Genomic DNA, 71670 nt, shown 5'->3' with positions numbered 1-71670 from the left:
GTCAATAATATCAGGATCATTGGGAGAACAGAAGTGACTAAGAGGTCAAGGACCTTAATCGAGTACGACATTCAAATCTCATATCACGACAAAACATTAACACGATGATATTAGTACACGAATCTTGACTTACGAGTATATAAGACCATGAGCACGAGAACTGGCCAGCGGTCACGGGTTCGCTGTTTGGTGACAAATGTTTATGGACGTTTGTGCTTGTTGTGTGCGTTGTGTGTGTTGTTGAACTTTTGTAATTGTCGTTTTTTTTAACGTAACTAGATCGGCAAACAAGCGTACGGCTCACCTAATGGTAAGCGATTACCGTAGTCTATAAGCATCGCCAGCGCGTTGCCGACCCTATCCCCAATTCCCTCCAGGACGTATCCTAGACATTTCGTATCGTGCCATGTTGAGGTTTGTTTAGACCAAATGTATGACTGAGTGATATGGGTGTTTGTCTTTTCGACACAGGATAGGGTTTAAATGTGAAATTTTAAAAGAAAATTTGGTCATTTAGCAATTGACGTACCCTTGTCGTAACATCTCGGGTCGGGTCATGTGGTATCGGATCGGATCCAGTCGTAACAGATTGTATCTGATCGTATCGTGCCGTAAAGTATCGAATTGTTTAAATCACAAAGAAATTGGGACAATAAACGCAGGTGACATCGTGAGACAGGTACCTTTATAGTATCTTTATAATGATGATGAAATAGCCTTGAAGTCTCGAATGTTCACTTTTATTCAATTATTTATTAATGACTTTAATGCTACTAATACTAACATTACTATAACATAGTTAGGCATACTGACGTAGTGTTAAAGTAGCTAGCTAATACGCTAGTGGTCGTAGGTTCGATCCAAACGTGACCCGTAGATCATCGGTATGATTGTAATGGTCTGTGCGTTTGTGTCTTTGTTTTGTGTACGTGTTTGTCCGCAACACAGAATTTTCACCGACAAAGCGCTGTTAAGTGTGACGAGTATATTTATTTATTTAATACTATATAATACCTGGTCACCAACCCGCCTGCCCAGCGTGGTGACTATGGGCAAAACACATGAGTTCACTTTATTTTTGGCGTAAACTTGTGGAGGCCTATGTCCAGCAGTGGACTGTATAGGCTGTATTGATGAATACCTACAATTTTTGTTATTATAATTTCACTATCATCATCATCATCACTTCAATCAATCGCAGTCCACTGCTGGACATAGGCCTCCACAAGTTCGCGCCAAAAATGGCGTGAACTAATGTGTATTGCCCATAGTCACCACGCTGGGCAGGCGGGTTGGTGACCGCAAGGCTGGCTTTGTCGCACCGAAGACGCTCCTGTCCGTTATAATAATTTGAGATTAGTTAATACAAGTCGTAATAAACTGAAGGAATCATAAATGAATAGGTACCGCAAGTAGAACCACAATAATGTAAGAAAATCAACTACCTCAAGCATGGAATTATTTTATATTACATAAGCTATTCAAACAGATTCAAAGCTGTTAATAAAAATCTTTTATCGTCAATAAACATGAAGATAAGCTCTGAAAACCTATAAGGATATTTTAAGGAATTAACCCAAAATGTCAAAATATATAAATAGAAATAAATATATTGTGTACATTTTTATTTTTACAAAACTGAGGTGAGGCACAGCAGGACATATCCTGTTCAAAACCTGGAGCAGCCCGACTGGGGAGGTACCTTGATTTTACTGAAGGTCACAGCTAAATAATCCTGCCTTCGAGTTTGTGTTGCTGTGGTAAGTAAGATGACCAGAGTTCCTAGAAGCAATTGGGGGTAGACAACAATGCGCTTGCGATGCTTCTGTTGTTGCATGCGTTTATAAGGTACGATAATAGTTTACCATCAAGGGAGCCGTACGCTTGTTTACCGTCGTTTGTTCGGTAAAAAGAAGTAAGGCTTATATACTCGTAAGTTCTTTCTGCCTGCGCTATAGCTAACTACCGAGTAATACAACCTTTTTTTAAATACATTATATTATAAAAAAAAATAGTTACTTATTTTTCATATATAGTGGTCATCAAAATTAAAACTAAAATAAATTTTATTCAAATAGACTTCGAATCGCCTTCGAATCGTCATCTTACAAATTAATCGGAATCGATTCGGGAATAGATTGGGCAGAGAAAAATTGGCAAAAAAACTCTGCAGTTTCCCTTTTTTTTTAAATGTGAAATAAAATTAAATCTACAAACCTTTAGCATAAATTATGTCACTACTACGTACGGTACGTAACGGTTAAACTAAGTCATCACTTTCAGTATAAACAAACTCCTACGCATATTCCCAACTATAACAAATAAGTAATAAATGCCAACGAACGCAATAGAGGTATTACACAAAATCATATAAAATTATGTTAATATGTTTATATAAATGTATATATTATGTAATAACGAAAGCGCGAGTTGACAATTTCTTAATCTGATTATAATATTAAATCGCTAACACCAGTGGACAACCATTAGAGTTTATTACATACGCCTAAATAAATATTTAATATTTATATTTAAAGTAAATACAAAATAGGTTTATTAAAAATTCGCGACCTGAGCAATAAGCGTTAATTTCATTGTGTATCGCAATTATGCAATGAATGATAAGATGATGATTTTTTTTTTGACTAAAAATTTGTAACAAAAACATAATTAGTATGCTATGCAATAAAAAAATTCAAAATAAAGAATTCAAATTATGATTTATTTTTACCCTAGCTGTGCTCGTGACTTCGTCCGCGTGGAATTTAACAAAAAACTTATTGTTCAGTTCGCAGAGTTATAAAATAAAAAATCTACAATAAAAGTATCCTCCTTATTCCATCAGCTATCAGCCAATGAAAGTCCCGTCAAATTGGTCCAGCCGTTTCATAGATTAGCCAGAACAAACAAACAGACAAAAATTGTAAAAAAAATGTTATTTTGGTATATGTCCCATGTATACATCTATATGCATTTAGTAAAAAGCGGTTATTTTAATTTTACAAACAGACACTCCAATTTTATTTATTTGTATAGATTGTCACTGTGATTGTGACATAAATAGTATCATTTCAACAATCATTGTGAATTCACTATGATTTGACATTAATGCAAGTGTCACGCTATGCCAAGTCACACTTGTAACACACAACTGTAAGTGCACACAACACACAACTGTAACAATTGTAAACAAGGAGTATTACAAGTTAATTGCAGACTCTATCCCTGACTCACTCCCGGAACTCTGGCTATTGTACTTACCTCAGGAATACGACGCTTGACAGCTGTGATCTTGTGAGGTTGAGACACTTTCCCAGTTGGGATTTGTGCCCCGTTTCAATAAATATTAACAAACATTCCCATCTTTTTAGTATAGTTTAAGTTACTTTTAAAATCGTTCGTTTTAAAGACGGTTCGTGCGTAGCTATTGATTGTCTTGTTATCAACGATTCAGCTATCAATGATTTCATCAGCATTAATCACGAAGGTATGCAGAGAAGGTCGTCTGTTATCACGATATTGATATTTTATCGCTACGCAATTTTCACCCGTTTTAAATAACAATTGACTCAAGGTTTTTGTACATCAATATATACTTTCTTAATATTTTTTTATATTTTTGAAAACCAATAATATATCGGCAGAACCAGTTATCAAATGCTCACCTATTATAAATTAGACCGCTAATTACATCACGGAGCATACTTTTTTACAACTAGGTTGGCAAACAAGCGTACGGCTCACCTGATGGTAAGCAATACCGTAGCTTATAAACGTCTGCAGCACCAGAAGCATCGCAAGCACGTTGGCGACCCTATCCCCAAGTCCCCCCAGGATCATTTTAGTTTTTATTCAATAAGAAACACCTGATAATCTTCCTCAGTAAAAGGACTTTTTATAACAGATATAATTATATTAATCGTACTAGTAGATAAGAAGATTAGCATTTTTTATCGAACAAGCCTACACTTGAGTATTATCATAAGTACAGTAGATTTTGTACTGTGAAATGTATTTTTAATTATATTTGCTTATAGAAAGAATTATAACTACACTACGTTCTGTCTGTCTAATAGCAGTTTCAATAATAATCAAACCATCTCCTATTTTGCTTACTAGTGATTTATTTTTATCACAATTCATAGACTTAGACTATACGTCAAATTCCTATCTCTGTGTTGTCTGCGCGTTAAGAAAATATCGAGTCATCGCTCTCACTCTATCATCAAATTAAAACAAATGTTCAAATTCACCAGTTGAAGGAAGCCATTCAGACAGGCGTTCACATTTACTACAACTTAATTGGTCTAGAGGCGTGAGTAAGCTTAGTGACAGCGACGAATCACTATTTTCTTAACGCGAATGGACTACAGTACGCTAAATCACATTTTGATAGATTATTGGAACTTATCGTAAATAATCCAAGATAGCTATCGAGATAAAATGAGGTTTAATAGTCTCATGACGTTTATGAAATTGTTTACATAATAATCTGCATTACAATAATCGTATTAGATATTATCAAATATATTTTTTTAAACTCCTCAACTGAACGGCTTCCATCGGAATAAGCTTCTGTGTCTGAGATCTGGAAACTAATATATCTGAATGGCTATTTCTATGGCCAATACAAATACATGCCGCGTGCGGGGATCGAGCCATGAGCTCCGTGACCGCTGCGCTAACGTGTCGTTAGTCATCGTTAATAATTGTTTTCAAATGCATCGACAAACACATCAACAAGTAATAAAATGAGAACTCCATAAACTTAGTTGAAGTCAATTAAGGATTTATCTCAAGATCTACGTTTCAGATCTCGCTCAAATTGAAATGGGACTACATAACAAGCGACAGCTTTTTAAAGTACCATCAAAATTGGTACAGCCAATAAAAATTTATAAGGTAACACACATTTATACTAATATTATAAAGCTGAAAAGTTTGTTGTTAGTTTAAATTCGCTAATCTCAGGAACCAAACAGTTCTAATTAAAAAATTCTAAACAACTTTTGGTGTTACATACTCCATTTACCGAGGAAGGCTGCAGGCTAATTTTTTCCCTCAAATTAATGCGTATGTTTGTGCAGTCCTTGTGGTCTCCCCACCGTGCCCGGAGAGCACGTTAAGCCGTCGGTCCCGGTTGTTATCATGTACACCTGATAGCGATTGTTACTCATAGTAGGGAATATATCCGCCAACCCGCATTGGAGCAGCGTGGTGGATTAAGCTCTGATCCTTCTCCTATATGGGGAAATAGGCCTATGCCCAGTAGTGGGATATTACAGGCTGATGCGTAAATGTGTACGAAACCGCGTGGGCACACCTAGTAAAAATCAAAGCGCGAAAATTGAGAACGATTGGACCTGCTCTAGCCAATTGTTTTTCTAAAGTTATCAATAATTTTGAAATCTTTCTCTGTCTGTGTTTCCTGATAGCTACAATCTGGGGATCTTTAAGTGGCGAGTGAATAGGCTACTTCTAAGTAAGCGTGCTCCATCCTAGACCACATTCTCACTTAACATCAGGTGAAATAGTAGTCAAACGTAAGCCTATCTAATTATTTAAAAAATAATAATAATAATAAAAAGAAAATTACACATCAAATTGGAACATTATAAAAAAATATGTAACGAATATTTCAACTCAATGTGTTTGATAAAATTTTCAAGACAGAACACATTGTTGGGTCACCTTAGTCAGTCAGTTCAGCCTATTGCAGTCCACTGATATACATTAGGTCACCTTGTCAACAATATAATATTACTAGCTGAACTGGCATCACTAACCCGCCTGCTCAGCGTGGTGACTATGGGCAACACACATGAGTTCACGCCATTTTTGGCGCGAACTTGTGGAGGCCTATGTCCAGCAGTGGACTGCGATAGGCTGAAGTGTTGATGATGATGATGATGGTATACGTAGTTCTGTCATGCGTATGGTGACACCATTATCAACTTGTGGTATAAAAGTTACCCTATGAACACAGACCTACCAAATAGACAAAAAAAATTTCATAAAAATCGATCAAGCTTTTTGAAACAGTTTAGTAACAAACACTGACACAAGAATTTTGAAGTAAAACTTTCATTACGCACGCTTGACTTAGGGAGTAAGCTGGTAAGTGCGTTACGAGAGCGTTACAAAAAGTGTAATCGGGTGAGGCGAACGAAAGTTGAGAGGGAGATATAAATTAGTGAATGTAGAAAGGGAGAGAGTTACGTTTCGTAAGTTTTACTTCAGTCGTGTGGTCTTAAAGCACACTAGTGTGTTTAATATTATTAATATTAAAATAAGTTGGTAGCTTCCACCAGATCTTGCACCTGATCGTTCATTGGAGTACCAGTTCGAATACAATTCGTCACGCTACTACGATTAGCGTTGCTCATACATATTAACTGGTCTAAATTAAGATGTAGATTAATTAGCTTACAGATAATGCAGTAACAATAGGCTGACATATGTATTGACATTTTTTACGGCCTGTGTGTTCTGAAAAATAAAGGCTGTTAGTGTATGTACATATTGAAATTTTTAAGGCTTAGTGATCATGAGTTACTGTATAATTAGCCTAATATGTTTTTATTTAGCCTACGACATCTTTCAATTAATTTGTTATATTCAACACTGCATTTACGTTATTGGATGATGCGTTTAGTTCTAAGTAGGTTATAAAAAAAATATACCTAATGGCTACAAATACAATCACGTAGTGGATTTAAATAAATGATAATATAATAGCTAAGCAAAGAGTAGTGAATACCTCAATCGCTGTACATGTCTGTATTCACACTCACATCATCATCATCATCACTTCAGCCTATCACAGTCCACAGCTGGACATAGGCCTCCCCAAGTTCGCGTTACAAATAGCGCGAACTCATGTGTTTTGTCCATTGTCACTAGGCTGGGGTTGGTGACCGCTGCTAGCTGACCACGCTGGGCAGGCGGGTTGGTGACCGCAGTACTGGCTTTGTCGCACCGAAGACGCTGCTGCCCGTCTTCGGCCTGTGTATTTGAAAGCCAGCAGTTGCATGGCTATCCCACCATCGGTCAGATTTTTAAGTTCCAAGGTGGTATTGGAACTGCATCCCTTAGTCGCCTATTACGACACCCACGGGAAGAGAGGAATGGCTATATTCTTTACTGCCGAAATCACACATATTTGTATTACTTCATACTAATTCTATGTTAGAGTGTAACACAACACTAATCTCAATGATCAACGTGCTGTACTAAATATATGTATATTATTGCTGTATTAAGTAGGTATAGTAAAAATTCCATCAATTTGGAACATATAATAACCCCGTACAAAAAATAGAAACATCTATTACATAACTACTCTATAGTACAAAAAATAGAGATACTTAGGTACGTATTACCAAATGGACACTAAGTGCTTCGTTTGAAACCATTAAGGAAGCGAAATTGACTTTAATGTAGTTCAAAATTAGGAGCGAATTCCCGTGACTGATGGCTTATTTCCTTTATACAATAAAACACAAGATTTTAATGTTAAATGCAGTAAATTAATTTGTTTTTACGTCTCGCTTGTCACGACTCGGTGCAAATGAATCATGATTTTCATTAAAATTTGTACCGTTTAATGCGATTCCTTTAAGTATAAGAGATTTGTTTGTTTAATAAACTTTTATATAAAATCTAAGTTACTTCACCACATCACATCAGCCTTTCGCAGTCAACTACTGGACATAGGCCTCCACAAGCTCACGCCAAAAATGGCATGAACTCATGTGTTTTGCCCATAGTCACCACACTGGGCAGACGGGTTAGTGACCGCAGAGTTGGCTTTGTCGCACCGAAGACGCTACTGCCCGTCTTCGGCCTGGGTATTTCAAAGCCAGCAGTTGGATGGCTATCCCGCCATCGGTCGGCTTTTTAAGTTCCAAGTTGTTAGTGGAACTGTGCTATCCCTAAGTCGCCTCTTATGACACCCACGGGAAGAGAGGGGGTGGCTATATTCTTTAATGCCATAACCACACAGCATAAGTTACTTAATATCCATAAATTACGTCACACGAATTTCACGATATTTTGACCCAACCCCCGTCCTTGTCACAGTTGGTCACATTTATGAGACCCACCTTACCTAGTGTGACGTAATAAAATATAATATATATATATATTTATATATATATATATATATAAATAATAAATATAATATAATGCAAATTTACTCATCAGTTTCGACATTAATGTCAATTGTCTTTGTCAAATGTCTTTCATTTTAATTAATGTCAATTCGACAACAAAAAAAAAATAATTTAATTTTTAAGTCAATTGTTAAATATTATGCTTTAATACATACAATTAGATATATCATAAATATTTTGAAATGTCACATAATTTGAGGCCTCTCCCCACTGATTGTCACATAATCCACACCATGTCCACACTTCGCGGACCCCCATCTGTGACGTAATTTTAGTTAGTCTAATTTCTATGTTTTACTGGCTGACCCGTCGAACATCGTACCATCACATTTTTTTTTAAATAAATATGTCAATTTATAAATTAATTTTCTACAAACCTTGACAATTGTCAACAAAAAGCATTAAAAATTTTCCAATTTATTGCAGTCGTTCGGAACAGCGAGACATTTTTATTTATTTTGATATTTTTACGTATTACTAGGTACATTTTGCATAAAAATGAGCTTATTTCTATTAAAATTTCACACACTAATCGACGGTTTAGTATTTAAACTACCATGAATGCCACGTCCGAATCGAACATGTTACATTTTTATTATTCTCGTTGCGCAGAATAATTCTTGAATTCTAATTGAAGATAATTTGAAAATGTTTTGCGGTTGCTCTTTAATTTAAAAACGATTTTTAATATAATGTCAGTCTGTGAAGATTTGAAAGATGATAAATGAAGATTTGAGTTCATATTTCGGGCTAGAAAACGTATCCTAAAGCTCACTACGGTTCAATTAAAACCCAGAGATAAAGCTACGGTAATCGCTTCATAATTATGTGAGCCGTACGCTTGTTTGCCAACCTATTATATATAAATAAATAAATAAAATCGCAATCGCAAGCAAAGTCGTAGCTACAGTACTAGTATCTAAACAAGAATCAATTATATAATAAAGAAGAGTAACGAGTCAATAAGACAGTCAAGTCATTCCCACACTCTCTTCACAACAAAACGTTAGTACGAGCCGCCGGCGGAAACCGATTAAAACAACGATTAATCAATTGAACTATAATAAATGAACCTGACGCGAACAATTGTCTACATTGTCTTCTAATTGAGAAGGAAGTATCACTGAATCGTTGTGTAAACATGTATTTTATATACATTTTAAATAAATACCAGATGTTGAAAATTTCTGTTCAAACTTTGTTTTAACATTTTATTAAAAAACAAAGCTGGGTGGTTACGGCACCAAAGAATATAGCCACCCCTCTCTTCCCGTGGGTGTCGTAAGAGGTGACTAAGGGATACAAGGTTCCACTACCGCCTAGGAACTTAAGAAGCCGACCGATGGCGGGATAACCATCTAACCGCTGGCTTTGAAATACACAGGCCGAAGATGGGCAGCAGCGTCTTCGGTGCGATAAAATCAGTACTGCGGTCACCAACCCGCCTGCCCAGCGAGGTGACTATGGGCAAAACACATGAGTTCACGCATTTTTGGCGCGAACTTGTGGAGGCCTATGTCCAGCAGTGGACTGCAATAGGCTGGAATGATGATGATGATGATGATGATGATGATGATGATGATAAAAAAAAAACAAAAAGAAAAAATATATTTAAACATATTTATAATATTTTTAAATCACTTGGATTGTAGTTTTTTTGTGTATGTGACCTCAGAACTTTTGAGTGGGTGGACCGATTTTGATGCTTTTTTTTTATCGAAAGATTGCGTGTGTTGTGGTGTCATTTAAATATTTTTGGTATCTAACAAGTATTTTTCGGGTTATATCTAATGATTATTACTTGACTATTTTTTCGTTGACTTACGTTGTTATTATACCGCATAGCTTTTCACTGAGCATACCGATTTTGATAATGTTTAACCCTACGATTTATACGTGAAACGGAATATTTATCATAGTATTTTAATAATCTGTTGGCAGACATTAACTAACAAGTACGCAATAAGGCCAAAATATCAGTAACTTAAAATGGATAAGTAAATATTATAAATATCTTACTTTATAATTGTGTTTGCTCGCAAACGAAAAAAAAACCGACATCAATTACATCGACAAGTAATACAAGTAGTAAATTTAAATGGTACCACAAGGCAAGCACCAGCTTTCGATTAAAAGAAGAATCATCAAAATCCCTACGACTGTACTGAATAGTAAAAAGTTACGAGGTAACAAACATAGAATAAGTCGAACTAAGCACCTCCTCCTTTTTACACGTTTTTATTAGCTTCACCTGTATGTTTGTATGTTTGTAACCGACTCCTTTGGACTTCATTTTGACCCACTTCAAACGTTCAGATTTCATTTAAACTTAGTGAAATTATCGAGGACCGATGACAATACACTAATTTGATATGATTTTTTGCTTTTTAATTTGGTTTATTTATTAAAGCACGTTTTTTTTTACTATTATTTATTATTTTAAAGTTGGCTACAAGTTAACGTTTAGGTAACTTGTCACTCCGGCCCTCATACGTTTCACACAAAACATCATAAAAATTCGCCCACGTAATAACGGAACATACGAACTGCCGTTTTACAAGCATTATATATTTTATAGTCAAAAGTAATATATTGTTATGAAGCTATACTAGCCACAAATGGTAATTGAGTGGCTAAAGCGTTTATAGTTCAGTGGTTGTAATGTGAGATGCGGGTTCGATATCAATGTCACAATTTAATACCTGACACGTATGATGACGCGTTATTACGGTTGTTATATTAACTGTGATATTCCAGCGCCTGTGGATTCGAGATTAGATCATATATAAAAAAAGATGTTGTTTTGATATGGGCGTTCACGTCACCTAATTTGTGTATTTTTAATTACTACTTAGAGATTTTTTTTATATATTTTCACCAGTGCAGGCTATGATTTGTAGTTAAATCTTTTAGGAATTTTACTTTTCTCTTCTAATGCCTTTTGGAACATATTATACACTTATAAGACTAGCCCGTTGGCGCAGTTTGTAGTGACCCTGCTTTCTGCTCCGAGGGTTGTGGGTTCGATTCCCACCCCGAGTCTGGGTGTAATATAAATATTTATTTATATATTTATATATATTATTTATAAGTATGTTTATCGAAAAAAAAAATGTAGTTATATACCAGTCGGCTATTACCTATAATACAAGCATTAAGTTGCTTACTTTAGGAACAGACGACCGTGTGTGTATTGTGTAGATATTTATTTATTTATTTATTTATAAAGGTGCATATCATACAATTATGATAACATATTGTATATGTGGTGAACGATGGGACTAAAAATATTTTGTTAGTTAAAATTATAAAACATTGAAGTCAGTTTTCGTAAATATTAGATAGTAAAAATTTATGTGTGCGCAATTCGACGCGAAGTGACACTTCTGAAAAGTGGCGTACAAGAGTTTTTTTTTCATCGAGAGAATACAAAATACAGTAAGTATTCTCGCTCATTCTCTTACATTTATGTGTTTGTTTCTTTATCGTGAGATCGTGACGCATTTTCGTTTCATCGAGTTTCAAATCGGAACGATTCTAAAGAATTTTTATTTCAAAAAAATAAAAAAATCTGCGTACCTACATTTTTATCACAACTCAAGTATTCGAAAATTAATCTTTATGTTTTATAAATTATATTGAAACAACATAAACATCATTAATCATTTGAAACAGGATCATTAAAATTGCTTCATAAAATTTGAAACCAATAACAAATCAAGTTAGTTTACAGACCATGTGCTTTTAAAACAACGCACTAATAATTAACATAACGATGGTATGAAGACTTACTTACTTACTTTACGCCAGCACTTATATGCGAGTTATCTGTACTAATATTATAATATTAAAATTCGTTTCATTCGTTAAAGTACTGCGGTCACCATCCCGCCTGCCCAGCGTGGTGACTATGGGCAAAACACGTGAGTTCACGTTATTTTTGGCGTAAACTTGTGGAGGCCTATGTCCAGCAGTGAACTGTATAGGCTATAATGATGATGATGATGAAGAAAATTCGTTTTTTTTTGTTTGTTTGTTTGTAATTGATAAATTAAAAATTTTAGCAAATTTTAAATATTATTTCTCCAGAAGAATTCTATCTTATCACTAATTATGAGTGGTATAGCCTTTATTTTAATAGAAGAAAACAATCAAAAATCATGTAGTATATATAAATTTTAAATATGTGTGAATATTTATGTACTTATCTAAATGTCTATTCCGCTCTTTTTGTTTTTTTTTTTGTATTTAGTTTTGTTGAGTTTTTTTATCCTTTGCACTTCACACACAGAAATGTGTAAACGTCACTTACGCATTTCCCTCCTATTTTTTCTATGTAAAGTGCATTTTGGGTACACAATGTATATTTATTTGTGCCCTATTAAGAACATACATTAAACATATCATATTATGGTAACTGGTCGATACACGACAATATAGTCGTTTTTATTTGAAGAATCTATCATTTTAGAATGAATATAGCACATTAAAGAACGCATTCCTGTGATTTAAATGTTAAAGTTTCTGCAATAACGCGTAATGACTAACGCATATCGTTAATCAATATTTAACGAGTAAAGCCGTGTTCTCAATTTTGTTTTATAATTTTATTGACAAGGCTCCAAAAACACACAACACCAAAATGGGTTTAAAAAAAAATACAGACAGATTTACTTAGGACCTGTTTCGTCATTTGTGGATAACGCTATTTGACGGTTAACGATATCCAACAGAGAAAAGTTTTTGATGTATTATTATTTTTAATCATCGTATTCCACTGTATTTATAATTCTATTCGCAAATATGTGTTTAAAACTAGTAGTTTATTAAGGTGAACCAGGTCTTAATGACCTATTCTACCTCCTGCTGTTAAGGTTTAATCGTAACTTATTTGCAGGTTAATCACAAAATATGCTATTAACAACAAAGAAATATTTATAACATATATTTCGTGCAGTATTTGTACCAATAAAGGTTTAGATTTACACACCGAGAGACTTTTTTAAAAAAACATTTTTTCATTTTTTTTTTTTTTTGTAAAATTATAATTATACAATATGCTCCTATTCTATATAAATAAAAATAAATGTTACTAAGCGCATAACTCGAGAATGGTTCGACCAATTCGGCTATTTTTTTTTATGTTACTTAAGGCCCACGGAAGAGTTTGATACTTAAAAAAAATACTATTAACTTTTGACAGAACGAAGTCTGTGCGGGCAGTTTGTTGTAAATAAAGTCATCATCATCATTATCATCATTACAGCCTATACAGTCCACTGCTGGACATAGGCCTCCACAAGTTTACGCCAAAAATAACGTGAACTCATGTGTTTTGCCCATAGTCACCACGCTGGGCAGGCGGGTTGGTGAACGCAGTACTGGCTTTGTCGCACCGAAGACGCTGCTGCCCATCTTCGGCCTATGTATTTCAAAGCCAGCAGTTGGATGGTTATTCCGCCACCGGTCGGCTTTTTAAGTTCCAAGGTGGTAGCGGAACTGTGTTATCCCTTAGTCGCTTCTTACGACACCCACGGGAAGAGAGGGTAATAAAGGTGTATCAGTTAGGAATAACTCAATCAGTCATGGTGTTTTTGTATATAATTCCTTGTAAATAGCTAAAACAATATCAATTAAAACTTTTTATAAGTTAAATTATCATGCAAACGCTTAACCACAATACAAACAAACAATTATTCCATGAAATATTAAAAAATAGGTAAAAAAACTTTTTAAGTTAAACGGTTTTATGTTAAACATACATTGCAATGTTTAAGATAAATGTACTAAAAACCAAAAAATAATAAAATAGATACAGTCGTGGGAATTATAAACATATGCATAGACTACACTAAAATAAAACCGTGGGGCACGTCAATTGTCTACAATCGTTGATTAAAATGTTTGTTTTGTAATGTTACACTATAATTAGGCAGTTGTTCAACCGACAACGATGGACGTGTGATAAGTAGGGCTAGAATGTGGAAACAAGCTAGCAAGCTCGATTATAAGCGAGTTTTAGGGTTTCATAGTGGTGAGCGAGTAGTACTTTTATCATATGTTTTGTCGATTAAAGACAAACTACGAGCAGTGAAACGATTCCTCGCCAGCCAGCAGTGTGAATGTCCAACGATAAACTAGTTGAAACATCTCTTTTATTTACATGGAGTGTATAACTATTGGAATTTCCATGAGCAAGAAAATAGTAAGTAATTTCCTCACCGTCTGCGGGCCAACTGCCTATTTTAACGACGAATTAAACGATTCTTCTATCGCACATTAAGTCGATAATTTGTAGACAATTGACGTGCCCCACGGTTTTATTTTAGTCTAGTCTATGCATATGTTTATAATTCCCACGACTGTATCTATTTTATTATTTTTTGGTTTTTAGTACATTTATCTTAAACATTGCAATGTATGTTTAACATAAAACCGTTTAACTTAAAAAGTTTTTTTACCTATTTTTATTTTCTAGTTTTTAGTTTTTATTTCGCATTCTGTTTAATTCATTTAGTGCTTCATTATTGCAAGGCCCATCTTAAATATTGAGGTTGTATAGTGCACTGTATTCTTCTTGTCAAGCCCTTTTATTTGATACCCATATTGGTGGGATTGATAAAAAATTGTTATCAGACATTTGGTAGCGGCGGCCAGCTTAGATTTCAATTTTGCATAGTAAATTGTATTCTACTTGTTGAGACCTTTCATTTGATACCCATGTTGATGGGATTGATAAAACCTAAGTTATCCGCCATTTTGTAGAGGCCGCCATCTTGGATTTTAATTTTATATAGTACATTGATTATACTGGTTGAGCACTTTCATTTGATACCTATATTGATGGGATCGATAAAACCTACGTTATCCGTCATTTTGTAGCGGCCGCCATCTTGTATTTCAATTTTTTATAGTATATTGTATTCTGCTTGTTGAGCCCTTTCATTTGATATCCATATTGATGGGATTGATAAAACCTACGTTATCCGCCATTTTGTAGCGGCCGCCATCTTGGATTTCAATTTTTTATAGTATATTGTATTCTGCTTGTTGAGCCCTTTCATTTGATACCCATATTGATGGGATTAATAAAACATAAATTATCCGCCATTTTTTAGCGGCGGCCATCTTGAATTTATAATGATAATAAATAAACATAATTGTATTGTCACCAAAATCCAAAGTGTATACAAAATTTCAGATTAATCGGTTGACAGGAAGAGGGTGAAACTTGAATTACTAAATTTGACCCAAGAATAAAAAATAAAACAAACGGGGTGAGCTAAATAAAACCGTTTAATATGAATAAAATATAGGTATATTACTTTTATGAACAAAAACTAATAATTCAATATAGTATCAAGTTCATAAACTTAGCATTCTTTCCGTCATTCCACAGCGGCGCCGGCGCCCGCCATAACAGCTCAATGCTTTTTTTTTTCAATTGACTCATACAATATTTATAAATATTATTTTATTTTCATGTACTTATTAATACTTATTACTATTTATATGACATATATTTGTTTCAAAGCTTAAGACAATTTTCATCTAAATCAATCAGCAAACAAACTTAATTAAATATATTATCCATAATGTTTAATAATAAATTCACAAAGTTTTCTAATAAGTATCAAGTATCAATGTAAGAAGTTTAATTATCCTAATTAATCACTTTGAATTTTTTACTGATTGATTGACTTCTATCTAATTTTAAAAGGACTGACAGTTAAAATAATTAGATCTCAATTAGTTATTTTTTTGATATTTTAATAAACTTGCCAAATTTATAAAAGAAGCACTATCATGTAACATTACTAACTTTCTAATTTAATGTTGGTTACTGGATAAAGGAATTACTAAGAATCACCTGTCTGTTCTAATACTTCAGGATTAAAAAAAATTTATTGTATGTACAAGTATCAATACACTTTACAGCACAACTGTACAAAATTTTAACAGTTAACCTTAAAGCGTAAAAGAGCCCTAGGTAGATGCACAAAATAAAAATTAAATATAATATGTATAGAATATCTTATATAACTATGTTTTAATGTTGTTCTTAGCCAGAATATTTTTTTCATAGTTCAAGAAAAATTGTCATAGAAAACTGGCAACACTAAAATTTACATGTGCACACATCCCAATCAAAGATCGTGAAAACTGACCCAGTTTGGAGTCGATTCACGTAAGTATTCACATCCTGATTAATATTAATTTCAGTCTGGCAACGAGGTTAATGTCTATATTTTTGCATAGTCTGCCGTCCATTTTGTTTTTGGTACTTAGAATGCAACATAATTTTAATGTGATGATTTTTTTTACACGAACACAATATTAGGAGTTTTTAATTTTAACACGTTTTTCAACATTTCAAAGTTTGTATGCGATATTATTTTATATCGATACATATAAAAATTGATAATAAATTAATAATATATTTCAGAGATAATAACAACCAAAAATTATTAAATTTGTTCTGTGAATATTTGCTTTGGCATCACGCAAAATCTGCTTGAAATTATAAATATAAATAAAAAGCTTCACATTTAATTTAAAACTACTACAATATTTGTCATCTTGGACATCTAACATGAATCTGATAGATGTTTTATTTCGACATACTAAAAGAAGAGATATTACTTCCTAGACTACCTATGGTATCAAAACGTAACGAAGTCGTTTTGTACACAAACTATTTGTATTAATAGCCGCGGTAATTAGCTCGTAATGAAGTTATTTACTGAACACATTATTAATATCAATTTATTACAAATTTATTAGTAAAGTCTAAAATAGTGTGATCATATACTTTGTATGTAAACAAATATAAAACTATTGCAAAACAGTTAACAGTGCAAGGGCACTGCCCTAACATTATCCAATTGACTGCTAAGCAGCCTGTCATATAAATCTTAATGTATGTTATTATCTACATCTCTTCCGGTTATAATCTGTGATTAGAGGTGAGTTCAGTAAAGTGCTTAGATCTAGTTTAGAAAAAATGCACTAAAGTCCTAAAAATTCACTTTATTAATATGGAATATTTTGAGCCGACTTAGCCTTTAAGGCTGTATTGCTATAATAAAGAATAAAAAAAAAATATGGAATATTTAAGATTAATAAGATTATGTTAGTTTTTTTTTTCCTTTCAAATGTTACACCAAAAATTATTTTATAAAATGTAGTTCCATTTATAAATTTCTTTACAAAAAATTACAAAGAATAAAAAAGAATATGGAATATTTAAGATTAATAAGATTATGTTAGTTTTTTTTTTTCTTTCAAATGTTACACCAAAAATTATTTTATAAAATGTAAGTTCCATTTATAAATTTCTTTACAAAAAATTACAGGCGTACAGTTCATTTATAACAAAGCCTATAATTACTTAAATTGACAAAAAAAAAACAAATTAAAAAAGTCAACTGTCACATTTCCCGGTAAATCCCGTCGGAATTTTTTCTTCAAAATGGCGCATACTTGACAGGTGCGAGCGTCGTCTCGCGCGGCACGCGGCGCCCGGAGACTATTTTGACTCATCTTTTTTTACACGAATATAACGCCGCCACCCATTCAGCCGACTGACACTTGCTCCCAATCAAACTATTTTGTCTCTGGTATGTTTGGACAAATGTTTGAACCAATTATGTTGGCGTTTATTCACGTTAACTATTCTTTATTGCATCGAATTGCGTATCTGATATTATTGTGAATGAAAACTAACTTTTTTAATATATATGGTAGCTATGTAGGTATGAATTGCCTAAATAGCTAGCCTATTAACTTTAATAACTACAGTCTCTTATTAGTCCAAAGTAGAAAAGGCCTTAAATAATTTTTTGATATACTTAATTGTAACATTAACTCAATCACAAAAAAAGCTTAAATTTAACTTCATCATTTTGATAATAAAATTGCAACAGGTCCAATTTTGTACAATAAAGACAGACAAAGAACAAAAAAATAATACAAGACAATGACTGCGCAGATTTGAATTTTTATTTTTATTTTTTATTTTTTACGGTCTATAACATTGATTTATAATATATAAAACTAGATATTTACCACGGCTGCACCTTCAAATGATCAACAACGTACCATAAACATCCCGTTTTACACATAAATTATAGCGTTAGCTGCTAGAATAGTTTAAAAAACTTTTTTATTTATTAATAGTTTGCATGACCCCACGTTGTTCGTACATCTTCAAATAGTCAAGTCAAAAATTAGAATCATTATCATTAAGTTAGCTACTTATCATATGCTTATCATCTAATTATATTCTACTTTTTCACAATACGGGTCGGAAATACCGATTAACTTATACAAAAACATCTGCCGGCTTAAACTGCTAATTTATTCAACGCAAACTATATTATTGCTACAGTTTTGAATATAAATAAAGTTATAAAAAGAACGTTACTCGCGATTTTGAAAATACACTACTTTAGTAACGTCTTTGGGACATATAAGACGTCTTTTAACTTGGAAATTAATGAACAAATTTTAATTGTTACTAATTTGACCATTAGATAGATTTGACATCCAAATTCGACCGACGGTAAAACATTATTACTAATAATTAAATGCAAGTAAAACCACGTGCCAGACATAATTAAAATCTTTCTACTACGAGTTCGAAAATTGACTGTTTCTTACCAAATTACGCCAGAACGGCTCAACGGAACTTGTATGTAATTTTATACAGATATATTACACAGTGGAACAGCAAAAGACCACATTTTTTTATTTCGATATTTTTGTATGAGATTTGTTTTTGATCTTCACTTAGCAAAGGATCATAATTTTTGATATGGTTGTAGTTTACGGGTCAAAGAATGATATAAGCTATTTTTTGACCTACTTTCAAAAAAGGAGGAAGTTCTCAATTCGATTGTATTTTTTTATGTATGTTACCTCTGAACTTTTGACTCGATCAACCGATTTCAATGATGTTCGTTTTAATCGAAAGGTGGTGCTTGTCTTGTACTCTAATTTAAATTTTATTGCGATCTGATTACAAGTTTTTGAGTAATCTTTGATAACGAGTAATAATATGACTATTTTTTTCGGCTACTTACGTTGTATTACTTATCGGTGTAAGTCGATATTTTTTTTTTTTTTGGTTTGCAAGCAAACACAATTATTATATCGAAAAAGTGCATATTTTTATGGATATCATAACTGAATTATATGGGTAACTTCTATTTTATAACTCATACATACCCAACAAGGTTTTCTTACGATAGAAGTTGCGGGCAACAGCTACTTAAATAATTAAAGATTCTTTAAAACCACGTTAAAGTTTGAACCTCCTTTATAGAGAACCGTTGAGTGAAATGTCGAAAATTTAAGAGATATGTGTCGATTTGATGTTAATATTCTTACAATGTGTCGACTATGATTTTTGATAACTGTCAGTGTCAATGAACTGTAGTAAAAATTTAAAGTTGCGACGAAAATTAGCAGAAATTATGGGACATAATCATCTCTACTAATATTATAAACACAAGGAAAAAAAACTTAATTTTTTGTTTGTTTGTAATAAATTAAAAATAAATCCACTGGACCGATTTTAAAAATTATTTCCACTGTAAAATGCTATGTTACCAATGCTTCATTTTAATGAAAGAAAATAGAAAAAAAAAATAGCTCCAAAATTCATCATTCATCATTACAGCCTATACAGTCCACTGCTGGACATAGGCCTCCACAAGTTTACGCCAAAAATAACGTGAACTCATGTGTTTTGCCCATAGTGCTCCAAAATTGATGAAAATTAATTACTTATTTTATTTGCTTGTCATATTGTTTCATTCTAAATAAAGTCTAATACTTACTGGAGTATGGGCCTTTTCTCCTTACCTAAAACAAAAGAATACAGAGATTAATTCACGAACAATCTTAATATCTAGTTACGCAAATAGGCCTCTCTTCCTGATAGGATTAAGTCTCGAGTTCAATCCACCACGCTGCTCTGCTGTTTCGGTGTATTGGTATCATGAGAGATGATCGCTATCAACTATTTATGATAACCACTAGATCTCGACGGTTTTACGTGTTCTTTAAGGTACAGCAGCAAGAAGCAGAAAGAACCACAAGAAGACGACTTCTAGGCAAAAAACAATACGTACATGTATATGAATAGTAATCAAAGCCGAAGCCACGGCGATAGAAAAAGATTGAAATAAAAAAAAATATATCAAAACATAGATAATAACTAACCGTCAAACATTCAAAATAAAAAGTATAGGTAGATATAAAGCGGGATCGTTATTCGTTATACACAAGATGTCAGCGGGGTATTATTAATCTATTGTCCGTACTAGGAATCGAACCAAGGACGCCCGCTTCCAGCGACACTTTGACATAACTGACATTTGTTACGTTCAGGGCTGGCGCTGTTGTTGCTTAGAAATTGTTAATATATATTTATTGAAGTAAAACTATTAAAATTTTTGTAAATATTTCTTTTATAAAACATAACCCTCTCTTTCTATCTTCACTAACTTATATCTATCTCTCAATTTCCGTCCGCCTCGCCCGATCGCACTTTTCGTAACGCTCTCGTCACGCATTCACCAGCTCACTCCCAGAGTCAAGCGTGCGTAAAGAAATTTTACTTCAATAACATTCAATAGAAAAAATAACAAAGCAATAAAAGGAATTTGAAATCCTAATACTAACGTTAACAAACTTAACGTTAATAATACTTAATCTGTCAACCCTATATCCTAAGAAATCGCGCGCCATTGTTTTGAATAAGGAGCTCTATCATATGAAGCGATGCAAACATACATAACGCTTGTTGGATTTTATTGAATTAATACTTAAGGCGTCTGCCTTATTGTTAAAGGTAAACTCTTACCTTAAACAGTTTGACAGACAGACAGAATCGACAAGTTTTTTTTTTGTTTATAAATTTATTGTGTTTGCTCGTAAAATAAAAAAAAATAGATAAAGTAAAAAAAAAATATCAGTTGAATGCGTGTTATTAAAGATAACTCAAATAGTTTTCAACAGATGTCGATCAGATTTAAATGGGACCACACGACTAGTACCTATCAGCTTTCGATTGAAAAATGATATAAAAATATCTCACATTAAAAAAAAATACAGAGATCACATAATTGGGAACCTCGTTCTTTATTTAAAGTGTGTTAAAAATGTGTGCGTGCTCGCAAATGAAAAAAAAAAACGATATCAATTACATCAACAAGTAATACAACGCAGGTAGACGAAAAAATAGTCAGGTAGATACGCAAATAAATCAAAAACTACTACATAGATCTCAATTAAATTTATATGGGACCACATGACAAGCACCAGCTTTTGATTAAAAAGAGAATCAACAAAATCGGTACGGTATCGGTATCGGTAGGATTTGATTCTAGAAATAATGAATATAATCACCTATACTTAGACCTCGATCTAACCATTTAATAAACTAATATTTGCTGATGATCTGTCAAGTATCACAAGAATCATCAACAGAATTGTTACAATAGAGAACACTTACTATATTCTGGCTTGACCCCAGTAACCTCGGTTGTGATTAAAACAAAAAAAAAATGTGTGAAACAGTCTAAAATAAAAAAGATAGAAGCCTCACACGTGTACATTTTTTTTATACCACAGATCCCAATAAGTTTTTTTTTCTACATTTAGGTCGGAAAACAAGCTTACGGCTCACCTGATGGTAAGCTATTACCGCAGTTTATGGACACTTGCAACACCAGAAACTTTACAACCGCCTTGCCGATCCAAACCCGATCCACCCCCTGAGGTTAAAAGGAGCTCATTAGCCCTGGCCACATTACTCACCACAAGAACACAACACAGTTTGAAAGCAGTACTATTTAGCTGTAATCTTCTGTAAGGTCGAGGTACTACCTCTGTCGGCCTGCTCCTGATTTACGCAAGGTGTTTCCCGCGTTGCCCTGCCTCTACATTCAAATACTGGACTCCCACTGTCAAGTCTTATTCCTTTACAATTATTAAAACCCATGTGCAAAACTATTTTTTTAAATATATAGACTAGCGCTTGACTGCGATCTCACCTGATGGCAAGTGAAGATGCAACCTAAGATGATGCGCGCTTGCCTAGAAGATGCCTATTCACTCTTGATTTAAAGATACTCAAGTTATATTTAATTGAAAAAACGGAAGACGAAGAAACGAGAAAACAAATATAACATAGCATTATACACAACATGTGAATTTGACTATACCACTTCGTTATTTAATAATTAACATGTTATCATCTACGTCGAAACATCTACGTCATTAGAATGCACTATTTAGACAGGAAAATAGGATTAACACGTACTGTGACCAAATGACGTTCCGATTCCTTGAATCAACCCATGACCTATAATGTGACCGAGTCTTCAATAAAGTGTTTCTAAGTTAAGAGTTATTTTAGTAAAGTCTCTCATTGTTCTTCGACTTTCCTTTTGTTTCGTCGTTGTCTGGTTTTTAATGCTTGTATGAAGTATCGGAAATTATTTATTAATGCTTTATTGCACACTATAGTTAAAAATATATATGTGTTGTAATAATTGTGTTTGCTCGCAAACGAAAAAAAACCGACTTCAATTACATCGACGAGTAATACAACGTAGATCGAGGAAAAAATAGTCAAGTAACTACGCGTTATCAAAGATTACTCAAAAAGTAGTTATCAGATCTCAATAAAATTTATATGTGACCACATGACAAACATCAGCTTTCGAATAAATTAAAAATTATTAAAATCGGTACACCCAGTAAAAAGTTATTGTGGATTTTCAAGAAGTTCTCTCGATTTCTCTGGGATCCCATCATCAGATCCTGGTTTCCTTATCATGGTACTAAACTAGAGATATTTTCTTTCCAACAAAAAGAATTATCAAAATCGGTACACCCAGTAAAAAGTTATTGCGGATTTTCGAGAGTTTCCCTCGATTTCTCTGGAATCCCATCATCAGATCCTGGTTTCCTTATCATGGTACTAAATTTGGGATATCTCCTTTCCAACAAAAAAAGAATTATCAAAATCGGTACATCCAGTAGAAAGCTGTGCGGTATAATACAACGTAGGTCGACGAAAAAAGCGTCAAGTAAAAACGCATTATTAGATATAACTCGAAAAGTAGTTGTTAGATCTCAAATAAATTTAAATGGGACCAATTGGCACACATCACCTTTCGATTAAAAAAAAATTGTTGAAATCGGTCCACACGGTCAAAAGTTCTGATGTAACATATAAAAAAAAAATACAGTCGAATTGAGAACCTCCTCCTTTTTTGGAAGTCGGTTAAAAAGGTGAGCTTAGACTTAGCACGTATGAAAAAGGATGTATGTAGATGTGTAAAAGTGAAATAAAAGAAATTCAAAAATTAAACTAACCAAAATTAAATTTATAATAACGTTTTAAATGCAGTTTCATAAAATAATCTATCCAATAGTTTTGAGATAAATTAAATAAATTATTACATTAGAAATACCGTCGCACTAAGTGACAGAAAGTAAAGATCATATCAATTAAACATCTTAGAAATAGGTATATCAGGCCTAAACAGCATACTGAATAGATTTTAATAAAACTTATTACGATTAATTATTAAGATTAATATATCGATTTTTTTTTAATTTTATATTATACAAACCATGGTCTGACAAAACAGCGATGGATAGATTGTGTGAGGAGATGAAAAATAAAGGAAGCTAGGTAAGCGCTGAAGTGACGAATACTAGAAAGGAATGGAAGAGGAAGACATGTGCCGTCCCTCCATAAGAAGGGTTAGGGCAGGGAGATGATGATGAAACCATGTCCTGACAAATAACAAACACAAAAAAAAGAATCATTCAATTTAGAGAAGTCATTCTAAATTATACGCGTACATTCTTAAGTGATTAATTTGTAATTATACAAATTTTTTAGTCTTTATTTTGTAGTTCTGAGTAAAAGTTACGTAAAATTATTTAATTATATAGGTAAAGGTATCTATTTTTATCGTGAGAAGGTGAATGTTACATAAACTAAGCCTCTGCTAAAGGATAACAGCTAGTACACCTCCTATATTAGCACAAATTTTCCTACGAAGATTTTTTTGCAAGACAAAAAAAAATTGTTACAATATTATCTTCAACATCATCGTCAGCCTATAACGTTGTGCTGCTGGAAGTGCTGGACGTAATCTTCACCCAGGGTACTCCACAAGACCCGACTCTAGCCATCCAGTCAGTAACAATATGTGAAATAAAATGTCCGATAACACATCATGCATTCAAAATTTAATAATTAAAACATACAGGAAAAAAAACGATTTACATATAAAATAATAAGTACAAAAGTATACAAAAGTACAAAATAATTACGGGTGTGAACGTGCGTGTGGGTGGATGTTTTTAGAGAAGCAAAATATAAAACGTGATTATTTATAACTAACAATAATTTTTAACTTAACAACCACATTATTGTTATTTTAGAAGATATGTGCTACAATACAGTTCTAAACTAATTTTGACCATGACAAACTAATTTTTGATATCATATCAAAAATTGACCGCTCCAGCGGTATCGTACATATTAAAAATTACCTTTTACACTACATAATTTCCATGAATATTATGTAAATAACAAATAAATAAATAAACAAAGAATATATTCCTACTAAAGTCTACGGGCTTGTCTATCACATGCGGCCTATAATATCATTTGCTATCAAGTGAAAACCGTCCATTAGTAATATTATAAATTTTACACGTAACGTTTATGGGTAATCTTCTCCTATCATTTACGGCTTCATAATCTAAATCTTTAATAAACAGGATTTCGCAGCCAAAAACAATTTACTAAAATTGGTTTATATCTTAAATTCTCAAGTTACGTCATTATTTTTTTCAATTACTATCACTATTTCATATATATAAATTATAAATCTTGTTAAAATTATTTTAATGCTACTTATTTATTTATTTTCATTTATTTATTTAACAATATATTATTATATTTCATTGTAAAAAAGGCGGGCTTAATACTAAAAGCATTCTCTGTTAGTCAATTTTAAGATGTTGAATACCAGTAAAGCACTGAAACGTAGGAATTCCGTATTTAAAAATTCGAATAAGGAATTTAATTGAACACAAATATAATTGATTTTATGTACTACAAATACATCAAACGTGTTCCAATAGAATTCGATCAGTAAATACGAAACGAAATCATAAAAAAAACACCACATTTTCGACTCTGTAATCTTTAAATAATTATCGAAACGTTTGTATTAAATTCAATTTTAAATCACGAAAATATGGTAATTATTAAAGTGTTAACGATAATGACATTAATTAAAATAATAATAGTAACAACACAGAGAGTACAATTAATGTGACATTATATTTTAATATTATCTAATGTCAAAAATGAGAAATAAAAACTTTAAATGTCACTTATGAATAATCTATACAAATAAATAAAATTGGAGTGTCTGTTTGTAATATTAAAATAACGCCTTTTACTAAATTCACGTTACATATATAAAAATATTTTTTTTATAATTTTTGTCTGTCTGTCTGTTTGTCTGTTTGTTCCGGCTCTGAAACGGCGGAAGGATAGCTGATGTAATAAGGAGTAACTAAGGCTACTTTTATTTTAGATATTTTTTTTATTGTATAACTTCGCGAACTAAACAATAAATATTTTGTTGAATTCCACGTGGAAGAAGTCGCGGGCACAGCTAGTACCTAATTAATAAAAATACTGGTTAAAAGGTTACCTGAAAGCAATCGCTCTTTTAGCGATAAGATTGATTTTATTAGTCTATGTTATGAGTACAATTAAGAACATTATTACTGTTAGTACAACACGATTAATTATATTGATAATTATTAGTAATTTGATTGTGAAACATTGAGAATTTAGTTAGAATTTTTGCGTTGTTTTTTTTTCGTCTTTTTTTTTAAATAATAGCGTTTGCCGGTTAATAACGCAACGAAACAGTGAAGAGAAGTATTTTACTTTAAGTAAAGAAGTTTACAAGGCTTCAAAAATATCTCTTTTACAATAAAGGAAAAGAATTGAAGCTTAGCCCATCACGGACCTTTACTACGGCTTGGTGAATAAACTTGTTGCAAAATTAATTTCGAAGCATGCATATTTTTTTACGATATTTTCTGCCACTTCAAAAAACAACAATAATTTTAATAATTTTCGCATTCTAAAACTGTATAGACCGGATTTAAACCGCATCCATTTTTGTACTAGTTTACTCTTTAAGAAACGATTAAGGCGTGTCGAAGTTGATATGGACGCTTTTTCTACTAATACGCGTCCTTCGTATACTGGATCGATCAACCCAAAACTTTTATTAAAAACTAACTAACAATTACATCAACAAAAACCATTGGTTAGTTTCGTGTCATCGACCTCCAAGAATCTTTCGAATAGGCGTTTAATTGTCGTTACAAATCAATGTAAAAATATCAATTACAATCTGTTTCGCTTCCTCACGAACGATTCGGATATAGCTATCCTTGTCTACTTTTATTTAGTATGGATTAAATATTGTAAATCTCAATAATCCTGATAGTCACTCAGGACGTAAGGATAGGTCGGGAGTTAGTATATTTAGAAATTTAAGAAGTTTAACTGTCACGCAGGTGTCTTAGACAAACATTCAGTTATTTCTGATACTGTAATTCAATCACTCGTTTTGGTATTCGATTGAATTACAGTCGGCGGGAAAAAACCGACAGATTTGTATTTTAAAATATCTTCTACAATTTTTTATATATAGGAATGATATGTGTGTGGATGTGTATGTACCTATATAGCTTCGACTAGCCCGTTGACGCAGTTTGTAGTAGCCCCTGCTTTCTGTTCCGCGGGTTGTGGGTTCGATTCCCGCCTGAGTCTGGGTGTAATATGTGTTTTATATATATATATATATATATATATATATATATATATATATATATATATATATATATATATATATATATATATATATATTATTTCTATGTATATTTATAAAAAAAATATAAAGCTAAAACAGTCGGCTGTTACCTGTACACAAGCATTAAAATTGTTATCATGGGAACAGACGACCGTGTGTGTATATTATAAGATATTTATTTATTTAGTTATTTATTTATTATATTTACTTCATTTTTGTATCTAAATTGTTTTTAAATCGATTTAAGAAAATGAAAAATAATTGAATTAAAACTTGTTTAGAATTGTAGTGATTTAAAACTCTTTTTATTCTCTCTTTCTCTCATAGCCAGTAACGTTTCATATATTTAAGACACAGTGCAGGCCTGTTGTGAAGTTTTACTTCAGTCGCCTGGTCTAAAGCAAACTCGTTTTTTTATTGGTATTTTTTACACAGAAAATTTGTTATTGATTTATAGATCACTGACTGCATCGCTAAACGTTGCAGTGAACGTAAGATTAATCATACAAGATTACCGTTTATATTAAATCAAGATGCTACTTTTTCTAACTAGAACCCATGATCATCGATCAACATTCACATACCCTATCTACTAAACCATCACCGCTCAAAACACCATTTTATTTCACACACACATTACCATATCATTCACATAAAAAACATAAAATAACTCATAAGCATCAGTTGAGTAGCGTGTTGGCGTTTTTACCAAACATGGATTCGTATAAAAAAATTAGAAATAAGCGTTGAAAATATCTCTAATTATCTAGTTATGTTAAAAATTTATTTGTGGACGAAACATCTGTCAAACATTTGTTCATTCGAATTGGAGTTAATATTTTAAGTGAGAAAAATTAAGTGAATGTTTTATTGATTTCTGATAAAGTTTATCTAGTAGATAAATTACTGATAGGCATTTTATCAGCAGAAGGTTAACTGGTAAATTGGATTTCAATGAATAAAAAATTTTGAATTCGCGGGTTGTGATAGATATCTGATAGATAAAATAGAAATTTAGAAAATATATCATGCACTTATCTGATGGCTAATAATAAAATAATTTACCTGTAATTTTGTACCCATAATACTAGCTGTGCCCCGCGGTTTCACACGCGTTAAATTGAGGAAAATATAGCCTACCTATTTCTTTCCTCGGTAAATGGGCTACCCAACACAAAAATAATTATTAAATTCGTTCTAGTAATTCCTGAGAATACCGCGTTTAAACAAACTTACAGCTTTATAAGTAAGTATTGATAATAATTAATTAATAAATTATGATTATAAAAAAATTCAAAACAAAAAATTTACATCAACGTTCGAAGTTTTAAATTTAAATACGCTTACCACAGACACGCGCGTAAAATAATGGAACAACCACAAACACAAGTCTAATCACACACACACACACACACTTAAACCAAAATTGACCGTTCAAAACAAAATAGACGTATATATTAAATCAATGAACAAAACTATCAATGAATTTATTAAATATATTTATAGCTAATATAATTTATAAAAAAACTTAGTATTTGAGAACTATGACGAATTCCATATTCCATTGAACATAAATATTATTAAAATGACTAATATTCTGAGAAGCGTTTTCTATATTTAGCGACAAAGCTGACGGGGCACTCTGACTGATTCACTTAAAATTCTTAAGCTGTACTTGTAGGAGGCTAGAAGCTCTGATTTTATTAGTAGACGACCCTCGCTGCTTCACCCGTTTTAGTAAATATTCATAAGTGGTTTAGTTATAATCTTAATTCACTGTAATAAAATAACAAAACTTTCCTATATAAATTAATATTAAATGCTAATTATATTTTGCTTAGCTATCATACGAAAGGTCATAGAAAATATACGTAAACAACTAGACGAACACAAATATTTATGTATGGCTTATACAAAAAACTTTTTACGAGTAGGAATAGAACCTGCGACTGTTAGTGCAAAAGCTAATTTCTGTGACCACTGCATGAACAATTCATCAAAGTCTTCAACGTCGTCGTTTCGGGTTTTGTGCTTCAAATGTAATTTGCAATTCTTATGTTTAAGGTAAGGAAATGTTAACGGCCATTGAATAAAAATATTTTAAAAAGTATATAATAAATCCTTACTTATTTAGCTCAAATGAAGCTTATTATTTAAATCCCAATTAGTTAATCAAATTCCTTTCTTGTTGACGCACGGTTTACTTGGGGAGTAAGCTGATGAATGCAAAACGAGAGCGCAGCTAAAAGTGTGATCGGGCGAGGCGAACGGAAGTCCAGAGGGAGATATAACTTAGTTAAGATAGAAAGAGAGAGAGTTACGTTTCGCATATTACTGTAGGAGCTGAAGAAGTTGTACTTCAGTCGTGTGGTCTAAAGCACTCTCTTTTTTTCTTCAAGTCAATATTAAGCTGTAATCGCCTAAAATTGGTACGGCGTTTTAAACGTTATATGTTATTCATAACTTTGAAAGTGTGGTGTATTTTCCGCTGGTGATTCTAAGTCAGTGAATTAATTCTGCTCAAAATTTACAGCAGCCCGACTGGGGAAGTTTTTTTTTTGTTGTTTCTATGGTAAGTTGATCAGAGTTCCTGGAGATTGGGAGTAGGGTCGGCAACGCGCTTGCGATGTTTATGGAGGTGCAGGCGTCTATAGGCTACGGTAATCGCTTACCATCAGGTGAACTGTACCCTTGCAGAGTATTTTTTTGAATTATTAATAAATAATAAAATCTACACGAATGTTTAAAGCACATATAAACTTGTTTAACATAATAATATGTAATAAAAATAAAAAGGTATTTCGCGAAACGAGTAAACAAAATAATTTTCCTTATTTTAAGGTCACATTATGTGGTTCACTTTCAGGTCAGGCTTGGAATGTTTACAGCACCATATGGCACGGCTTTTATTACGAATTCGCTTCGTCTTGTATTCGATTCCTTTTCGTTGTATGTTATTATTCTTTACGTAATTACACCTTTTTATTTTTCTTTTATAATTTAATTACTATTTTTGTATCAATATACTTAGTTGTGATAAGTGTTTTGTGAATTTGTTGGTATAGTACTTAATGGAAATAAAGAGTTTATTATTATTATTTAATACACGATTAAACCTGTAACATCTCACTGCTGGGTATAGGCCGAAGGATCCACCACGTTTATTTTGTGCATTTTTAAAACACAATTTCTGTCTTTCTTTCTAGAAAATCTTTAAAATTATATTTAGTCGGTTTTAATTATTTCTGAATTACAGGATAAATATTTTAATTAAGCGCTGATTTTTTAAATTCTGATGCACAAATTTTTATCAACGAGAAAAATTATTTATGTATAATTCTGTTTGCTCGCAAACGAAAAAAACCGACTTCAATTACATCGACGAGTACAACGTAGATCGACGAAAAAATAGTCAAGTAACTACGCGTTATCAAAGATTACTCAAAAATTAGTTATTAGATCTCAATAAAACTTATATGTGACCACATGATAAACATCAGCTTTCGATTAAATTAAAAATTATCAAAATTGGTACACGCAGTAAAAAGTTATTGCGGATTTTCGAGAGTTTCCCTCGATTTCTCTGGGATCCCATCATTAGATCCTGGTTTCCTTACCATAGTACCAAACTAGGGATATCTCCTTTTTAACAAAAAAAAGAATTATCAAAATCGGTTCATCCAGTAGAAAGTTATGCGGTATAATACAACGTAGGTCGACGAAAAAAGCGTCGAGTAAAAACGCATTATTAGATATAACTCGAAAAGTAGTTGTTAGATCTCAAATAAATTTAAATGGGACCAATTGACACATACCACCTTTCATAATAACATACATTAAAAAAAAATACAGTCGAATGGAGAACCTCCTCCTTTTTTGGAAGTCGGTTAAAAATAAGCAATTAAAGATTATATTTTTATTGATTCTGTTACGCTTTTATTATTTTAAATTAAATGACATAGGTTATGGTGTAGTTTAACGTTCCAGTAACACCGACGGTCGCGGGTTCGATTTCCGCTTTGAGTAGGTATTTTTGTATATATGCAAATATTTATATCTTTTTTTATTTTGGTATGGGTGTTTATCATCATGGATCTGGTTATCTTACCACTGACTTTGGGTTGAACCTTCGGGCTTTGTAATCAAAAAGCTCCTAACTACTATCTAAACAAATGGAAGGGAAATTATTCGCCAAACTGCAGTGGAACAGCGAGATAGACAAAGCCATGACTCTTCTCGTACATGAGGACGAGGCCTCTGCCCAGTAGTTTTTATTTATAGGCTACTGTAGTTCAGTTAAGCAGTTAAAAAGTAAGGATGATTCTTACGATATTGTCGATTTGTTTTATATTATTTATAGTTCTCTTAATAGTCATAATATTATGTTTTATAGCCTAAGCTTCCTCAATATTAAACATTTTTCACGTTTTTTTTTTCAAATCGTACTAACAAATGTACAGACAAACAAGCTTATCATCATCATATCATCAATACATATAAATGAAATTGGAAAGTCTGTTTGTAATGATAAAATAACCGCTTTTTACTAAATTCATATGGTGTATACACGGTACATATACCAAAATAACAATTTTTACAATTTTTGTCTGTCTGTCTGTTTGTTCCGGCTAATCCCTGAAACGGCTGGACGGACAGGACTTTCACTGGCAGATAGCTGGTGTAATAATTAATAAAAGGTTTATTATTATTATTATTAATAGGGGGTAAATTAGGCTACTTTTATTTTAGAAATTTATGTATTTTATAAATCTTCAAAGTGAACAATAACTTTTTTGTTAAATTCCACGCGGACGACGACGACGCGCACAGCTAGTTAACAAATAAAGCTAAACAAATGCTTTTTCTTAATAATATAATATATATTTTTAATACATAAAAAGGTATGATATAACGAGTGTCAGGAGCGACTTAAGGTCGAGCTTGGATAGCAATGACCCGTTTCGCCTTATACGTGCGCGGTTGCGAAAACCCACCTTAACATTCCCGCGAACAGATGTTCGTAAGGTTACTGCCTACTTACTTGATTAGACTTTATTTTTTTTTACACTTACTACAAATTATAAGTACGTACTTACTGACCTGAACTCCTGAACTTTAATAAATGAATGCTTTACACTCAACAGGCCTCGGTGGGATTTACTCCTGTGTCGGGGGTCCGGGAACACACAATACACTAAACAATAATTGTGTTTGCTCGCAAACGAAAAAAACGGACTTCAATTACATCGACAAGTAATACAACGTAAGTAGACGAAAAAATTAACAAACGCACTAGTCGTCACTACGATTTTTGAGGGTTTCTCTTGATTTCTCTGGGATCCCATCATCAGCTCCTGGTTTTCTTATCGTGGTAACACACTTGGGATACCTCCTTTGCAACAAAAAAAGAATTATCAAAATCGGTTGATGAAGTTATCCCCGAACATACATATACTCGTATATATAGTCGAATTGAGTAATTGCCTCCTTTTTTGAAGTCGGTTAAAAACGCCCAGACCAAGGCAGACATGTATATGGCTAATTCAAATATCTTAAAGCTGGTGCTATCTCTCTGTGTATTTACTGCAACATTTTATATATAAATATATAATACATATTTCAGGACTATTTTAAATAGTTTTAGATTTTGTATATTTTAGTTTCATTTTTATTTTTAAAATGAACAAATCTATTTTCTTTTTGCGACCCCTGCTCCATGCGTCAGGCGATTCTTACTTTGCCTGCCTAGTATGAGTAATAATCGTTATCGGGTGTATACGATAACAACGGAGAACAACTGCTTAACGTGCTCTTCGATGTACGATGGGGGACAAGGACAGACAGCCAGACCGAAATGTAATATTCGTACAGATACAAATATCCGTCCCGAGTTGAACCCGCAACAGCCGCTGTGTGTGCCCACACAGTTGACACACTACTACACCAGACCGATGTCATAGATAAATAGTAGATAAAACATCCGAGTACATATTATAAATTTTAATCTGTGCCAAAATTATTCTTCTAATTTAAACGTGTATTCCAAAGACAAGAGAGAGAGTATAAGAGAGAAATTTAAAAAAAAAAAAAAAAATACAGCTTCAAACACTAAAACAGGACGCAATATTATTTATGAACTTCTAGTTCTATCATATTTTTTTTTGCTACAAACAATTTATTTATGCTAGAAAATTTCCTACTAGAGTATAGTACTACTCTACTAATTCTAGTCCTCTGCCCAAAGGTTGCCTGGAAGAAATCGCTGCTTTAGCGATAAGGCCGCCTGTTGCAACTAATGCAAATTTATTATATATTTTTACCTCATTAAACTTATTTTACTTTTGTGTTGGTGTGCAAAAGTGTAAATAAATAAAATAAATACTACTAGTACATTGCGACAAAAATATCATATAAGATTTAAGTACATAAAGATTTGCTCACCACAAGCAAACGTATATAATAAACAAACGTACAAACAAACGAAATAAGTTAAAATATGAACAGTAAGCAATAACTCAATTAGTATGTGACAGGCCTGTTTCTTCACCGATAGCTAAATTGTTTATTTATATGCGGTACAATTTGTAAGAAAAAGCGTGTAGCAGTTACACGTTTCACTTTCTTATGCGTTATGAAACAAAAAAAGCTATATTTTACCAAATAAATATAATTGGAATCGTTAAAAAAACTTAAAATTATGTATTTTAATATGTACGATTTTATTTTTGTGTTACCCTCACATTAGGAATTCTAAACATTTTTGAATATCATATCAAAAATTGACCGCTCCAGCGGGATTCGAACCCGCGTCTCCGACTGACCGTGTCGGCGCTCTAGCCAATTAAGGTATGGAACGATGTACCCACCAGAGCGAAATTCCCTATTGTATATGTATTTTGTTAATAAGAAATGTATTGTCTTACATACAAATCAAATAGTGGATTATACTCGTATTACAAAGACGCTGCAGTAGTATAATTAAATTTATTTATTTCCGGATCGCTGCGAATGGCAATGGTGTCCTTTTTAAATATTATTTAATTCTATATATACATATATTTGTAAGACATTTTATTCCTTTATTTCAAATGTGTTATATTATTTGTAATCGCTACCGCTTATACCTTACTCTAGAAGAAAATTGGTCAACAATCGCTAAGTGAGAGCAATTGTGTAATTCCTATCAATCGGTCGCAAGTTCGATTCACGGCACAATTACTATTCAGTACAACGCTCCTATACTGGGTCATTGCCAACATTACGAACTTTACAAATTGTTTGTAATATTTTTGTACGTTTTCCTTGATTCGATAACTGTGTATCGTTTCCTTGTCAATTTTTTTTATTAGTATTTATTTTTGTTATTTGAATTAGTTTCCTACAGATTATTTATAAATTAATAAGTTTGTGTTAATGAATGGATTTTTATATTCTATCACGCAAAAATAACCGAACATATTGAAATTTAACTTGGTAGGTAGGTACGTAGATATTTGTTCAGAGTAACACATAGGGTAATTTTTATTCCGACATTGTTACGGATGGCAAAATAAAGTCGTAAGGGACGTAAAGACTTTATTATAGGGGTGTCTCTGTCAAGGTCGTTGACGAATAGAAGCTAAAGTGCTGTCCATATGTTTATTCACGCGTCATCTGCGTCATCAAATTTGATATCTATTTTTAAATCTGGTATAGATCTTATCTTTATATTGAGTCTAGAAGTGGAGTTATTACTTTATAAGCAAATGTAGTTAAATTATAATTAGTACACGAAGAAGAAGTGTGTAGAAGTGTACCGAGGGAAATAAGTATATAAAAACAATGTATATTTTATATATTTTACATTACATTTATATTTTCGGACATTTCTAGCGCAGAGATTGTCACAACGAGATATTCGAACGCTTTGACTTCCTTAAGAAATGCAAATTCTTTAGTCAAGACATAATATGTGTATTAAAAAAGTTTACTGACTTTAAGATAAATTAATTCGATATTGATAAGATTAAATCACAACTTACCAAACAAATCACCAACTAGTCACGGAACAGTCACTAATGTCACCACGTTCACAAACACAGCACTCACATTTTTCATAAACATATCGAGTCGAGTAAACACTGACACTGCATTTAAGTTGTTTTATAAACTTAACCTGAAACAAATAAATTATTATATTAATATCTTATATAAAATGTGTATATAAACAACAGCAAAAAGGTAACACAATGATGGAAACTCAATATATATTCGGATACTTTACAGCAACGAAACGTCGGGCATCTAAAAAAACTTAATAAGCCACGATAGAATCCGAAAAAGTTTCATTATAAAAAGTGACCAGAACTCCTGAGAGGGATTGGGGGTAGAGTCGCAAAAGCTACGGTAATCACTTACCAGCAGCCTTAGTTGTATAAAAAAATGACATACGCTATAGATAAATATTACCAATATTAACGGAACTACAGTATCAAAAATATGTTCAAATAGCTATTATGATCATAATATAACTTACAAGACTATCAACCAAAACATCTTTAAGATAGGAATAATGTTATGAGAAAAAAAAAGATAAAATATACGGTCTAATATTATGGAGTAGAAAATATTTCAGTAGAGCTTACTTGATAACAGCAAAAGAGTTGTTTTGTTGTTATATTTCTATTATTTTGCTACTTTACTAGTACATACTATACATTTTTAAACTGAGGTAGGGCACAGCAGGAATTTCCTACTCAAAATATGGAGCAGCCCGACTGGGGTAGTACCTCGACCTTACAGAAGATCACAGCAAAATAATACTGTTTTCAAGCAGTATTGTGTTCCTGTTGGTGAGTAAAGTGACCAGAGCTCCTGGGGGGATTGGGTCGGCAACGCGCTTGCGATGCTTCTGGTATTGCTGGTGTCTATAGGCTGCGGTAGTCGCTTACCATCAGGTGAGCCGTACGCTTGTTTGCCGACCTAGTGACATAAAAAAAATACTATACATATAGTCAAACTTAAACCTACAGTTCCTTTTCGTATAGGTATAAGTGAACTGCGCAAAGCGGCCACAATCATTACATATAGCTGCATCATTAAATATCGCCTATAAGTAATTTCTTTATCCACAGCCCGATATCCATATGCGTTATCAGCTTTCTATAAATACTGCGGCATCTATAAAGCGTGTTTATTTTTAAGTACGAAGTTCCTGAGATAAAAACGTTTAATTAAAATTATTTGCTTGTTACGTTCGATCGTATATGGTATGGGAAGTTATAGTGTTAATGGTGGGAAAAACGACGGAATATCTTGGAGCCGCGATGACATTCCTCGAGATCGTATTGGTTATAGTTTTGACGCTTAGATAAACTATCACCAGAAGCTTCCATTCCTGATTGTTTTCTCTTTTTAGTGAAATATTTATTTGTCCTAATTAATGCTCTGCTGCGAATACATAACAGAACTATTTTTTTTTCTTTTTTTTATGAGACACTCGGTCCTTTGTTTCAAAGGTAGGCAACTTTAATGCCTATTTTAGATAACAACAGATATATTAAATAATTTCTAGAAATATATCAACTGAGATGACTCCAGTACCACTCAATTTGTACGATGTTTTTCTTTATATTAATATACTCCACAGTAAAAGAAATGTCGGAAACAATTGTATTTCTGGAGCAACTATGAGTCATACTTATCTGCCACTCCAAAAAGTAATAACGTGGCAGACTAGTCAGAAACATCCTTAATTGTCTTGCAGTAGGACACTTACAAACTATTGCAGATATAATTATGATCTTATTTTTTCTGTTCTGAATATATTTTTAAGGTTTAAAGATGTAAATACATAATTACTGTATTTGCAGTCTTAGTAAAACGTTTATCAAAATATTTATGTTTAACAATGATAAATTACTGCCACGGTATGGATTTGTGCTGTTACACTCTATTTATATGATTCCTACTTTTCCCTCCATTACATTATCACTTTTAGCACTTTTGTGAGTCAATATACATATTTAAATTAATAAAATGAGTCAGGTCTTAATTAACAACCTCGCGTAACTCTTGTCCTCATTAAATCCTAATTAAAAATAGTAAGATCAAAGTGTCTTTTAAACGACCTTCAGCGACATCCTTCTAACAGCACGCGAGATCGTGGTGAATACATCTATGGCGGTAAAATAAATATCATGCTGATTATTATTGACATTGTAAATATGTATAATATTCTTTAATTTAAAAATAAATGATTATTAATTAGAATTAATGTCTACTAATGCTAAGATAGCACAGATAATTTCGCCAATGTCACGTAGAATGGAGAAGACACTAAGGAGATTAATCGGTGGTGTCGTGGTGAAGACACAAAGGAGATTAATCGACCGGTGGTGTGACCTTTGTGTACGAGGAAGCCTCTAGGAGTTACTAATCGCGAAGAGCCCTTAAGGCAACCGCTAGCGAGATCGCAGATATGCAACCGCGTCTCCGTGATTCCACCCAGGCATGTCGAAGGAACACCCAAGGGGTGTTGGTCCGTGTTGTCGCGGTTACACTCTCAAAATAATTTAGAAGTAGATGTAACCTTTTGTTTGTACTTTTGTACAAAAAATGATCGTCTTATACAGAAAAAACTAGTCTCATTATCTCATTTCTAGCGCTATATTTGTACACACAATGTAATTTTTTATGAATCGTGGGTAGTGTTAAAATTGTGTTGTTTTTAATAGGTAGAGGTTTCCAGAGTTTTCTTTTTGCGTTTATATTTATGGTTACTGCGTCGTCATTGTCACTCTTATCGTAATTATCATAGCTACTGTTAAAACTGGTTTGAGGTACAAATAGACAACCTTTTTTCTTACTTATGTTAGTTGATAAATATGGGCAAGGAGTTATTAGTAGCTTCCGACATACGACATATGGGCAAGGAGTTATTCGCAGCTTTAGCACGACATAGAGTTTTCACATTGGATGACAATACAGTTAGGTAAGCGGATATCGTAGCCTGAAAACGACTACAAAATCAAAATCAAAAACAGCTTTATTCAGATAGGCTCCAAGAGCACTTTCGAATCGTCGTTTTACAAATTAAAACTAAAAATAAATTATTATTTTTGTAAAAGTAAAGCTACCACCGGTTCAGAATGTACATTCTGCAGAGAAAAAATCGGCAAGAAACTCAGCAGTTACTCTTTTGAAAAATAATATATAAACTGTGTTTTAGTACAAAATTAATAACATCTGCCATACAATACAGCGCCACTAAGTCCACTAAGTCCACACCAGGAACATTGCCTTGCTTTGTCGACACTAGCCTCTTACCCACCCCCGGAGCTCTGGCCACGTTACTCACAACAGTAATACAACTAATAATAATACTACTTGAGCAGTATTATTTAGCTGTGATATTATGTAAGGTAAAAAACTTCCCTAATCGGGGTGCCCTACCCTAATTAAATTTCTTGCATTCCTCATTTCGACTCGACGACTTATTGGTAATGGGCTAGCGCCCTCGCCCAATCATTCCCCACGAATTCAACTTTTAGATAAATAGCTACTGTAATGGAGGAGAAAACATTTTGCCTAATAACCTTCTTAAATTACAGTATATCTGACACTTTTTCTTTTTAGAGGAAAAGGTTAAATAACGATTGAAAATTATAGGCAATAACTATGCATAATGATGTAATTTTATGCAGTAACACACCTTATATTTATTTTACTTACACTTTACACTTTTTTTTTACATAAAAACATTGGATTTTTAGTCGGCCTTATTTTATTAGGTACACATCGAGTAAGACTTATGACTGGTAGTTAACATTATTTATTCAAAACTGACAACTAGTTGGCGACGTAAAAATGTAACAAGTTAGTCAAGTTTCCGATAGTTAAGCGGTAAGGTGCGCCGGCGCATCCCACGCGCAGCCTTGCGATGCCAACGCGGGTCGATATCTATCTAACTACCGACTTACATTTAACACTTTCTATGAAAATTATTTGAAATTTTTACTAATATTGTAAATGCGAAAGTTACTTTGACTGACTATGTGTAATGTAACGTATTGTCAAACTGCTGCAGATTTTGACAAAATTTTACATATATGATTATTTTATTTTTGATAAAATTATAATGTGAAAAATTTAAGTAAAGATAAACATTTTTTTATACAATTGTGATGGCAAACAAGCGCACGAGCTCACCTGCTGGTTAAGCGATAGCCGTAGCTTATAGACGCCTGCAACATCAGAAGCAACACAAACGCGTTACTGACCCTACCCTCAATCCCCCCAGGAACTCAGGTTACTTACTACCATAGGAACTCAACTGCTTGAAAGCAGTGTTATATAATTGTCATCGCCTGTAAGGTCGATGTTCTTCCCCAGTCGAGCTCCTCCAAATTTTGAGCAGGATATCCTGCTATGCCCTATCTTAGTTAACCTTAAGATTGTATTTTTATTAATAATTAGTAATTCTCTTAAAGAAAAATATTATTTCATATTACAGTTATTTGTATGTTACAAATAACAAAAAAAAAAGATTAAGTAAATAATAATTATCGCTTAGATTTAATTTTTTTAATCAACTCATATATATTTATGTAGCTTATTGTTTACAAAAAATACACTACTTGTTTCTTTATAATGAAAACACACATACAATGTTCCTTACGTTGTATGTTTACCTAACATACGTAATATTTTACATACGACACGCTTTAATACAACTATGTTATATTTTAAATACAAATCTGAAATGAAAGTGAGATACAGATAAGTACAATCTGTTTACTTCGCACTAAGCGAAGATGTTAGCGATGCAAGGTCGTGGTTTCACTTATTAACGCCCGTTTAGATTTTTACTTTCATCGACTTTTTTTGTGTAAACATTGTTTTAAATAATTTAGTTTCGAGAAATCTTTGTTGACCAACAAATATTATATAAGTTTTTTTTTTTTATTTTAATAATTGACTGTTTACCTGTACCATTACGAAATCCACCTGTTATCTGTAACAGTAACAATCGCTCTGGTGTATTGGTGCGTGCGCCATGTACGCGCCTAAACACTGACGGTTTGAGGGCTCGATTCGATTCCAGCTCCGGATGGATATCATACATTTGTGCAAATATTTCTTTCCGGTTTGGATGTCCTTCTTTGTGGGTCTTACCACCATGCGTCGGAAAGCACATTAAGTTGTCGTTTGTTATCATATACATCATCATCATCATCAGCAGCAGCAGCACTTCAGCCTATCGCAGTCCACTGCTGGACATACGCCTCCAGGAATTCGCGCCAAAAATGGCGTGAACTCATGTGTGTTGCCCATAGTCACTACGCTGGGCAGGCGGGTTGGTGACAGCAGGGCTGGCTTTGTCGCACCGAAGACGCTGCTGCCCGTCTTCGACCTGTGTATTTCAAATCCAGCAGTTGGATGGCTATTCCGCCATCTGTCGGCTTTTAAGTTCCAAGGTGTAGTAGAGCTGTGTTATTCCTTAGTCGCCTCTTACGACAGCTACGGGAAGAGAAGGGGTGGCTATATTATTTATTGCTGTAGCCACACAGCTTATCATATACACCTGATAACGATCGTTACTCATAGACATTAATGTTAAAAACGGAACATAGGGAATACATATAATATCCGCTAACCCGCAGCGGAGCAGCGTGGTGGATTAAGCCCTGATTATTCGCCAACATGAAGAAAGAGGCCTATGCCTGACAGTGGGATATAATATAAAAAAATTAAATGAAGTCCAACAAAGATCTGAGTCCTAAGTAAGGTCGGGGCCTCGTCATTACTCACACCACTCATGGCCGCGTCTTACAAACACACAGAGATACTACCGAATTGAATACTTTATTACATATGTAGTAAAGATCGTTTTAGTATTGTGACATCTTTTGTTGTAAGATACTGTTTTGTTATCATAATTTTAAACAGTTGGAATTTTTTTTTTAAATATTAACGAAATAATTAATACCAAAAGAAACAGAGCTGTTAATGATTAAAGGAATTCGGCAACAAAATTATTAATGATTTTTTTTATTTCACGTTTTTAATTTAAGAACGCAAATTCTTAATTATTTACTTTGTTCAACAAGGTCACTGTACAGTCTGCGAACTCTTTTGTACAACGCACTTCAAAATCGATTTGGATAATATCAAAATACGATAACTGGCACCCGAATTAAAAAAAAAAAACAATTAAAAATCATCTACACGTTCGGATACTTGAAACGCATCCGTTTAAATACAAACTATTAACCGTTACATAAAAACTTTTTTGAGCAATTTTAATCTCTATTTATTAAAGAATAAAGAATACTATAAATAAAATTAGTAGCATAGATAATGTGTGCATAACTATGGATATTTTTTTAGAATATACTAAATTGGTCACTATAAAATTAGAAATAAAGTTGAATATTCTGCTTCTTACGCTTTGATAGCCACCATTATAGTTTTGTTGGATCAGGAAACGTAACAGAAAAAGATGTATATTTATACTGCCACTGGATGAATCTTTGGTGATTGTGAAATATGAGTAACTTAATGTTTCATTAATTTCATTCTTTATTCATATAAATTATCCTAAATTAATACAAAACAAAATTATCTTTATCTATATCTTTGCTATATGATTGCTGTAGAAACGAATGTTCCGAAATCTTAATTGAATTTTTGAAGTTATATTTCTTTTGGCGCGTCAGGGAAAAATGATAATAGTTTACGATGCGCGCGAAAACCGTCACACAAAAACCGACACCCTGAAGTCAGCTAGTCAACGAAGAATAGGTTAGCAACGTGTAGTTAGCTAGCCAATGAAGTATAACTTCTTATGTGCATAACTACACAGAAACTTTCTTTTGTAAAAGTACCTACTCCTTAATTTGTAGGTATATAATATGTAAAGTTAATTTTACTACAAGCACGGATCTTGTTTCCTATTTATATTGAAATAATTGTGTTTTCTCGCAAACGAAAAAAACCGACTTCAATTACATCGACAAGTAATACAACGTAAGTAGACGAAAAATATTAACAAACGCACTAGTCGTCACTGCGACTTTCGAGGGTTTCCCTCGATTTCTCTAGTATTCCATCATCGGAACCTGGTTTCCTTATCATGCTACCACGTCATATCTCCTTACCAACAAAAACATACAACATACCGTTTTAGTAAGTAATAGTTATTAATAGCTGACCCCGCAAACGTTGTTTAGCCGTATATGTTATTAACCCCTTATAACTCAGGGGTATGAAAAATAGATGTTGGCCGATTCTCAGACCTACCCGATATGTACACAAAATTTCATAAAAATCGGTTCAATCGTTTCGGAGGAGTATCGTAACTAACACTGTGACACGAGAATTTTATATATATAAGATAGAATTATTATATGAAAGTTGAACAATTTCACTATCTTTGTTATTTCCATATTAAGTATTGCCAAATTAGCTATTTTTTATTTTAATAATAAACATCGTATAGGTTTCAAAAACTTCTTAGATAATATCTAATTTAACCATAAACATGGTTAAAACGCCTCCTACTACCTACGTACTCGTAATATTGAAGATGGCGCCAAAATTCTGCGTAATACTCGAACTAAGTAAACATCACATTATAATGCATTTAGTAAAGATTTCACTAAAATAATGTTAATACAGTTAATGAGAATCTATGATTACCTACTTTAAAATGTAGGGTCTTGAAATGAGTAAAAAAATGCTTCTAGTCAATCAATACATAATTTTAAGACTTATTGATTTTATAAGTTTTTTTTTTTTTTTTTTTTAAATATTACCTTTATTACCTATGTAACAGTATAATGCAAACGTATTACTAACTGAGGTGTAACTTAAGATTGACAATTTTAAAAAAGTAATCGCGTAGTTTTTTACCGAATCTCCTCGGCAGAATTTACACCCCGAATCGGTTGTAGCTTCATTTTCAACCAAATTATTTTTTTTAAATATATATATATTTGTTATTGTGAAATGACGATTCAAAAGTGTTTTACAGCCTCCTTAAATAAACAGATTTTTGATTTATTATGAACGTACACGGTACTTGTACATATTACTTGGACAATTTATCAAAAAAAAAAATTCATAGACATTAGGGTTTTTTAGAAGAGCTTCAACATAGACATGATCTAAATAACTTTGATATTTAATTTTTTTATGTTTTTCCTTTGGTGTTCAATATGTAAATAAATTATCAAATTGTGGTAGAAATTAATATAGGGCCGCGCATGCGCCGTTTGATCTATTTCCCGACGAGGAAGCGATGGCCCTTAGAATGTGACCTAGCTATATTTATGCCACGTAGCGAAACGAACGCACCTTCCGTTTGTGACCAATATCCGTCGTTAAAAAACTGTTTTTCTTTTTCTCAATGGAATTTTAACAAGCCTTAAGTAATAATACGTGATTGGTAGGTGATTGATGGTTCTTTTTTTTGTGGCAAAGCGTTTGTTTTATATCTATTTTTATAATTTCATGCCATACAAATTATAAATTGTGGTTTTAGTGTTGTATTATCTATGTACAAAGTATTACGTATAAGTAAATAAAGTATCTTTACTTATATTAAAAACATAACTGGCCTCATATATTAAAGATATTTAAAAAAATATTTTGGATGAATACTATTTCGCAGTAGATACTGAAGTCAGAAATTAAATTAAAACTAGTAAAGAATAAAAATGAAAAGTACAAATAGCGTGTAAAAGCGGTCGTATTACTAACAATCTCTTATCTTTAAGTGAGAAAATGTAGGACACAACGTTGGATAGGCAAAAAAATACAGTATTAGAGGGTTTCAATAGTAATAATCGATTTATCATTAATTGTGCTTACTAGCTACAAACTTCTGACGTATGAAATTTTATTTTATACAGTAATCATCAGTCGGTAAACAGGTGTACGGCTTACCTGATGGTAGACGAGTACCGTAGCTTAAATACGCCTGCAACGCCAGAAGCATCGGCCCTACCTCTAACCCTCTCCATTAGCTCACCTTACTCACCACAGGAACGCAACACTGCTTGAAAGCAGTATTCTTTAAAGTTCTATCTCAAGAAGGCAATTACATAACAATGTGTTAAAATCAGCCGTTAAGCTCTTTTTTGAAGAACAACTTAACTCTTTTTTGAAGTCAAACAACTAATCTCTAATATTAAAAATCGATTTCAAGCCGTAATTGGTAATACTTGAAAAGTAAAGTTTACATATAATAATTACTCCTCTGTTGAACTGAGATTTTTCCATTAAGGTCAACAATTACTCCTACTTTAAACTGGATTTATATTTGAAGTTGCGTTAGAAAGTCAATATATGTCTAGAATAGAGGTTATATTTATTGATTTTAAATGCAATACGATACGCAAAGATTATTCAAAAATTTCTAAAAGCCTCAAAACAAACTTACTATACCATTAAAATCTTTGAAATATAACTTTCCGAAAAAAATAACATCACAATACCAATCCTACTGCATCATTAAAATTGTTAAAATATCAACATTTTCAATATGACAACAATGGTTCAAGATCCGATTATGTTTATTAATGGTTAACCTAACGTAATAAATGGTCCCTAAAAGTAGGGTCTGGTCCAAATCTCCAACTTGACCCGCTAAAACAAAACGTTTAAAGAAACAAATATCTATTGAATTATTCATAGCCCTTTATAGAGAGCAATCGCTTCACGATTAAAATCCGATAAATTGGAATGATACTCCGATATATATAATGATGACCGATTTAAATGGCACTTAGATATGGTAAGGTTTTACGGAACTTGTCCTAACTGTGTCAGAGATGCATCTGCTTTTGACATACATACATATATTTGACATTAGTTTAAGTGTTTTACTTTTCATTTCACTTAATATTTACTTCGTAATGTTTGGTTCGTTCTACGTTTCGTATAATATTTTGTATTCGCATTCGCGTTCAGCCTGTAACATGCCATATCTGGGCATAGGCCTCTTTCTCCACCTAGGACAATTTTACTATAGACATAGCTATATTTCCAAAATTTTAATTCTATGATAAGCAAATGCATATAGATTCCAGGATTCATAAAGCTTGCACTGGACATCTTGTTTATTTTTGCCCAAAAAAGTGCGTTTCAACGGGAAATTACGTTTAATGTTTTTTGCCAACACATAAACTTGATATGCATGATTTATAAATAATTAATTAGTATATGATATTAAAATAATTGTGAATATTTTAATAATAAGCTAAGTCTACATTTTGTATCTAACAACGTTACAAAATATGGTAAGTCACTCAATTTATGTATTATAAAGCATAGTAACATATTTTTTTCTAATCGATATTTTATCGTACAAAAAATACAAAACATTCAACAAGTGTAGGAGTAACATTATAGCAAAGACCGATAAATTGACAGATATAAGTGAGCCTTCAAATCTAATTTTTTGTCTGCCCTTGTCAATAGTGATTGAAACAAAAAATTATTTAAATAGTTACAAAAACTGAATCAATTGTTGCTCCATTTATGATGCCTTTTAGGCAAAAGTTTTTATCCAGAAGTAGGATATGTTAAAAATATACAATATATATACTATTACAGACAATGTGAGCACAATTTTGTTCTTTAGCTCCTGAAAATACTTCGGAAAACTTTGATTGTTTTAATGCACAAAACACGAAAAAAGATGCATCAGGAAATCGGTATTTTTTTTAAAGTTTTCTAATACTGTGTAAAAGGTCATCACGCAAAAAAATACAGGAAATTGTAAAATTTCAGACATTGCGACGATTTTTCTAATTTATACTTTCGACCCCAAAGCAGGACAATGTCTGTCGGAGCAACTACTTATAAGCTAGCACACCTGGAGAATTTCGTACAAAACGAAAGAAAAAAAGATGAGTTATCCAATTTGGAGCAGTCGTTCAGATTCATGCGTACATACATACATTTTAACGATCACTTGATATACTTTACACAAGCACAGCTGACGATAAAAGTATTTACGTCTGAGGCATGTCATACAACAACTCTTGCAATCAAATCAAGGGTACTTGTCACTTGAGGTCACTTAAGCAGTTCATCTTCGACTTTTAATATCTCGAATGGTCTGATGTCAATAGGAACAATTGAATTTCAAAGGTCTTCAAATTAAAAATGGTTTATTATTATTATCCGTAATATATTTATAGTTTAGAATATTTCAAAATGAAATAAGGTCTTATATTTAAAGATTTACTTAGAAAGAAAAAAACTGAAAGTCACCTCCAAAAGACTAAGAAACAAGATCTACCTCTTTTGAAACTAAATCTTTTTGTCGGATTTTTGACTACATATTTCTATAACTATCTTATTAAATGCTAGCGATATATATCTCATTAAAGTTACTTAATGAGATACATATCGCTAAATACTATAAAAAATAACATAAATCTCTAGCGGACTAATTCTAAACATTAGCAACCTCGCGCTCTACCTTCGATAATCTTGAAAAACCATTATATTCCTATCAGATTTTTAAATAAACTACCTTATCGGCTGATAAGAGCTAATGTACATAGAAATCTTAACAGCATTTTTATCTACATTGTCAATTACAGCGACAAAAAATAAGCGATGACATGACGTTAAAAAGTATTAAAAGTAATTAATCAGCCATTACTTTGTCTCTGTGTAATAAAAAATAATAATAAGAAAAATTTTAGTGTGTGAGTTGCCAGTTATATGAGACAGACTTGAATACAGCCTATCTATTGAAATTAGCCCATAGGCTATAAAATATAACGTTAGATATGTGTATAAACATATATGCACTGTATGGTTACGGCATTAAGAATATAGCCACCCCCTCTCTTCCCGTGGGTGTCAAAAAGGTGACTAAGGGATAACACAGTTCCACTACCACCTTGGAACTTAAAAAGCCGACCGATGGCGGGATAACCATCCAAATGCTGGCTTTGAAATACACAGGTCGAAGACGGGCAGCAGCGTCTTCGGTGCGACAAAGCCAGCCCTGCTGTCACCAACCCGCCTGCCCAGCGTGGTGACTATGGGCAAAACACATAAGTTCACTCCATTTTTGGCGCGAACGTGTGGAGGCCTATGTCCAGCAGTGGACTGTAATAGGCTGAAATGATGATGATGATGATGACGTGTATAAACGATGTAACTAAAAAAAATGTCCTAAGTAGTTTGTTTACTTTAGCAATATATAAAATTAATATCAGGTTTTATAATAAATTATAATTTAAATATTGTGTCTTAAATATATTTATTTAAATTATATCTTTATTGCCGACCTTCAATATTACGGTTGCATAATATATTTTTCTTGTCTTAAAATTTACTTATATTAGGAAATGTAAATTTGATATTAGATATATTATTTATTATTTACGCAAATTATACACAATTTGCGTATACTTATTAACACCTTCGTAGTGAGTAATAACATACTTTTTATTAAAAGATTATCTATTGATAGTTGCTATTGATGATTAAATTTATAGTATAACGATAACACATACTTTCATAATAATCTCACGTACACACCAATTTAAATTACTGTTACTGTTTTACAAAAATTGAAATACAAAAAAAAAAGTTGACTTACGATACCCAGCAAAAGACCTTATTTTTAAAATCATAAATAAATTTTAAAAACACTAATTGGTAACTCAAAATTAAACACTATAAATATTATTCACACATACATGACTTAAATTGACGATATTTTAACGGTCGAAGTTCAAAACACTTGTACATTCGTATTATACATATAATAATAAAAAAAGACATACTTAAATCAGTTAGTTCGTTTTCGAAAAACAGTTGTCAAACGTCAAAAAATTTACCGCGCGAATTTTTTTTTTTTATTATTTAATGTCGACACATGCACACAGTTCGAGCGTCGTGGGCGCACTGGCTTGCGTCCTTCGACTTTCACTATAGGTCTACAGATAATAAATACTAAGTTGTAATGCTAAGTTCAGTCCAGCTTTGGCGCGGTCTGAATGCCTAGGTTGTTTTTTTTTGTGATAGTGATAAACAATCGGCGAAGTTTAGGAATTTGGAATCCTTTTTATATTCTATTACAAAATATTTTCATTCATATAATTTTATAATATTACAACGACTAAAAAAATATTACTTAAGTAGTGTTATTTGTGATTTGTAATGAATTAATATAGTATGTTTTTCCAATGTCAAATTTAATTAAAAAATAACGTTTCACTTCAGGTCAAGAATACAAGTAACGCTTCAAAATATGTAAAGCTGTTCATTTCTTTCCCCTTGATCTATACATTAACCTTTAAAATTTTATGTGACTTAAAAAGATAAATGTTAAGCAATTTTTATCATATAATTAATAAATTATAGCCTTTTTATTGCTTTTATTTTTTTATTTCGACTACGGCTTGTCAATATTAGATCAATTTTGTAAAAAATATTCTAACAAATTAATTTGCTGTCCATTGATACAAAATACAAATTTAAAAATGAAGTTTTATTTTTACTAGTTCTAAGTTTTCTCTCTAAGCTCTAACTCGTGTTTAGTCATCTAAGATTTATTTTGTATTCATTAGATAATAGATTTCGTTTTAAAAATGTTGACAATTATTATTTAACAACAATTATAAATGACCACCTAAATTGTAATATATTCTTTTTAAGTAATATGTTACATCTTCATAGATATTCGGGTTCATGTCCGGTCAAAAAAATTGTAACTTTTTTAGACCTATTTAAAATTCAAAACGCTTTTAATACTAAAACATTTTTAGCATACTAAGTAGTTTATAATACAATCTTGTATATACAGAAGCTCCTGTATATGTAACTCAATTACGTATTCTATTTTTTTATACGTACCACCCCACGGCATGGGCGTAGGCCTCTTTATCCATGCATGAAAAGGGGAAAGAATATTTATATTTTATTCCTTAATTATAATTAACGAACTACAGCTTATTTAGTGCCTCAATTAATAAAAGACCTACCGTCTAAATTGATTGAAAGTATTACACTAATTAATTTAAAAAATGAACGAAAAAAAAAAATTACTTTCTTGATAATATGGTGACTAATATACCTACCATTTGACTGTGTGCATCTTTTTATTTGAGTTTTCAGTCCCAGCTTGCTTGTAATAGGAGGGTGCGTAAATGTGTGATTTACTTTATTTTTTTTTTGTTTCATTGGTTATTTTACTAACTAGCATTGTCTTAAGTAAACCGCAAAGTCGCAAACCTGCGTGTTTTTTAATGCTATTTATAATAAATAAGTACATCATTGTTTATTTGATAAATAAATAAAAAATTGTTTTATTGTAATACTAGACATTTCCTAGAACCAAATTTCGCCACCCATTACATAACAGTATCGTTTCTGGTTATGTTAGATTGTATACATTAATAAATAAGAATCGTCGAAACATACTATGTCCTCGTGTAACTTCCGATCGACTGAGACATTAGGATTTTGAGTAACTTAAATATTGTGACTAAGTTATGGTGGTAAAATACCTAATTTTAAGATCTATATTTATTGCTTTGTAACTTTCTTTTACTAATGTTGAGTTTTTTTTTTAATCATATTATTTTTGACGTTCGTTAAATGTATGTCACCTTTTAATCACCTTTTATGGCGAAGTAAATGTTTTCATTTCATTTCATTTGTATTCAGGACAAAGTTTGTATAAAAGAAAATTTAAAAAAATCGATTTATTCACTAACAAAATAAGCCTGTACGACGTTCATCGAATCTGCTAATATACCTATTATAGAGTTTGCGTTAACATCGCGTAATTTACGTAAAATGTTAACACTGACTTAAGACCGTGCTGTTTTAAAATCGTTGTTTTCTATCATTTATTATGTTACCATTTATAAATAAAATATAAATATATATATAAAATATAAAATTTTCTAACACGATCGCTATGGCGTAATCGTTCCGGTCTTGGTATTTGTCCTGGAGAGTACCCACCATGCAAGTAAAGTTTTGTTTGTTTGTACGCGTTACTTTCAGGAACTTCAGGTTCGAATTGAAAGACTATTTTTTGTTGGTACTTGGTAGTCAATTTACCGAGAAAGATCTCTGTAACATTTTAGTACGGGTTTTCCTCATATTAACGCGGGTGAAACCGCAGTGCACAGCTAGTTTTACATAAATACAGAGCTAGAGAGTTGTAACGTTAACACGGCAATTTTTATTGCGATTCACTTGAGACGAGTCAGTTCACCATCTTCATAACACTGTGGCGATATTTCATATCTTTTTAAAAATATTAAAATAGATGGCAAAGAAAGTAGTCATCTTTACTTGTTTCATACATAAACATACAAATTCACTTTCGAAAAATTACTTTTACTGTTTTTATTACAGACTAAAACTTTTCAAGTTACGAAAATTTATTAAATTCTTTTAAATTTGTATTGTGTTTGTGCAAAAGTTTTCCTTAGAATCTAATTTGATAAGGATGTTAATGTTTGTTCATAACTCTGAAAACTATCAACAATCTAACTTAAGATTTTATACGTATTATAAAAACTAATGCGGAATCAGGAAATATACATCGTAGAGAAAAATCTAATCTAGTATTTTTTTTTCTTATTAATTTTTCATCAATATTTGACGACGCATTAGCGCAACGGTCATAGCACTGGCTTATTGTTGTTTGCATTTGCGGTTCAATCCCTTGCATTTTGTACAGTCCTCGACTTACGTCGTTTCGATTTACGTCGTTTCAAGTTACGTCGAACAATGTTTTGACACTTGCTCAAGCATACGTCAATTGTTTCGATTTCCATAGGAGAATTCACCAGTTAACAGAGAAATTTTAATGTTAATAACAAAATTTGCGCAGCCTATCAGTGTTACCAAGACCTATATGATAGCAAGAAAAAAGAAACGAAGCAATCTAGAATTGACAGTATCTAAAAGCCGAAAGTTTAATTTATTATTTCTCATTACATATTTTGATTATCAAATTTTAATCATTATTATTAAATTATTTATCGTTGTGTTCATTTGTTTGTTACTTTATTACCAAAAGTAAGTTCTTAAAATAATTATATATGTACTTATAAAATTGAAATGTATTTATAGTATTTGTGTGTTTTTAATTTTAATAATAATATTCTTTGACGGTTCGCAGGAAAGTGGACATAAGGTGCCAATCAAACCACTAATTGCAAATTCATGCGACGTTTCGATCCTTTATTGGACCATCATCAGGCATCTAAAATACGTACAAATATCGTACAACTTTATTCAATATTTGTACGTATTTTAGATGCCTGATGATGGTCCACCTTATGTCCACTTTCCTGCGAACCGTCAAAGAATATTATTATTAAAATTAAAAACACACAAATACTATAAATACATTTCAATTTTATAAGTACATATATAATTATTTTAAGAACTTACTTTTGGTAATAAAGTATATATATCCTTTGATGTAAATGCAGTTTTTTTTTTTAAGTCCGTGTGGATCCTAACCCTTGAGTTTTACATGTAAACATATGAAAAAATATGTCTATACGACGTTTCGATTTATGTAATATGTCTCGGCTTACGACGTTTCGATTTACGTCGCGTATTTCGAGAACCTAACATGCCGTAAGTACGAGGACTGTATTTGCTATACAGATGTTTGTAATGGTCTGGGCGTTTGTGCTTGTATACTATGTTTATTTCGAACTCCTGACACAGCAGTAAATCCTAGTGAGGGTGATGAGTGTGAGGCGCACATAATTCTAAAGAAACATTTTATTTCATTTTTATTATTTTTATTTAATTTTTAAATTATGAATTGATAGATATTAAAACTAAATTATTTAAACGTATAAACATAAACCATAAGTTTTTTAGCAATTATTACAGCATATTCCAGGTTATATTACATAGGTACAAAGTACAATATTGTCCAAAAACACGCAATAAATTGAAGCTACAATACACCAGCTAAATTGTTAAGCCGATGTAACACGCAAGGGCATAGTACAAATAAGATTATCTAGTATTATTTTACTCTAAACGAAGTAAAAATAATACATACCTACATAGATTATAAGCAAGTCAGGTGTCAAAAATTTGTTGACAAAATGGCGGTCAATGTAGAACATAGAAAAAAATCATCTAAATCAAATAATTCTTTTTTAACCGACTTCAAAAAAAGGAGGAGGTTACTCAATTCGACCGTATATATTTTTTTTTTTTTTTTTATGTATGTTCGGAGATAACTTCTTCGTTTATGAACCGATTTTGATAATTCTTTTTTTGTTGGAAAGGAGATATCCATAGTTTGGTACCATGATAAGGAAACCAGGATCTGATGATGGGATCCCAGAGAAATCGAGGGAAACTTTCAAAAATCGTAAGGGTGACTAGTAAATTTAATCATGTTTTCATTAAGTACTATAAACCACTACTATTAAATAAAGGTCTGGAGTCGATCTGATGATGGAGAAGAAAGATAGTCGAGGGAACTCTTTAACGATTTATAGCAATTACCAGCTGTTTGAACTTAATTCGTTTCTATTGATGAGAACTTTGCATATGTATGAGTTATAAGTGCTATTTCAGTCTGATGATGGAGACGAAAGATAGTCGAGGGAACTCTTCAACGACTTATAGCAATTACCTGCTGTTTGAACTTAATTCGTTTCTATTGATGAGAACTTTGCACCTATATGAGTTACAAGTGCCATTAAGTCTGATGATGGAGACGAAAGATAGTCGAGGGAACTTTTCAACGATTTATAGCAATTACCTGCTGTGTGATCATCTGTGTCGCAGGACCAGGTTTGATGATGGAGCCCATAAACACTCGAGGGAATTTCTCAACAATTTTCAGCAGTTATACCTTTTGTTGTTTGACGACCGCTTTGATATAACGGTGCATGTGCCGTGTCGGCGGCGCTTAAACACCGACGGTCGCGGGTTCTATTCCCGCTCGGAGTGGATATTTATGTTTATACAAATATTTATTTTCGGTCTAGTTGTTAATCCTTGTGGTTCTCCCAACCTAGCCTCAGAGAACACGCTAGGCCGTCAGTCCCGGTTGTTATTATGTACACCTGATAGCGAACTTTACTCATAGTATGTCGACGCGTTAGCGCAGCGGTCACAGCACCGGCTGTTGCGCTGGCATTTGTGGGTTCAATCTCCGCGCACGACAGACATTTGTATTGGCCATATAGATGTTTGTCATTGTCTGGGTGTTTGTGCTTGTGTATTGTATATGTTTCCGGACCCCCGACACAAGAGAAAAAGCATCCTTGTTAGGTCTACCCATCACTAAAAATTGTAAAATAAAATAATTTTTAACAAAAAAAAAAACCGACTTCAAACAGGAAACTAAAAAGTGAAAAATAAATTTACTTAGTACAAAGTAATTCGTATTTTGATTTAGTTAATCAGAAATGATTAAATAAATATTTTATAATTTTGAAGTTGGTGCCAAGTAAATACTACAACAACCTGGCTACAATAACAAATACAAACAACACACACACAACAAACAAGTACAAAAAATACTATTAGATATGTCAAAACAATAACAGAATAATAACAGTATTCAACCTAATAGTCAATGAAACAAATTATGAAAGAAAACTGAATACAACTTACGAGTAGATACCAGAGTAGTTGTTTTACTTGGCACCGACTTCAAAATTATAAAATATTTATTTAATCATTTCTGATTAACTAAATCAAAATACGAATTACTTTGTACTAAGTAAATTTATTTTTCACTTTTTAGTTTCCTGTTTGAAGTCGGTTTTTTTTTTTTGTTAAAAATTATTTTATTGTTATAAAATGAGAAGAAAAAACGACTTCAATTTTGACATCGACAAATAATAATAAAATGGGAATATCATTAACGTAGGTAGTCGAAAAATAGTCGATTAAATAGGTACGCATTAGATGCGATTTTTTTTATCAGATCTCGTTCTAATTTAAATAGTACCGAGCATATGGCAATTTCTATCTTTCGAATAAAAAAAATTGCTTTTTAAAACCGGTACACCGAGGAAAGAGTTACCAGGATGCACGCGTAAAAAAATAAAATAAAACATCGAGTCAAATTGAGGACCACCTCTTTTATTGAAGTCGTTTAAAAATGTCCTGCATATTTTTCTTAAACTTTTTCTTAACCTTAACTAAACAAAAAAACTTCAAATTATTGTTTTAAGACAGAGCAGTTTTGTAAAGGATAGATTAAACATACATAAAAGATTATAAGCTGTATTCCCGCAATAAAATCACGTCATTAAACTACTAGAAATCGTACAAATAACATCCATTTGCAGACGAAACACCAAATATGACTTACGGAAATGCACGCGTTCCAACGTGTTTTTCGATGTGACGAATCACACGAGCATGCGAACAAAAGGACCGCATCGCATTATGAATAAGGACTACTGTTCTACTTATTAAAATGCAGGAGGCGTCGAGTTATATAACTATGTTTTCTGCATATTTTCCTAACGATTTGCATACGCTTTGTAAGTGTAAATAGTTTAGTTAGACACGTTTATCTCGGTATTATCCTATATTACAAGTTGTTACTGAGTCATGGTTTTGTAAGTAAAGAACAAACAGACTCACTGGCGTTTGTATTGAAAACGTATTTTATAATATATTTTATGCCTGAATTTGACTGAAACTGAATTTGTTATAATATTCTTTATAGTATTTTAAATTTGTAACAGTAATTCTAATACATTTAATTTGACTTTATTTAAAAAAAGATTTAATAAACACTTCACACTTCACCCAGACCACGACAAACATCTATATGAAAAAAACATCTCTTTTTTCGTAAGTCTCAATTAGATTGTATTTTTTATGTGTGTTATAACTTACATAAAAATATACCTAATCGATAGCTAATACTTGTCACGTGCTCTGATTTAAATTTCATCGATATCTGACGAATACTCTGAGTTATCCCTAGTAATGCGTATTCTATCGGTCTTTTCATCTGTCTACGTTGTATGATTTGTAGATGGAAATCGAAGTAATTTTTTTTTTCATTTACTTTGTATGTTATATACATGTATAATAGAGCAATTTAAAATATTTTAAGTTCAGGGTTAGCCGTGTTCCATCGTTTCCCCAAAACTGCAAATGTCACGAACATAACGCGCCCTTTACACTGTTCGATATACGTATATTTATTAAACAACTCTATACTGACAGTTCTTATGTAAAATAAAATATTTGTCTTGTTTTTTCGTTAATCGTCAGTTGTCTACTTGGTAAATATTAATCTTTTGTAAATGTGTTTATGAAAAGGATCCGCTGGCAACCCCGCTGAAAGTTCCAAAAAAACGGTGATTGTATGGGAAGTTATTGTAAACTATTGTGTTTGGAACAGAGATTCAAAATTTTTTATACAATTTTCATTCGTTTATTATAAGTTTTTTTACTTTCAAGGTCACACCGCGCACCGCGACAATCACATAGAAACAAGTGTTATCCTTTTTAGTTTTAATTTTACTGTAACCGTTTTTGAAGTAAAACTTCTTCACACACGCTTGACTTGAGGAGTAAGTTGGTGAATGCTTGACGAGAGCGTTACAAAAAGAGTGCTCGGCAGAGGCGAGCATAGATTTTCTTTCTCTCATAGCCAATTACGTTTCGTATAGGTATCTAAGACACAGTGCAGGCTAATGTGCAAGCCTATTATTAAAGAAGTTTCACTGCAGACTACACGTGACACACTCTTTTTTTTTTAATTGTAATCACGTAATTTTTAAATTTTTATTATAATTTATTCCGTGTTTTTCGAAATTATAAAAATTATTTTACCCTTTGGTATAACTTTTGGGTATCATTAACATCTGCAATTGAGATACTACTTCATTTGTCTTGTTATATGTGTTAATTGTTATGTGTTTAATATATTTATACTTCATTCATGATCTTATAAATCCATTAACATTTTAAGTATGATATTAATTCAGATAAAAAACATGAACATAAGACAATCAATTATTATACAAGGAATGTAACCAGATACAAAAAACTTGGAAATTTTCCATCTAAATGTAATATAACTTGAATAATTTATGACTTCGTGGTTTAAAGGGCGAAAAAACTAAGAACTATATTATATTCTAGGAAAATAACACGTGATAAATTTACGACACAACACTACAACTTTTTTTTTTACTTCAATATACCTGAATTGCAATTATTATTTAAGATTTAAGTTCAATAACTTAAACCTGAACATAATCTTACGCTGTTTTATCTGTCACTTCTCTGCTCTCTCTGTCATACCGAAATCTGTTATTTTGCTTCTAATTATTAGATGTTCTTAAATATAACATAAAAAAGTTCTTGCGTACAAAGTACACATGTCAGAAGTGAAACTTCTTTGGCATCATCATCACCATCATGATTTCAGCCTATTGCAGTCCACTACTGGACATAGGCCGCCACAAGTTCACGCCAAAAATGCGTGAAATCATGTGTGTTGCCCATAGTCACCACGCTGGGCAGGCGGGTTGGTGACCGCAGGGCTGGCTTTTTCGCACCTAAGACGCTCCTGCCCGTCTTCGGCCTGTATGTTTCAAAGCCAGCGGTTAGATAGTTATCCCGCCATCGGTCGACTTCTTAAGTTCCAAGGTGGTAGTGGAACCTTGTTATTCTTTAGCCGCCTCTTACGACACCCACGGGAAGAGAGGGGGTGGCTATATTCTTCTTTGGTGCCGTAGCCACACAGCACGGCTCTCCTTTGTCAAACTAATGTTTAAGTTTCGTTTATATTTATACAAATCTAAAGCTTTAGATTTCCATTCTAGCGCCATCGACAAAAACATTGTCGTTTCATTAAAACGTTACCGTTTTACCCAATAAAAAATTTACCTTCATGCGCCTACAAAAGTTTTACTTCATAAATTAAAAATATGTCAGATAAATCATTTCTTTCTATTTTTAATTTTAGTAGATTACCAATTAGCTCTTAGTGTAAAATATAATATGAAGTATTAATATAAAAGTACCAGTATACAATAATTTATAAATAAACACAACAATTATAATTACTTTAGCTGAATTGGTCCTACTGCTTGGACCCCGTTATTTATTAAAAAAAAAAAAAAAAAATCCAATCAAAAACGTTTGTTTACATATTTTTGTATATGGGCAGTAAAAAAATGTATAACAATATATATATCAATCATTTTATAATTTGTAGTAATCAGATATCGCATCCTAAGAATGTCGAATCGTATGTACTAAAGATATTTCATTTTTCTTTTATTTAAGGTGGACGACTTAAGGTAAAGTTAAGAGCATTCATTATGATATTACTTTAATAACTAAAATTAAAGTCAGACGTAGTTAGAAATTCATAATTACACGTACCTAGATTAAAGTAAAGATTTTATCGTTTTACTTTATTCTTATAATAACGTTAATAAATTATACCTTATTAATTTATTATAAATTAATTTATTTATCTTACGTTATCAATAAAAACTAGACTATACCAGAAGTGACAATAGCTCTATATCGAAACCACTTCCCAGGTACGATCACATAATGTTCCTAATAAACAAGTTATCAAGCAAAAAATAATTGTACTGACAGCTAATGACAACTACTGACAGCTACCCGGACGAGCAAATGGTCAAACAAAAAAACTGAAATCTGCTTACATTGAAATGCTAGTATGGAAGGATAGATTTTTCCTATATCTGTTTGAATATCACACTCTGTCAACCTGTTGCGCAGCATTGTAAATGAAGTACGAAAACTATTTTTCTTTAGTTATAGAAGAATAGGCCTAATTAATGTAAGCTCCGCGGTCACGGGTACATTAAACAGTGTGCGTTGCAACATTGCCAAAATATCGGGAACTCAAACTGACCAACAATAAACAGGGATTTTTATTAAAACATTTTTCATCTTTGTAATAGAACTAGTAAAAGTTTGAAAATTCGGTAAATCTATACTAATATTATAAAGAGGTAAAGGTTCTAACTTTGTTTGATTGTAGGGAGTAATCTTCGCAAATAGTGATCCGATCATGAACATTCTTTCACTAACAGAAACCTACACTATTCAGGAGTGATATAGGCTATATTTTATTGTTATTGAACAAAAAATTTATTGAAAAATAATAGTATATAATTATGTAACTTACAGAAGACCACAGCAAAATAATACTGTTTTCAAGCAGTATTGTGTTCCTGTTGGTGAGTAAGGTGACCAGAGCTCCTGGGGGGATAGGGGATTGGGTCGGCAACGCGCTTGCGATGCTTTTGGTGTTGCAGGTGTCTATAAGCTACGGCAATCGCTTACCATCAGGTGAGCCGTAGGCTTGTTTGCCGACCTAGTGACATAAAAAAAATGTAAATCAAGACGGAGAAATACGAGCGAGATGAAAACTTTACTATATATTTGCATAACAAAAATAATTAACGCCCAATGAATGTAAACGAAACGAAGTGGACACGGGTCAGCTAGTATCTTATAAAGATGTTACATACATCAAACTATAAGGAAATTGCCTTTAAATTTAACTATACTTTAATATAACTGTGAATAAATTCTCAAAAGTATTCACAGTTGGCATTGACATAACTGCAGCTCTTGTATATACGTGTATGTATTTAAACAGATGTTGTCTATTTGAGAAGAATTGTAGACGAAATTTTACAGGTCGAACTAACTCGATAGAATTATACAAAAGTATAACATACGTGGCTATTTGTAATAATATTCACACATGCATTAATAACAAACGTAAAATAACAAATGAATAATAATTACTTATTATTTTATGTAGGGCTTAAAAATTATAAAAACCAATGTACTTATTGTATAGTCTCTCCTGGTCTTAGTTTAATAACCTCTGGATTATAAATATCACCATTGCCTCTTACAACGTAAACTGTCTTGACACCTCTTACATCATCACCATTATTAACATCACGTGTATTCTTATTTATATAAAACTGATTATATATTCGATTATTGTAATCATTATCATTTGATTTAAAATAATTAAAATATTTAAATTCTCGATTGCTATGACCTTCTGGAAATATAAACCCCCTAGTATTTCTGTCATATTCAATATTTGCTTTGTATTCTTCATAGCTGTCTTCAGGAAATTTAAGTGCATTGCCTTCCCTTTGAGTGTTTGCGTAACTAAAATCTTTATAAATATCGCTATTGATGTAATTTACATGGCTATTTTCGATAGTTCCAGGAAATATCCATTTTGTACTAAAATCAAAATCTGCAGGTGTTATTGGATTATTTTGTATACGTCTCTGAACTTCATCCACATTTTTTTTGAGGTCAAAATTTTTAAATCTAATATTATTATTATTATACGGAAAAGCAAATCCGTAGTTATTTTGACTATAACTTGAATAAGGGTTATGTGATTGGAGACCATAGTTTTGTGGGTTCAGGTTATTTAGCCCATAATTTTGTTGTTGTTGATTTAGTCCATAGTTTTGTGAATTTGGGTTATAGAATCCGTAATTTTGTTGCTGTTGATTCAGTCCATAGCTTTGAGAGAGTTGATTGTAGAACTGTTCGACATTCTGCTGTCCTTGCTGGGGTGAATTGAAGAATCTGAAAAGATAAACAAAATATTATTTTATTTTGCCAGTACGTTAAAAAAAATTAATTGTAAGTCATATCCAAATTCCAACCAGCTAAATGATGTTTTACAGTTTGGGACGTGCAAAATAATTAAAAGACGAGGCTTTTATCGCCAGACCGCTAATCTTAGTTAGGAATTCAAGCAGTAAAATTTTTAAAAACTCTTTTAAGAAACATAAATATTTTCACAATTGATGAATTATATAAGATACCATTTTAAAGTAAGTTTTACTGAATCGAGATGAAATTTGTTTATCTTATAGTCATCTTAATTTTTTATATTAAATAATGATAGGGAAATTATTACATTTAAACTACGTTCCTAAATTTTAGATTACTCTAAAGACTAAAATATAGATCATTATTTACAAAAAATATACAGAATTTAAACAAACAATTAGAAGTTTTTCCATTAATATTTCATCAATAATTGTAGATCCTTAATCCTTACCTGAAAAATCCTCCATTATGGTTATTCAGGTAATGCACAAGTCGCTCCGGGTCCGTAGGGCACAAGGGGTAGGCATAGCGGCAGGATGCGGTATTACCATTCGACGACATGCCCAGGAAAACCGCCCGCCCAAAGACAAAGAGAGGATTCGTGCTTAGCCCGTTATAAGCCGTCAGAAGTCTGAAATGACAAATTACCACTCAATATGTATTAGCCGATTGCTTCTGTTTAGCTTCGGTAGGCTTATAATATTTTCTAACATCAGAAAGATAGACATCCTTGTCAGAGATGTGTTTGAAAAAAGCGTACGTGTAACTTTATGTTATGTTAACTGTATTGTTTGTTATAACAAAATATATTTTTGGAAGGTAATTATTTTTAAATACAATAAAGTATAATATTCTTAGAAACTTTCTACACTAGTTGAGTGTAATATACCTAATAATGAAATATAGCCCAAGAGTATGCAAAGGACACACCTTCGTTATTTTTTAAAAGCTAAAAGTTTCTCAGCGCATGCTCCCAACACAGAAGCAATGGCCAAATATGAGGCTAAACTCATAGGTTAGGTTAGCCAGTGTAGCCAGTTAAACGTGGTTGTGTTGGAAACATGCTCTGAGAAATTTTCAGCTTTGTGAAAAGATGAATGTTGGGCCCTCGCGTGTTCTTGACCTATAACAGAACTATCTTTTATAGAATTAACAGAACAGTCTTCCATAGTATATAACTGCAACATACATATAAATACAATATGTATTCATCAAATTTGAACCATTTTTATTAATAATTGTGGGTCGATAAAAAAAGTTACTGGAATCTTACAAAAATATGTTATAATGGCAGCATCTAAATAATCTTACATGGCAACGAGTAACTTAAGAATATTTAAGCAGTTAGATACATTAAAAAACTCACGTCAACAGTGGCTGCAGTCCTGATATCGTCTGTAGGATTCCCGAAGTACCCAGTGCCCCCCCACCAGCCGCTTCACACAGAAGTCGTGGCACACACTGGTAGTCATCATTCAACGCTATTGAACTTAGGGCATCTGTCACTGCGGATAAAGCTCCAGATGCTATTGAAGGCCTTGGCCTTGGTGGTCCTAATAGTGTAACAATAAGTAAAATGCTAGAAAATATGCATAAATAATAAACACCCCCCCACACACACACACAGAGACACACACATATACGGTCGTCTGTGTCCTGATTGTAAAATTAACCATACAAAAAACTAATATTACACCCAGACTCGGGCAGCAATCGAACCCGCAAACCACGGAACTACAAACTGCACTAACGGGCTAGTAAACGTAATTGCCACGTACAAGCAAACAATAAGCTTTTAGATAATTTAATCGGCAGTGAAAAAATATATACCATCAATGTTAAACAGGGAATGGCTCCTAAGTGGCTTTCCCAGTTTTAGGAGCCAGGTTTCCAGAACAACGAATCAGAAATTGAACTTTATTTTTATTTTTATAGAAAAGTATACAAAATACTAATATATTCGTAATATTAAACTTTTAGAAAACAAGCGGTTCGCTAAGATTTTAATATTACTTAAGATCTTAAGGAACTGCTTCCACTTTTACTGGTAAAAGGCACAATTTCTATTGCCTTACAGGATTATTTTATTTATATTTTATTTTATTTATTCAGAAAAACTTACAGCTAGAGATAACAAATTAGAAATCCAATAAAAGCTATGTATAAAGTATATTATAGCACACAATACGTAACTATTACTCTTTTGATAAAACATTCAGTGTACAGCTATTTTATTATATTTACCTAATCATGTGCATATCATACTTACTATAATATTGTCCTCCAAATCCAGGATTAGGGATTCCGTTAAAATCTAAATTAGGTGTCAAACCTTGATTTAGTAAACCGTAATGCTGCTGCTTCTGTTTCCTTTTCCTACGTTTCTTCTTATTCAAAACGTCCTCATTATATTGAAATGTAATAAAATTTTGCGATCCACTTTGACCGTTAATATTTTCAAAATAATTATCGTCATTAAATCTTACAGCGTTTTTATAAAAATAATTGTTATCTTCATTATTGTCACCTAGAACTTGTAATGGGCTAGCTCTAGGGGCGCTCTCGTTGACATTGAAAATTTTTCTAAAAATGAGAAATTTTATTTATATTAATTTGAATGAATGTCACAGTATTAAAACACTTGTAAATGCTTGATTAATATATCTTTTATGGTTAAATATGAGAACTTAATAAACAATGAACATAGATTCGTACGAAATAATAAAATCTTGTAAATACTTACAAGAGCAATTCACTTGGATTATAACTTGCTTTTGTTTTATTATCAGGCGCCTCACTACATACGAATACGAACAAATATAAAAATATAAATGTTGTAACTAAGCGAACCATTGTTGTCTATAATACTGAAATATAAAGCCATATATTATAATGAATTATAAGATAATAAATATATAAACAAAAATGTTATATTAATAATATGAAAATATTTTTTTAAATAATTTAATACTAATTGTCATGATTAGTATTATAATTTAAGAAATACTTCCATCCAAATGTTTTTTTTTTTATATATATATATAATAAATAGAATAAAATAAAAATTTATTTTATTTAAAACAAAAAACTCACTTTTAAAAAAGGTTGTAATGTAACACATAAAAATTTCATTGAAATATTTGAAACAGTAAACAACATATCAAAAATGAAAAATATATTAAAAAAAAAAAAACTTATATTAATTTTGTTTAATAGCAAAACTTATAATAAAATTTAAATTATTGAAAAAAAACTCACCAAATAAGTAGTACGCTCACTTTGAGATCAAAAACTCAAATGTCGTTGAAATTTCATAATTCCGTGAATATAGAAAGTCGAATGATATCACAACGTTTCTAAACATATAAAAAGCCCTATAAGGTTTGTTTGTGTCGCAAATAGGCGTAAAACAGGATACACAATATATTACGTAAAAAAGTGTCATACTAGTCAAAAAAATAATTGTGCAACATTACAAAAGAAAACTGTAAATAAGTAAAAAGGATTCAAGAACTGTGTACTTTTAATACATAATGATTATACTTATCTGGGGGTCCTTTCTATTTCTCTATCTACTTGTAATACAATTACAAATAGTTTTTTTTTGTACACTAACAGATAATACTAGTATTACCACAAGATATATTATGTACCTTCTATCTAACTACAGCACTGTCTATGGAAAAGTATTTATTTATTTTAACCGACTTCATAAAGGGAGTAGTTTCTCAATTCGATTCTATATTTTTTTATTATGTTACGATTTTAATTATTCTTTTTCGAAATTCTTTATCGAAAGGTGGTTAATGTCACATGTTAAGGTCCCATTTAAATTTAATTGAGATCTAACAACTACTTTTAGATTTATGTCTAATAATGCGTATCTATTGACTATTTATTACTCAATATACATTTCACTGGATAATACACCCAGTGATTTTGATGATTCTTATTTTAAGCGAAAGCTGATGATTGTTTTGTAGATCCACTTAAATTTAATCGACATCTGATGACTACCTTTTGAGTAATCTTTGATAACGTAACATACTTGTCAAAGTAATTGAAGTCAGTTTTTTTTTTTCGTTTGCGAGCAAACACAGATATGTTCGCTTTAGCCTGTAATATCCCACTGCTGGGCATAGGTCTCTTTCCCAATGTAGCAGAAGGATCAGAGCTTAATATACTACGTTGCTCCAATGCGGGTTGGCGGATATATTCCCTACTATGAGTAACGATCGTTGTCAGGTGTACATGATAATAACTGGGACCGACGGCTTAACGTGCTTTACCTTACCGTGCCGAGGTACGGTGGAACTTTTGACCGTGTGGACCGATTTTGACAAAAAAATTTTTTAATCGAAAGGTGGTGTGTGTCAATTGGTCCCATTTAAATTTATTTGAGATCTAACAACTACTTTTCGAGTTATATCTAATAATGCGTTTTTACTTGACGCTTTTTTCGTCGACCTATGTTGTATTATACCGCATAACTTTCTACTGGATGTACCGATATGAATAATTCTTTTTTTGTTAGAAAGGGGATATACTTAGTTTAGTACCGTGATAACCAGGATCTGATGATGGAATCTCAGAGAAATCGAGGGAAACGAAAATCCGCAATAACTTTTTACTGGGTGTACCGATTTTGATAATTTTTAATTTGATCGAAAGCTGGTGTTTATCATGTGGTCACATGTGAATTTTATCAAGATCTGATAACTACTTTTTGAGTAATCTTTGATAACGCGTAGTTACTTGACTATTTTTTCGTCAATCTACGCTGTATTACTCGTCGATGTAATTGAAGTCGGTTTTTTTTCGTTTGCGAGCAAACACAATTATATGTAACATAAAATAATACATTTGAACTAAAATGTTTTATTTACAAATTCCTTTTTTTTAATTTTGTAGGAATTGATAGCTCAGGTGTTTACTTATTTAGACCATAATGTAAAGACGTATATATATATAAATAAGAAAGTAATATTTAATGCCGTGTTTACTTATAAGTAAAAGTAATTTACTAATGCACCTGAATTGGATTACTTAATAACTTTACATAATTTATTACAAAAGCAAACTGAAAACGAAATCTCGTTGATGTGGACGTATCGCTTGTTTTTATGTTAAAAATAACATAAAAGTAATAAATATTTAATAATTATGATTGCTGTAAAATCAAAAAATACAACTACCGCAGAATCTAAACCACATTTATCTAATATACTTAAAATATTCTTCGTTACATTTCAAATCATATTTGGATATGATTTCGGTTTTGTCAAATATAAATCTACTCATCATAAAGTAATCATCAAAGTGTGTTTTGCTGTTGAATCCTTTGTTTCAGGGATTGCTTTCATTTTATTAATATTGCCTGACTTTCAAATAATGTTTATTATTTGGTATTCGATATTAGTTATAAATAAGCTTTGTTGTATTCTCACGTTACTGCTGGCCTCTGAACAGAATACGTTTAAGAAATTTCTGCAAAACTTAGAATGGATTGATTTTAAACTGAAAGTGGATCACTCCTCGTATTATTTTGAACCTAAAATCATATTTTGTTGCGTTATCATACTTTTGTGTAAAATATGGGGAGGAATTAGTATGCTTCAAGTTTTTAGCACTTTGGGCGCCCGGATAACGTATTTTATTGTATTTTCACCTGTAGATATTCCATTTGTGGTTTTTTTTTTCGTTTTCCGAGCTACTAATGTTAGACTGGTCGCGCTGCAAAAATTGATAAATAACAAACCAAAAGAAACGAAACAAGCACAAATTTTATATAAATTTCTTATAGATTCAGTGGAATCTGTCAAAAAGCCATTTCATTATATCGTAAGTAACAATTAATCTGTGTGAAGTTATGAGATACATTGTATTATTTTTATTTTCAAATTTTTGCTTTTCAGTTCTTCGTGACTTTATGCGCAAACATACCCAGCACGATGGCAATAATGTATCAAATAGCAAAAGATGCAAAGACAATGGGATTCGTAAGTCTTTTTCTTTTCACAGCACACTTTCTTACTCTTTGAACTCGAACTAAAATATAACGTTACAGCGTGCTAATTAAAAAATTATAAAATGCTCTTGTGCTAAATATATCTAATATATTAATCTGAAAAAAGTCGCACTTTTAAAGGCTCCGCCTAATTTTTTAATCAATAATTGTGTTTGCTCTTAAACGAAAAAACCGACTTCAATTACAGTGACAAGTAATACAACGTAGGTAGACAAAAAAATAGTCAAGTAAATACGCGTTATCAAAGATTACTCAAAAAGCTGTAATCAGATCTCGAATTGAGAAAGATTGAAGAGATTGAGAATTGAGAACCTCTTCCTTTTTTGGAAGTCGGTTAAAAACGAGTGTGCTGTAGATCACACGACTGAAGAAAAACTTCTTAGCAATAGACCTGCACTATAGGCCTGCACTATGTCTTAGATATACGAAACGTAGCTAACTATGAGAGGAAGAGAGAAAGAAAATGTATGCCACCTCTCTCTCTTGCTCCGTTAGCCTCGCCCGATAATATTTTTCGTAACGCTCTCGTCAAGCCTTCACCAGCTTACTTCCCAAGTCAAGCGTGCGTATAGAAGTTTTATTTCAAAAACTTGCAAAACGTAACTCTCTCTCTTTCTATCTTCACTAACTAATATCTCCCACTGAACTTCCGTTCGCCTCGCCCGATCAAACTTTTCGTAATGCTCTTATCACGCATTCACCAGCTTATGCCCCAAGTTAAGCGTGCGTATAGAAATTATACTTCAAAAATTTAAAAGTGAAATGTCGCTCCTAAATCTGCTATTATTAGGTTTTAGTAGAGACTTGAATTTACACGAAATTTGAAAGAACAAAAAAGTGTGCGTGTCAGCTCCGACGCACGACTGGAGTTTGCTCCTTCAAATTGATTGTCTAAAGGTACAAAAAGGGCTTACTAGTCTAAGAAGAAGATTAATACCATTTCAAATGGTAATTAAAGGAATCATATAACGCCATCTATCGATCGATCGATGGCATAATAAGAAAACGTCGTCATCTATCGGAAACCAATAGGGTTCCGATAGATGACGACGTTTTATTAGTAGTTTATCTTTCCGATAGAGGGCGTAACGAGGATCGTAACGAAGTCATTCGTTCAGTAGATTTTACCCCTCATATTTATTTCATACCGGGGGTCTTATATGAAAATCGATTCTTAAGGAGTCCAAAAAGCAAAAGGAAAGGAACTCCAAAAAATTTTTATCTTATGATCTCTGAGTATTAATAGTGTAATTATTTTTGAAAGTATCGGACATACTCTACAGGTTAATCTACGTGACTACTTGTGGACTCTTATGTTTTCTGCTGCATTTCTTCTAACACTTTTCGCTCCAGCGTTAGCAGCGGGGAAGTTATCTACTGAGGTCGAAACAATTAAGATACGATTGCTAAATTCGGTTATTCTAGAAAAGGGTAAATATTATTGTAAAAAAAATCATCACTTTATCATCATCACTTCATCCTATCGCAGTCCACTGCTGGACATAGGGCTCCACAAGTTTACGCCAAAAACATCGTTAACTCATGTGTGTTACCTATAAGTACCACGCTGGGCAGGCGGGTTGGTGACCACAGGGCTGGCTTTGGCGTACCAAAGACGCTGCTGTCCGGCTTCGGCCTGTGTATTTCAAAACCAGCAGTTAGATGGTTATCCCGCCATTGGTCGAAAGTTCCAAGGTGGTAGTTAACCTGTGTTATCCCTTAGTCGCCTCTTACGACACCCACGAGAAGAAAGGGGGTGGCTATATTCTTTACTGCCGTAACCACACAGCCCTACTACTACAACATACAAATACTTACTAAATAAAAATTAATTTAATGATGCGTTATAATACTAGATTAAAATGAAATGTTTTAGTGAAAATTGTATGTTTTTTATAAATATGTTGTTTTTGGAGTTTAAAAAAGTAGATGATCGCTTATTATTGTACGTTATTTAACATAAACAAATCTATTTTTTATATTTATATCTATTTTTGCTTAAAGTTTACTTACCACCGTTTTCTAAAACATTATTAACACAATATGAACTTAATTATATATTTACAACATCAAGGCTAAAGTATCAACCTAAATAAGTGATACTATTTACAAAAGAAACGTGAAAGTAACGCGCCATTTTTTTAATTTTCTGGACTTCTTTAGTTTATATATAAGTTATTCATGTATTAAGTTATATTTAAGGTAAATAAGAATCTCATCAAACAATTACTGTAAGATATTGCATAATACACACTTTTCCTTTCAGATGGAAACCGAGTAAAAGATGTAAAAAGATTCTTGAATTACATTGAAGCTCGACCTTTTAAGCTCCATCTGCTTCGGATCATTCCCTTGGACGCCTCGTTTGTCGCCTTGGCGTTAAACTTTAGTATCACGTATTTAATTGTAATCCTACAATTGACTCATATTTATTAGTCACATTATAATTTTATTATTTGTCTGCTACCGCCTAATAAAAAAGAAAGATTGCAAGTTATTCAGAATATATTGCTATTTTTTTTTTTTTTGACACAGGAGTGTGTTAAATAAGGTTTGAAGAGGAGATTAATTAATAATAGAATTATTAATAATACTACTTTATTGTTAATTTAATAATGGAATTTTTATGTACTTTCTTATACAACTAAGTCAACAAATAAGCGTACGGCTCACCTGATGGTAAGTGATTAACAGGCTACATTATAGACGCCTACAACACCAGAGGCATCGCAAGCGCGTTGCCGACCGTACCCTCAAATCCCTCCAGAAACTCTGGTCATCTTACTCACTAACAGGAACACAACACTGCTTGAAAACAGTATTATTTAGCTGTGATCTTCTGTAAGGTCGGAGTACTACCCCAGTCGGGCTACTCCATTTTTTGAGCAGGCTCTACCTCAGTTAAATTACTTTTATTTCAAGCAAGACCATATCCACTGGCCCTTAATTACCTGTACCCTTTTTTACATATTAAAACTTGAATTTGTATTCGTTAAGTTTCATAACAGACTTCCGATCATCAAGATAAGGAGTAGTCCGCCGTTGAGTGGGGTTTGTTTCTATCTATTAATTTTTCAATATATTTTGAGCCGAACCATGGCCGTCCTCATAATTTACAAATTATATAATATAAAAGTTTATTTACACTTACTGCTCTATCGATTATGTTATTACGATTTGGGTTTTGGTAGAATATATTTACCCTTTATTCTTGCATGCTTTCGTCCTTAACATCCTCAGCACAGCCCCCATAATAGTAGTTTAGCGTTTGTGTACGGTCGTCGGATACTCCTTCAAGGCATCCACCGCTCGTCCAATAAGCTTGATTTATATGTACTTAATGAGAAGGAAAGGATTACTTTAGATATAACATACTAAAATTTTTACTTGCATTCAATTAGGTTATTACTGTTTGTAAACTACAATTGTCAATAAAATCACACTATTTAAAAGTTTTCAAGCGTTTTATTTCATTCTCGTGTATATTCCTAATAATAACATTAAGTTGATGAAATTCGCGCTTGACATACGATGAGAAATATTTATATTATAAAGTCATCTTTTCTGTAACGAAATGTATGCTGATAAATTAGTAAGTCTTTTGTAAAAAATGACTTGTAATTATGATTTTTTAAAGTGCAATAAAGAATATATATTAAGTATAAGAAGCCTGTTTTACCATTACATAGTTTAAAACAAAGTCGCTTCCCGTTATCTGTATGCTTAGATCTTTAAAACTATGCACTGCACTTTTGAAACGGTTTTCTTTACTAAACAGAGTGATTCCAGAGGAAGGTTCATATGTATAATATACGCATAATATCGTAGAGGAACACTGATAGTTTTTGCAAACTTGCGAAGCCAGATCGGGTCGCTAGTTTACTTATAATAGGCACTTCTTCTGCTTTTACAGATTACGAATAGAAAGATAAGAGATAGATTAGATATTTGAGGAATTGAAATTAATGGTGGCACAAGAAAAAATTAGTAGTATCATTGATCTATTGTAATACCTCTAAATATCAGATTACTATCTAAAATTTATTCGGAAGTAGTGAAATTATTTTGCTGCTTATTATAGTTAACGAATTTTATAAAAATGAATTCATACTTATTACGAAATAACTTAAAACATAATGTCGGTTAATTCGAAATATGCGAAAATAAATATATAAAACGTCGAAATATAATATATAAAATGCTATAAAGAAGATAATATTAATTAAACATGACTATCGTAAATCTAGAAAATGCAACTTCGGAATCTAAGACAGTATTATAAAATATATTTAAGGAATTTTTCGTTATTTATAAAACTAGCGACCCGCCCCGGATTCGCACGGGTGCAATGCTGATAACATAAAACAAAAGCAATAATATTTTTTTTTAGTTATGGATTCCGGTAGGGCAATCAACTATCTATAGAATTATATGTAATTTATGTGCAGGAATCGTAAGGCTTTTTTTTAAAAAAGGGAGGCAAACAGTAGTTTCCCTTTATTTTTCAGCTGCTTTCATGTTGTGTTTTTACTTTAGAAATTGTTAATTTATAGTTTTGTATTATTGACCGCACTGCGAGTGTTGTCCACATATTAAAAAGTAATCTAATGAGATACAGCCATACACATAATATTTATTAGCGTGTATACTTATTAAAGTAATTTTCTAATGCATTGTAGTTCAATTAATTCATACAATCAGAACTTGAAAGTGAAATTCATCGAAGTAGACGTATCGTTCGTCATACTGTTGTAAAATTAAAATATTAATTAAATAATTATGATTACTGTAAATCCAAAAAAAACATATAACGTGAAACTGAGAAGAACATCATCGCAGATACTAAAACTATTCTTCATTCTACTTCAAATAATATTTGGTTATGATTTCGGTTTTATTAAATATAAATCTACTCTTCAGAAAATAATTGTTAAATTATGTTTTTCTGCTGTATCCTTTGTGTCAGGGGTTGCTTTCATTTTATTGATATATCCAGATTTGGATATGATGTATGTCATATGGTTCTCAATATTTATTATAGAGAGCTATACTTTTATTTTTACTTTACTGCTGGCCCCTGAAAAAAATACGTTCAAGAAATTTCTAGAACATTTATTATGGATAGATTTCGAACTTAAACTGGACAACTCGTCCACTTATTTAGAACTTCAAATCTTATTATTTTCCGTAATCTCACTTGGGTGGAAAATATACTGTGGAATATATATGGGTCGATTTTATAACAGTTTATATGCGCGTATGACGTATTTTGTTATTTTTACACCTACAGGTATTCCATTTGTGCTATTTTATTTCGTTTTCCGCGCAACTAATACCAGATTGGTTGCGTTAAAAAAAATAATTAACGAAAAACCGAAAGAAGCAGAATTTTTATATAAATCTCTCATAGATTCAGTTGAAAATGTCAAACAGCCATTTCATTATATCGTAAGTAACAATAAATCTGTGTTTTTATACGACTAGGGTGGTAAACAAGCATACGGCTCACCTGATGATAAGATGTAGGCGCCTGCAACACCAGAAGCATCGCAAGTGTGTTGCCGACCCTACCAGAGTTTAGGTCACCTTTCTCACCACAGGACCATAATACTGCTTGAGAGCAGTATTATTAGCTGTGATCTTCTGTAAGGTTGAGCTACTTCCCCAGAGAGGCTGGTTCAAATTTTGACAAGGATATTTCCTGCTGTGCCCTATCTGTGTGAAGTAATATAATAAAATATTAGGTCTTTACCTATAAAATTGCCGTTTCGTCATACTGGCTATTTCAAAACTAAAAAAAAAATCGCTAAGAACTCTAATTTCAAATTATTTTTATGTTAAACATAAGAGGAATAAGAATTATAATTCTTTTTATATA

The 71670-nt window shown here is 32.1% G+C and overlaps 1 long non-coding RNA gene across 1 annotated transcript; it reads right to left on the bottom strand.

Moving 5' to 3' along the window:
- Positions 1-17664: 17664 nt before the first annotated feature.
- LOC123664077 lies at positions 17665-48077 on the bottom strand. The gene is made up of 4 exons (XR_006744765.1): positions 47917-48077; positions 35198-35273; positions 24846-24848; positions 17665-17677 (listed from the first exon to the last, which is right to left on the bottom strand). It is a non-coding gene; the product is annotated as an uncharacterized LOC123664077 (long non-coding RNA).
- Between the last annotated feature and the right edge of the window lie 23593 nt (positions 48078-71670).

This window comes from Melitaea cinxia, chromosome 21 (genome assembly GCF_905220565.1).
Source record: "Melitaea cinxia chromosome 21, ilMelCinx1.1, whole genome shotgun sequence".
In the NCBI taxonomy this organism is placed as follows: domain Eukaryota; kingdom Metazoa; phylum Arthropoda; class Insecta; order Lepidoptera; family Nymphalidae; genus Melitaea; species Melitaea cinxia.
Note: the sequence above shows the minus strand (reverse complement) of the source record. Positions and strands in the feature narration are given on the sequence as shown.